This window comes from Haemaphysalis longicornis, unplaced genomic scaffold (assembly GCF_048455015.1).
Source record: "Haemaphysalis longicornis isolate Haplotype H1 unplaced genomic scaffold, Haemaphysalis longicornis Haplotype H1 scaffold_10, whole genome shotgun sequence".
Classification (NCBI taxonomy): Eukaryota; Metazoa; Arthropoda; class Arachnida; order Ixodida; family Ixodidae; genus Haemaphysalis; species Haemaphysalis longicornis.
Genome location: NW_027526204.1, coordinates 97,516,902 through 97,588,990, shown reverse-complemented (window position 1 = coordinate 97,588,990; position 72,089 = coordinate 97,516,902). Strand labels below are relative to the sequence as shown.

Below are 72,089 nucleotides of genomic sequence, written 5' to 3'. Positions count from 1 at the left end.
CGCTTTTAGCGGGGTATCCCCTATCGTCCGCAGGCCCACAAAGGCCATTGTTAATTCCGTTTCACAAATCTTCAAATTCACCATTTTAGAGACACCCCTGAAGAGGCCATATTGAGTTTGTTTTGTATCAGTCCCACTTCGTCTTTCGAAGTTTGTTACACCTTCGATATCCTTATACCTGTCTACAGAATGAAGAGTAATTCATCAAACCTGACCTTAGCAGTTTGAAGGGAAATTATGCAGCCAAACAGCTCTTCTTTTCGGTATAAAGGAGTCCACACTTGTCATGACACTTCTTTTGGGGAGGCATTTTGATTTTTGGCTAGAAATAGATTGCATAACGTCACCACCCCTCTAGATATAAATGTCGAATAAATTTAACTTCTTTCAGCCGAACTCCAAGTATTCATTATTTCCTCGAAAGCAGCTTTTAAACCTCCCGATGGGAGCCCATAGAGTTTCCAAGTGCCTTTGCCACATGCATAAATAGGAGTTTTTTTTTTTTCAATAGGCACAGAGCCATGGTGTTATATCGAGGATTTCTGTCCGACAAAATGAGCCAATAGAGCAACTGATGTTGAAAGTGCAAGTCAAAAAGTTCCAACTCCACCAAGAGCGCCACCATTTTGTAGTGACGTCACAACTGCGCTGAGGCCAGCGGATGTGTTGTTTCTATTATCGCAATGAATATTTCAACGCTGCTTTCAAAAGACGTCCTGATGGTGACTTGCATTGCCATTCTAGACTATACTATGGCTCCTTTCCCACCTGTAAAACTTTGTCCTTTCAAGACTGTCTTTCTGGGAAGCGGTTAGGCCTTTAGCTTTGGCTAAGTTCATAATTTTCTAAACATGTCAGAGCCTAGTCACCGCTAGCCTGGCCGCCGTGTCAAGAGACATGACGAGTTTCTGCAGCACGTAGGATCCAAACTGCACGTAACCTACGTTGCACAACCATGGGCTGATGTCGCGCTGAAGTCTATTTGCAGGGGCCATTCCCTGTGCTCTTCCACTTGTGGGATAAATAATATCAAATTTAAGTAGGTTCCACTCATCACTGGTCACTCCTTTGTGGGTGCAGATATTCTGTTGAGTAAATGTAGCGAACCGTTGAATTATACTACAAAACAATTAGGTGTAAGTACCCTTGTACCGATTATTGAGAGAAAAAAACCTTTGTACATGGATGTAGTTGTACTTCTATTTAGCGCAGTGCAATAAAAAGCATTAAAAGGAGTAAATACTCCACAGCGGGCACGTGACTTTAAGATTGAACTTGGCGGTAGACATGCTCGTTGTACGCATTCTAAATTTATTTTTATTAAAAACTTCGCGTTTCCTCTCGTGCTTTTTATAGATTTTATGGGCGTAATTGCTTTGGTATTGGCAGTACAAGGTTTTCCCTTTGCGCTAGATAGGATTGGCGTACGTGGGACAAGTCTGCAATCAGCGCTGGAAAGTTGCTGTCGTGGAAGATCTTGGTGCCCAGTACCAGGCCACCGCAACTCTGGCTCATGAGATTGGACACCTGTGAGTGTTCTGGCGTTTTTCTCACATGTAGGTGGGATTCAAAGCAATCAATTTCACTTATCTGCTCTAGATGTATCCAGGTGTGTTAAACGATTTTCCCCGAAGAAAAATACACTTTAAGGAACATGGGCATGCGCTGCATGCGTGAAACCACAAGTGGGAAAAATAATTCAAAAGTATCCCTACCCATCGGAAAGTGTCTGTTGCGATGGCATTGGTTCGGTGCATTTTAGTTTTCAAGTAAACATTTACGGGACTTTTCTCGTTTGTATAATGATCACATACCTGCCAAACCAGATAAGTATCATGACCACTCGGTTTCGGTTTCTTTATTTTCAACTGCGCAGATAACGTAACACAACATAACAGATAAAATCTTTCGTAGCTTTTGGTCTTCCACATACGCTAAGAACCTGTTTTCGTGTTTACAGATACATTATATCCGTTTTCCAGTAACGTGTAGGTTCGCAACGAAGATTTGTGTACATGAAACAGGCGTATTGAAAAGCATCTTCGCGAAGCAACTATCTTGCAAAGAGCAACGTTAATGTGTGGATAACATATTATATTTGATATGTTTGTACATATTACAAAGTGTGGAGGGTTCACGTTGCCCACACAAGTAAATTATTGGTTTCCGCTACCAGCTTCGGATTTTATCAGAAAGTTTTACATATCGTTGCGGTGTTTTCGTTACCGTTTACCGTTTTACCGGGCGCAGGAGATTCCTTTTAGCGCTGAAAATGGTAGAACACGTCTTAGCACACCGTTTTCGGTTTGCGTCTTCCGGCCGCAGTTGTGCAGGTAGCAACATCGGATGAAATAGTCTCAAAGCAAATCACGCATAATTTTTTGCTAGTATCTAGTTGCTTTCATTTAGGGTATCTTGAATGTTCCGCTTTTCGGTTAGAGCGCTCACAATAACAGTACTTGTTTTGAGAATACTCTAGCCATCACATGTAGACCTGTACAAAGCAAACATGTGGTTGGCGCTATCTGCTGAATAGAATTGAAATCAAAGTAAACTAGAAATTACGCCCGCGCTGAATATTACGGCAAGAATCACCAAAGTATGTTGCAATAATTATTCAAAATTCTACCCTACCTCGTCCAGGACAGGGTTGGAAACCTAAATCATTTGGTGAGCTGAGAACCTTACCTGAGCTATATGAGACTGGCATGGCTTAGCCCGAGTAGGGGTAGCCGTTTCGGTCACCCATATGAGTGAAAACGTAATTTCTCAAGCTCCTGAGCACCATCTAAAAAGACTAACGTAATGAACAACATCAATTAACAATACTTTTGTCAGTGGTACCAAGCATCAAACGCCGAGCCCACTGCGTTTGCTTTAATTAATATTCGAAGGTACACTTCGTCTGCTCAGGTAGCTCGCTGCCGATAAGCTATCGTTTGTGGTAACTTTCACGTATGCGCACTCCATTCCCGGAAGCACGGTAGACGATAGCGTAAACATGGTAACCCTATGCTGAAACTTTCTATTCTAACAACCCTACTGAAACGTTTCATATATGCCGAATTTTTCGATTAATAAATGCACGAACTTAGGAAGATATTATTCCCAAACAGAGTGGAATAACATGCTTTCTTATAATACTTGCCGTTGGCGCAGTTTTTATATTTCTATCTTCATTTAGCAGCAAAGTCCGGCTATGTATGTTTTCTGTACGCTCCCTATATAAGAAACACTCACGGAGAATGCTTTGGCGGTTCTGGCAGTCTTATCGAAGTAAAACTGTTGTCAATATTTTGCAAGGTTATGACCTAATTTATTTTCATGTGATTCTATAAGGTATCTCTGTTTTATAGCGTCCTTGTGTCGTCATAGGTAGGAACTCTGTATTTACATAATTACGTATTTGTGGAACGTTTCAGGAGGGAAAAACCAAAATGAGCGGACGACCAATTCTGATTACCCTGAACCCGCTAAAGAATACTCTTCTTTATTACCCATGCCTTTCCAAATTACCCTCTGGAACCCTCATTTCAGTTTGGGAGCGCCTCATGATGGACCACAAAACAAGAACTATTCCAAATGTCCCACATACGGAGCCATCATGGCACCGCATGTTGATGGAAAAAGCGGACACCATTTTTCAGACTGCGCCGAAAAAGCGATCAAGGACAACTTGGCGTACGTTTCCTCAAAGTATTGCCAATATTTCCATCATTTTATCAAAATTCTTACAAATTAGCCCGAAGAGCCGATCATCTTCACCACCATCATCAACAGCCTACTTAGGTCAACTGCACGATGAACGCCTCTCCCATTGACCTCCAACCGCTCCGGTCTTGTGCTACTTGAGTCCATTCTTTACCTCCGAATTTACTTATCTCGTCCCTCCATAGAATTTGCCTTCCTCTTCTATGCCCGTTTCTCGGTGTCTACTTTGTTGCCATAATGGTCCACCGGTTGTCGGTTCGTTACACTACATGTCCAGCCCAATTCCATTTGTTAGCTCGTTTCTTGTCCATGAATGTTACTCGTAACATTATTCGTTACATGGCCCGTTGAGCCGACCTATGTTTGCTTTCTAGCTGTTTAATAATGCGCCAAGAATACTCAAGATCGGTTGTACTCAAAAAAAGAGCATGCGCTGTGAAGCAAGCCACTCCCTTTAACTAGTGGCGCACGGTGAAGCAGGCGCTGTCAGTTCAAATTTCTGACACCTGTGGGCGTAGATGTTTTGTGAAGGGTCACTGGGTAAGAAATTCAAAGTCTTGAATGTTTCAAAGACCTTGCCTTTGACTGGTAGCCCGACAAAAGAGCAAATTAGTTATGCCCTCGTAATACAAAACTAGTTCAGGAAGGGTTCTAATAGCCAGTAATCAAGAAATTTTTTCAGTAAAGAAGGCTAACGGAACTACGGAAATACAGATGTTCTGATCATGCCACTACACAGATTGATAGGTCGGAACATTTTCCTTGCCTCTCACTGCATATCATGTCACAGCATGCTTGTTGCATCAGCGCAGGTAGAGTCTCCACCGTTTTCGTGCGGGCATGCACCGAGGAAAGCCGCTCCCCTCCTCTACATTTTGCCACACCCACTAACTTCAACGCTTGTCAGTCCGAAAAGGACACAAAAATATTACTTTGTTTCTTAAAGGACACAGGCCTGTCTGAACGGTTGTAGAGACACTGTGTACCATTGTTCATTTGTCATTTGCTTAGTTTACCGTTTCAGTTTAGGCTTGATTATCGCATATTGTTTGTTTTTGTAGGTATCTTTATTTTTCTTTTCTTGCTCCTCAAGATCTATTCCCAATCTTTTCAGTACCCTTTCTTTCTCTTTAAATCCCTCCTTCCCCACTTCCCATGGGTAGGGTAGCCAATCGGACTGTTACCTGGTTAACCTCCCTGCCTTTCATGCACTGTATTATCCTTCCTTGCTTCCTTCCCACTAACTTCGGCAACATGTACTCCTCCGGCACGTGATTACAAGACATAGCACGGCATTTATAGTCTTTATAGTGTATTTGCCTCAATTCTTCGGTGTCTAAAAATGAAGCCGATTTTCAGGTGATCGCTGTTAACTTGTCCTATTTAAACTGTTCTTCTCGCATTGCATGTTGCGAATTGAACCATTTCAATAATGGAATGATTGGCGAAAACCGGCTCGAATGCAGCGGAGGTAGACCACCGACGACGATTGGGCCGCAATCGCCAAGTGTAAGCGCGATGCCCGCCAGGATGCTGAATAACAGTAGGCGGGACACGCAGGCGTTCGGCTGGCTACTATCCTGCTGAACGTTTCTGTGGCATGAGTGCGCGCTCTTTGAGATTTGTACTTTGTTCAGAATGTGAACAATGTGAACGTGAACAATGTGAACGTGAATGTGAACAATGTGAATGTGAACACAGCCATTCTTTTTGTAGAAAAGAAAACTTCGCATTTCATCCACGTTTCACTCCACCCACGATCACAATCATCCACAGAGAAAGCTGTTTTTCCCGCCGTGAGTTTTGTAGTGCACACTTAGAGAGTGATAGAAAGAGAGACGTAGAAAGGCATAGAAAGCTTCCTTTTAACACGAAGAAGCCCCACTCCCTTGTGATTTATCAAAAGTGAACAAAGGTATATACACCAAGTAACATGCGCATATCGATGAAACCGTCTCGGCGCACAAAAATTTAGTCGCATGGAAACATACAGCTTAGAGATTACGAAAACCCCACACTGTATCAGAGTAGTAAAGGGCATGGCAGCACTCGCTTCTATCCAAAAAACAATTATTCATGTGTTTAAAAAAGGCGAAAATGGTGATGCTTGTGTTGGGTAAATACACTATTCCAAACCAAGCTAATTAAATAATCAAGATGTCGTATGTGTTTTATATATAAGTAATATACAGGTAGGCACTTATAAGAAGGGGTTATGTGTTTATATTACCACTTTTATGACTTAGTTTGAATATACCCCGCGCTCTTCCCTTAATGCTAGAACGTTGTCCCGATAAGCTAGCGGTGATGCGTCCTGTCGGTGCACACGTCAAGGCTCGGTATTACCGCTGCCCTTCTTCAATGTCGCTGTTAGAGGACAGCTAGTGCACATACTGAATATTCACCACGCACTGTATACACATGAAGTCAACTTCTTGACTGACACCGACTCTCAATCTCAAGGATAGCTGCAGAACACACCGCAGCTTGCGGCCGAAGCTGTCAGTCACTACGCCCAGGCTTGCGGATTGCATTGTTAACCGCAGAGGTCAAAACTCATCATCCAAAAACACCCTCCACGACCCCATGTCGAGCTCATCTAAATAAACCTAGACGGCAAATCGACAAAACCTAGCCAGTTAGAAAAAATTGTAGGCCTTACCGTACAAGCCAATACCAGAAACCACTTTGCCATGTTCAAACTACCTAATATGTCTGACCAAATAGTGCACATGATTAGGTGGGTCACTATTCGGCATCGAGGAACGAAAGCAAAGGAAACTGAGGATAATTCAGGCTTTTGTTTCATATCGTCTCGTTTGTCACCCCACTTATGCGCCTAACCAAATCTGACATTAAAACACTCAACAAGATCATTAGAAAAGCATTTAAAAAATTCTTCGGGCTCCCGATAAGCACCTCGACAACCAAGTTTCATCAAATAGGTTTTCACAACACCATTGATGAAACCATTGAACGTTATCTAGCAAGTAAGCGCCTTCGTTTAACACAGACTCAAGACGGCTGCTTTGTGCTTCAATGCAGCAACTGGCCCTGTGCAGTACAAACCGACCTAGCCCCTCTATCAGACGAGAGGCGTTAGCATAGTTTGCTTGGACCCCTTCTGAAGAATATAAACCCTTACCTTTATCCCGAGCACAGAAACGCCCGCAGCGAAGCCCCCGAACGCTGACACGGCAATCACTCTGGCGCGTCCTACACCAGTGCGGCGCCATACACTGGCAACAAAGTCATGGTTGCAGTGAAAAAAATCAGAAACCATTTAACTGCATGCGCGATCATCCGCACGACGTCCTCCCGTGACGCCGAAGAACTCGCTATTGCGTTAGCATTCATCCAATGATCCAGTAAAGTCATCGTCTCCGGTTCTCAAGCTGCCGGCCGCAGTTCCCTGTCAGGACGAGTGACACCAACGGCACTACGGGTTCGTTCTCACTGCCGTCCATCTCACCGAGCGGCAATCCTGTGGACACCTCACGTGCCTCTGTTACTGGCAACAACTCTGCCCACCAACAGGCTCATGAACTGGCTCGCCTAGCCCCCGAGGTCACCGTAGCTCCGACGCAACCGGACACTAGACAAAAATTTTATTGGACACTAAACAAAAATGTCCGTGCCCACCCCATCCCTCAACAAACACAGGAAATTACACGCCGAAAATTACAAGCAGAGACGTACGTTACACCTGGTTCAAATGAATTTATTGTTTCCCATATAGTACACTGCTCTATGCAAATTTTTTCCACCCTACAGCATATACCTAACTGTTGAATGGGCTCATAACCTGGTATCACCACCCCTCTCCACCCATTCCTTTCCTGAGCGCTGCACTGTCAACTGTCAACTGGGGTCACACTCTCCCGGTGCCACAGGTGAGGACAGCTAGGGCGACGCCTGAATTGCTCGACTAGGGCCCCACTCTCATATCCGAGCACATTATAATATTTCCTCGCTCTCTGTCTCCATTAAAGCAAATCACCGATCCAACACACAGGCAATGGTTTAAAAAGAAGGAATACCTGCGGACTTGCGATTTAAAGGTATCACATTTTTCTAAGCCGATTACAAGAAGCACGACGACGCATGGCGGCTTGATTGCTCTTGCGAAAACAGCCGTTCACATTAGTGTAAATTTTAGTTAGAACAAAGTACTTGGGACAGGAAACTGACTTGGATTTTGCGCTTTGTTGCTGAGAGTTATTTTTTGTGATGCCTGTTTATTGCAGTTGTCACCATAAAATCTTTGAATTAAAAGAGATAGCGATCCGTTCAATGTACTAAACGGTGGGTTTACAGTGCGTCGAGCGAAATCTGCAGCTACGGTTACATGCGAGAAAACTTTGCAGCCTGAATTTTCTTTATTCCAATATATTCTAGGAAAATGGCGGACGATATATACTGGGGTTGCATCTGTGTAAAAGATCTGAAACAAGACTTTCTTGATGTGCAAAAACACCTGCCTCCACCTACGTACAGCCATGAAGACTTTTGCAAAGCAACAGAAGGGCCCAATCTCTACTACTCGGTAAGCACAGATCCAATCAAGCAGCGAACACCGGAAGGCAATTTTAATAACCCCCTTTTAGTAGAACCGTCACTTTACAATCCTAATACACAAAACAGGATCAGTAGGATAGAAAATATGCAACAGAATATTTGCGATGCGGTACTTCTGAAAAAAAAACATTAACAAAACTATTATATTTGTTTTTGTAATGTAATCGCCTAACTGATACAAATGGACCCTAGAACTGCGCTTTTTAAACAACAATATTTTCCTAAAAAGGTTACCATAATGGAATCCTTTTCTTTACTTAATCTTTGCACCTGTACATTTGAAAACTGATAGGAAAGTTTTTCACGGCTTGTACAAAATTATAGGAGTTTAATTTGATGTTGATTGCTTCCAACCTACACATGTCCTTCAGGAGTTCAAGAATTGTGTAATACATTGCTACGTCGGTGGCTTCTGGAGGGGTTGGCCAAGCCAGGATTACCCTGCACCTTACGGCTTTCGTTGTGGAAAGGGGATGGTAAGAATTTTCAGCTCACATTTTTATTGAATGCTTTCACCTTACAAACTTGGTATTAAAACATGCGTAAAAATTATTCGTTGGTATAAAGGCTGCAAACGACTAATAATTTCGTTATTTTGTTATCAGCATGGGCAGAGGTACGTGGGCCGGTAATGTTCTTTACCGAATTATTTCTGCTACATCTTGAAACTCATAGATTTTATTTCCACAGTGTTTAAATTAATTGCAGCGAATATTCTGAACAAGGCACGTAGCTTTCTTTCAATATGATCGTATCATGAGCACTCCGAAATGTTATTACAATGTTACACTTAACTATTTAAAATATTTTTTTACTTGCTCATGGCCTGGCTCGTGTGTAAGCAGCGGCCGCTATTCAGCTTGACAATTTATTAGTGCTCCTCTAAAGTGTCACCAGTACAGGAAAAAAGCCTTGCTAGAATAATGTTTTGGTCACAAACTTTTGCGCGGCCTCATAGCATATTCTGTTATTTTCTTTCCCTTCAGATTTGCATGTTTGGAGAGTGCGTCTCTTGTAAGAAATACCAGCCGGAGTGGAAGGACTGTGAGAACTACTGATAGCCAGTTTTGGATGAGTGAGAACTGCGTGTTTTCGTCTGTAAATTATCCAGTAATGGTAATGGTGTAATGGCACATCTCCAGTAATGGTATTGTTACTTCCATCACCCATGCTAGTCATTAAATGCTTACACTTACATTTACAATCACACTTACACTTACAATTACATTTAATGAATGTCTAATAAAAATGGCGTGAGATCAGACCAGATACAAATTCCGCGCCTCTGCTAGAAGAATTTTCCTCTTGCCCCTACTCACACAGGGTGTCCCACGGCTTCAAAAAGGTTGCGCAAATAAATACCGTCAATTTTAGTTTTAGCGCATTTATAATTGGTAAATTATTTTTATGATGATGTATAAGACGAATGCCGCCCAGCAGTGCAGTGGCAGCAAAAGAAATTGTATACGAACTCCCCATGAATTACTTTTTAGTTTACAACTGTCAGTCAGGTCGTTGATTTATTGGAAAAGGGCATAATCTAGCTGTAAAAAATTCTTGGGGAAATAACAGGTTCGAACATTATAAAAAGTAATCGCTATCCCACGTACGTGAGAGCGGACGCGATATCTCAGCAGGGCAAATGAAAAGCTGGGGCGTGAAACATTGAAAGCATACCTTATCAAAAAACCGGGCGAGGTGTGCATCAGAAAACAGACTATCCCCCTTTCAGAAACAGAGACTGGATTCCTGGAAAGATACCAGAACATAATTTTTTTCGTCTTGGGTTCTTAAGATAGAGGTACAGACTTTTTTAAAAATAAAGTTCTGTTGGAAGTGTCGCTTTGTCTGTTTTGCTTGTTGTAGCGCCATGCCTGGCTTCAAAAGAAACTATGTGCACTTTCGTGGTCTCTTCTGTAGCTTTAGGGACGCATCGACTAGAAACGTTTTGGTAACATGCCTGAGCAACTCTGCAAGGAACACTACGAAGGCTTTTCCCAACTACCAGCCCGGTCCCACGGTTTCTTTGTGCCACCTCTGTTCATTGCAAAAGGCGACCTAGACAAATTTGAGGCCAAACACCACACATTATTAATGACCGCGTTGTTCTTTCAGTAATACACATATTGAATTGGATGTTGCGAAAAAGGGCAATAAATTTCTGATGATACACGACAATAACTACAAACACTCCGAGCGAATCTGGGCAATTCTGATAAAAATACAACAATATTGTACAACATGTGCGACTACAATGTTGTGCAATTAAAGGTTTTGGGTACGACGTCCGGCTTAAAGGATACACTGGCATTGTGGGAAACGTTACGTTACTTTGTGCCAACGGGAGCCGCACCGCCCTCAGCGAATGCGGTCAGAGCATATTGTGTCACCAAAGAGAAACATCAGTTGTACTTTATATTTCAATTTAATATCCTTTGATTTTATACATTTACCGCCAATGGTTTTCGCTGGTGAACGTGAGAGATAGAACAAGTTTCTCCCACTAGTTAATACAAACAGACCCCCCAGAAAAACATCACAGATTGCAAGAGGAATTGTCTGCGTGACTTTCAATGCCTATTATGGCCACGGCACCCTTTTGAGAAACGGTATGGTAGCCAAGTTTGCGTATATTACATGAGGGTTTTTACGTGGAAGCTCTACACCGCTTGTGTACATTCTTGCAGTTGGTTCTTGGTTCTCTTAAACATTTTTTTTGGTACGAAGAATCACTTGAAATTGAATAAGTAGATACACAGCAATATCTGCAAGTTAGGCTAAACTTCACCTAGAAGAAGGCACTTTTGAGCTGGTAGTGCCTCTTTATTCCTCTCTACTCTACAAGATGGTCACATTTATAAATTTGCAGCGAGGAAAGTGCAGTTTACTAAAGTTACAATAGCACTGCAGCAGAACATACTTAATAAAGTTCCCCTACGATGCGTAAGAATCATTAGGATAAGTTGCGTATGAGGAAGACTCTAAAACTAGTTATTATGAGGGAATTTGAGGAATGTTTTCGGAATAGGTGCGAAATAAAGTTAATAGTACCAGCAACGTATGTCCTGCATGATAAATGTACACTTCCAATGTTATAAAAACGTAGAACAACCGTGAGGTAATGTGAAGTAGGATGTATTTTATCAGCAATTACTTAATACCGATCAGTCCGTCAGCTGGGAAAGGCACACATTGGCAAACAAATATTGCGCTGTTGAAACCACGAGCCGTGGTGTGTGATAAAGCAAAGCGAGGAATCTGTAAAAGCATGAATATTTACACTCTGATTGTTTGTTTGCAGTCTTGAGCTGACTATAACGTCTGGTCGATTTGTTAGGCATTTAATTGAATTATCATTTTAAAGCTTAAGTGATACTAGATATAAACATGAAACTGGCAAGGGCGGAACATTTCACATCCCATAAGTGGAGGAAACAGGTCTTTACCAGTTCTTCTGTCTGGTATCTTTGGTGGAGTACAGCGTCGTTCCGCAGGTGTTTGTTCTGTTGTTTCTTAAAATGTTTTCTCCTAGGGCGTTAAAAAGGGTAGCTGAAAAACACGATATTTTAACAATTCTAAGCGCCATAGATAGCCACTTAAGACAAAAAGTGGCCGGGTATCTGCCAGCTCCGCTGCAAATGCCGCAGAAAGACGATAGTCTTCCACCGCCTCTGCCGCGAAAATATCTCTTTTCTCTTCCCCACCCACCTCTCACCCTCTTCCCTTCCCGTTTCAGTCCTGCCACAATTATTCGGAGGAAGTTTGCTAAATTCAATTTAATTTTTGCTCGCTTCACTGCTCGTGAGACGTCTAATAGAACCGATTGTATGACTGAACTTGTAACGCCATGACGAGATCTGGACTTGTCGCCTCCTGACAGTATTTTTAGTCAACATATTGTTTTCAACGCGTATTTTTTGTTTCAATCACAAATACTAAGCAAAGATTTATTTTCAATTAAAATAACATTGCGACTTCCAGTTGTGCATTGATATTTTGTATCAAGTTTGGATAATGTGTTCTTTTTTAAGGTATAACTGCCGTTTGAGCGATCGGTGACCAAGACATCTGCGTAGCCTGTTTCGATGCTTCCGCGCAGGTATCGCCATCTCTCGGCCGCTCGGCGCACCGCGTGCCGCGGCGACCGGTCAGCGTAGGCTTGCATCGCAGCAGATATATCTGATCGCCGCTTTTAAAATAAGCCCTGACAACAATCCCTAACACAATTTTTCACCCCACTAACACCTACTTTTTCGCATGTGGAACTTTTCAACGATCAAATTGATTCAGAAGAGCAGCGACAAGCGCGGTTGCTACCGTGGTCTGCACCGGTTCGAGCCGCTGAGTGTGCCGAGCTGGCAGGCGCTGCCGGCGTGTGCGCGGACTGTTTCCGAAGGCAGAAAGCGCTTCACGATTGCTTGCTTTATCCATTTCTTGCGAACAAACGCGCAGAATCTACAAATTCCGCTCAGCGATCATCGTAGTTGACCATGGAGCAAAACAGTAGGCGGAGCGAGGCCGACGACGCATCTCATGCGCGCTTCGGGCCGTCTCAAATTCACGCGTACGACTAGTCGTGGCGACAGTCGTAACGATCAGTCGCATGCGAATCGCGTGTACCAATCGTACATGTGTCCAGCGCTTAAAGGCATTTTGCGAACTGCCGGCCTTTGTTGAGCTGGCGACCGCACTTCATGCCAGACGACTCCAAGTACTGCTCGCTCTGCTACTCGGACGGCACACGGATCTGTCCGAGATTTTTCTGCCTGCCCTCATTCAGTGATAAGAAGCCGCCTGGTATTATGTGATGACCAGGGGCTGTCATCTTAAGGCGTTATAACACCAACACAGAAGAAAAACTTCGGCTGCTCCTCGCCGTAATGTGGGATTGCCGTGCACACAACGAGAACGCAGCCGGAGGAAACGCCGGCAAATCCTACAGCTTCAACTTCCGCTAGGCACGCTAGGTGGAAGCACACCGCAATGAAAGAGGCGGATTGTGGCACTCTAAATATAGTGGCCGAGTGGGACGATTCTATAGAGTATCCAGCTTTCTGCATTACATATTTCTGATCTGGTAACATGAAGAGCAATAAATTTCTTGTCTGTTTGCGTACGTCCGCAGCGTACGTGGCCTCCACTCCTATATTATGACGTGGCTGGTACACTTCAAAATTCAGAGCATGTGCACTTGCGCTACCTAGAAGGCTTTGTTAAAGCTGGGAGAGTGGAGCTACACTTTGAAATTAATTTATGTATGCGAACTGGTTTGGCGAAACGTGCAAATAATGGTATCAGCAGAAGATCACTTATACTCATTCTGTCACGTTTCAAATGTGAGAAATAGCTTTTTGCTTAAGTAACCTGCAAAATATCGAATGCACGAACCAGTCGCTTTGTGCCCAGTTTCCTCATAAGTGCGCGCGAAACAACGCGACCTTCTACTACGGCTTTTTGGAGGCATATTCTGGTAAATTCCTCCGACATATGTTTTTTTTTTTTCTAACTCAGAGTCCGCCCTTTGAAATTCTTAGCTATTCTACAAACGCCTTGAAGATTCCTGGTGGGCGTCAAGCTGTTTTCAAAAGCGGCGATGCGCGAATGTCTGGCTTTGATGGCGATGACCGTGTGAACTACTCTCTACAGACGTAGCTGGCTTATGACTGCAGAGATAAAAACGCACTGCTTGACGAGTGCGCTCCCGCTGATGTCAATGTCACAGTTAAGTCGGGGCGACAATCTGACTGTCACCTATGAAATCTGTATAACCCTCTCTGTAGGTCATTTATTAATGGCGCCCTAATGTTCAGGGGAAGTTCCAAAAAAGAAAACTTGAAGAGAAATGTTTGTTTCCTTTCTAAACCGGCATTTTTTTACTTATTTTGCAGCCTTTAATGGCCAATAGAAGAGTGCAACCCTTATTCACAATTATTACGCGGCATGTTTATAAGAAAAATGAGTGAATCTCAGATAATGAGAACATATCTTTCCTGTTTTATTTAGATGTTGAATAAATTGTGCAGTGGGGGCATTTCTCTATTTACTTTTCGAAACTGCAGGCTTATATATATATATCCGGTAATAGTCCACGAAAGAAGCGAAGACACCACAAAAGGAACGCTGGTGTTAACACCCACTCACTCTATAGAACTGCAGACAGTTTATTTATTTGACGAGACCTATATTGAACGTATAGAAATAAAGAGAACCTTCGTGGATCTACCGGTAAAAACTTTATTTCTTTTTAGGAAAAAAAAAACCATTTTACTTACTGTAAACACAAAATGTTCCATGTCCAGGTTTCCGTGCTGATTTTAGGAAGCTTATTTCAGAATAACTTTTGTAGGAATCTGAATGCTTCCCATTCGTGAAAGAGTAGCTTCCACTTATCCCTTTCCTTTGAATGCCACCAGAAGATCAAGATTCATTATGGCCTTGTGTTCAAAACGTGCTACGAAAGAAATGAAAGCTGTCTCTTCTGACTTGTAAAAAGCAGCAATTCTTCATTTATTATCCCTGAACTTCTTGCTTTAAATTGTGGAGTAAGTGGATAAATTAGCAAAAAACATACCTGTTTCTTTTTTCTTCCTAGTTGTGCGCTGAAAACAAATTATCTTTTACCTACGCTACAATCGCCTTTGGTAGCTTAAAATAGCGCGCGCGTTTTTCACAAGCGCCACTTGCAAATTTTTGATATGGAGGGTGCGACCCCGTATACAGTAGTCCTGCGCCATTGGTAACACTATCAAAAGGAATTGTCATGAATAAAGAGTCTATATAAGGACGTACCCTTCCCACTTATAAGCTCAACATTATGGACCGTCAAATTATTTCCAAATATCATTGAATAAATAAGGCACCAAGCTAAATCTACGCTCAATATATCATGGTGAAAGCAAAGCCTTCGGTCATGTATTACGGGTGGAGGTGACGCTCTGTTGATGTTTCTATAGATACAGAGCTGGTAGCGCCAATAATGCCTTACATGCTGTAGCGTAACCAGGGTCCGTAATAAAAGTATTCTGCCTTAAAAATTAAATAAATGTTACCGGCGTCAGCCTTAGGTGTGAAACCGCGAAGCTTGCCGGAGAACTTAGACCACCCAGTCCACAATATTTGATCCGTAAATGATTTCTATTTGTTGGCCCGTAACGTTTCTGAGATAGCAGCAAAACAGGGTGCCCGTACTCACCAACCGACTTTAGAGATGGATGGGGAGTGGGTATTAGGTTCACTCCCTTGTCAAACTGGAGTTCTTTTTTAGGTATGACAATGTCTAGCGTTTTTTGTATAAGTAAAGGCTCCTCGTATTAGCAATGGTGCTGAAAGCAGTCAACTTCTCAAGAAAACGAGGAGACGGTTTTCCTTATAACTCTCTTAGTTCGGCAGAAACATCTGGTCTTCTGAGGACGCGGGTATCTGAACGTGGGTATCTGACGTGGCGGGACGTGGGTATCTGAATGGACAGATAGATCGAGAACGCACCTGTGGCTGTTACAGAAGTGTTCAAATGACCGCTTTGTCTTTTCTCGCCAAAAAAAATGTCATTTGTATGCACTTACGTAGCGAAAAAGCTCTGCGTAACGGAAAAAAATTGAGGAATCGTTACGTTCCGTGAAATTGGGTATCCAATAAATCGGTCCAGAAACATTTCAAATAATACATCTGGTACCCCTGAGTAGAAATGATACAAATGACGCAAATGATACCCCTAAGTACGGTGTTGACGCAAACTTCTTTAAAGGTGTATTTAAACTTGTCCATAAAAACTGAATAAAGAAGTCCTTTCGTTATAGGAAATCCATACTGAAGTTACAGCGACTGTCACAAGGCTGTCACACACCAACAGGGCCAAGTTCCTTCGTATTCATAGTTCCATGGATACCCTTTTTGGGGGGAGGGGCAGATAATGTGGACGGGTTCACGCAGCAGCAGTATTTATTGTAGCACGTGTGTTACTCTGTTACTGTGTGTCTGAATATTTTGTTACTCCGTCTCTCTCTCTCTCTCTCTCTGTGCATGTGTGCATGGTATGTGTATGTGTGTGTGCGCGCGCTTGTGGATTTGTGTCTACGTGTGTGTGTGTGTGCCTGTGTGTGTGTGCGTGTGTGTACGTGCGTGCGTGTGTGTGTGTGCGTGTGTGTGCGTGCGTGCGTGTGTGTGTGTGCGTGGTGCATGCGTGCGTGCGTGTGTGTGCGTGTGTGGGTGTGTGTGCGTGCGGGCGTGCGTTTGCGAATGTGTGTGTGTGTGTGTGTGTGTGTGCGTGTGCGTGTGTGTGTGCGTGCGTGCGTGCGTGCGTGTGTGTGTGTCGATAGAGGTAATGACAAATTTATGTAAACACAGTTTCCTCCTATTTTTTTTCTTAGCGGTAGAATTTCCGGAAATCCCCCCTTAGTGAGCCCCTACGTCATGAGTCATGACATGAATATTTTCCGGAAATTTTAAGTCTCTAGGTGTAGCAGTTTTCCCTGGGCTTTGATCAATGAGGGAGTCAGTCAGTCATTCAATCGGCCGTTTTGCTTTATAGGCTTAGCTAGCATGGGCTCCTACCAGAGGCGCGTAGTTGCTGAAAGTCCCAACAGATATTGACTGCTATGCGAACGCGCGAAAATTGGACAAAATTCCACGTCAAGGGGGTGTAGGTTAAAAATCCTGCTTGCCTCTTTATGTGCGTGTTAGTATAAAATACTGAAATTCGTTATTAGGTATCCGCATGGGAAGCATTTGCAAGCAAAAAAAAATGGGATATATGAACGCGCTGTAGAGGTATTGAGAACTCAGTAAAAACGCAGTTTTCCCAAAATCCTGATGGCCGATGTTAGGTGGGTGTTAGAGAAAATCAAGAACTGTGTTAGATAGCTGCTGCTGTTACCAATAAAAACCAGTTCAACTGAACCGCCCTGCGAAATATATAAATACTTAAAAATATTTAGGCGCTTTTCACTCTCACTCTCTGGCGTTATTTTTTTAAATTTCACCAACATTGAGCTACTACACCCTAATAACATTGTGCTCAAGAAAATTGAAGCAGTTTGAACGTTCGGTTTCGCAACATGTCGAGACCACCTGTTAGGGCTTTCCGGCTCTTTGGGCATGTCATTGAAAAAACATGTTTCGACCTTTCACCGTCGTCACAGAGCGAAATCGTTAAAATTGGTTCTGCGAATTTGTATGAGTAACATTTATTAGCAAAAACAAATTGGATTAACCAATCAGTGAAACGATTATAGAAAAATCTTTAAGAAAACCCATTTTCTTCCAAAATTCAGAATCGCCCCAATATTTCTGGTTAGTGCCAAACCGTAAAAAAACTTTTTAGATATTCTCAAGGGCTACACATCATAATAAAGCACTTCGATATCTGAGCGGCTGAGGAGATAATCAGAAACTAAGAAAAACACTATTTTCCCTTTTTCGTCTGTAGGGATTACGATTTTCAAAAATACCTCTCTGGGATCCGTCCACCCCCCCCAGGGACCAGAATCAAGCGCCAAGGGGTGAGAGAAGCAATGATGCCAGTCAACGGAGAAAAACCTCAGTTTGTAAACGTAGTTCGCAGTCGCAGGCTCATGGCAGCCGAGGACGATGGAGCTGTGTAGCAGTGCTTCGGAAGATTCTGTGCCTTCTCCGCCGCTACCGTTGGGAGGTCGGTCTGCTTCCAAAGGGGGCAGGCCCTGGACGCCTTGTCCCGATTTCATTGGGAAAGCAAATGATGCACGAGCGCACCGTTTGATCCCGGTCCGGCTGATTCTGTTCTTTGCGAGCAAGGCTCAAAGGAAGTCTTGGAAACTTCTTTGTAAAGAAGGTATTTGTAAAGAAACCGTTACTGGGGTCACCACGCTTGGTACTACACAAGCCTGAGTAGTACCAAGAAACCATGCACCAAGACAAAACCGTTTCTTTCAATGCGTAATTTGTAATTTAGGGCTTCTCGTTACATTTTCATTTGATTCGTTTGCCCGCGAAGGGCCGTTACGGTGTTTAAATAAAGTTAAATATTAGGTGAGGTAAGTACAAATTGTTTAGGTCACTTTGGAAGACCAAATATATTACTTTTAAAACAAGCACTTAATTGACACCAGCTGTCATAAATAAAAAACACGAGTTATTTCAGCGGTTATCTTTACTAAAATGTTTCAGCAAACCTTCGGGCGGTGCCTGAAAATACAGCCTAATATAGACATAACCGTTTTATCCAACAAAAGTAGTGGGATAATAGGCTTTGACAAAGTGAAAATGCTTCATGCCCCATCCCGAAGACTGCAGAAATTGGATGTCATACGAAGCTGTTGAAAAACCAGTGCATCCACCACTAGGGGCACGAGGGGCTTCATTACTGCCCTTTAATGTAGTTAACACTACCTATGTTTTAAAAACTAATATTTGTTGTGCAGTAATTAATGTTGGTTTCTTGAGGTCATTCTAGCACGCAACAACAGGTTTAACCAACACCAAATAAATGAATCAATTGTTCTTGTTGTGCTCCACGCTGTCAAAAATAAATCTGCCGCAGGTAACTACTGGTGTCTTTTGTTTTCCTCTTAGGGCGGGAAACATGCGTGTACCCAGCGTTCATTTTTCGGGCGTTTGCCTTTCGTGCGGAAGGTACGGCGTAGACCATTTCGGGTAGGCGATCACAAAAAATGCTCTGCAGCCACGGCCACGTCAGTGCAAACCAAAATATTCACCACCGCTTAGAGATGTGGAGAGATTTCTTTATAATAAATACGGCTGTTTCTCGTGGACTTCGTATACGCGAAAATTTTTGTCGGTCGTTCTTTGCGCATGTCTGCCTGACCCTCGAATCAGCCGCCTGGCCGAAAGTTATAGTGGATTCTTGAATGAGGAGTTTACCCGAACAAAAATTTTCCAATTATATAAATATAGCAACGCACTAAATACTTTTCAACAGTGTTAAGCAAACGCAAAACGTTAGGCATATTAGTGGCGAAATACCAATACATATGTGGTATTTGCAGCGCTCTTTAATTAAACATACATTGCTGCTTGGTTTTTACATCATGTATCAAAATACGCGTTGAACACCATCATTCGGTCAAAAAATGCAAAAAGAGTTCGCGCCCTATACTAGACGTCATGGCGGTATTTTAAGAATTTTTCAGCAGCGAGAGGTTCCAGTAGGTGGCACGCGAACCGTGGAACGCGGTAAAGCTGAACATAGTTGGACCAACCTGCCCTATATTAATTGTGCGAGGAGCGAGGCAAGAAGTGAAAAGTGCTTAGCGGTGGGCGGGAAACAGGAGAGATTCATTTTCTAGGCACGGCCGCAGAAGATACAGGCTTCCGACGACATCTGCAGTGAAAAGAGTCGAAACTCGGCATATTCTTTTGCCTAGGCAGCGTAGCTTTCTTAGTATTGAAAACGCGCAAAGGGTTTTCTGGGCTGCGTGAGTAAAGTAGAGCTGTACCAGAGCGCGTCCTGCCGAGACCACGAAGTGTCGTTGGACGCCATGGGGCTTCTGCGCTTTTTGTCGTAAGTAACCAGCGCTCCAACTAGGAGCTCCAACCGTGGACTCCAACATGGGCCCCAGGGACTAAATAGCCGTTTTGTCGTAGGAGGGACCTACTGTGAAGGTGAAACTCAATCGAACCCCCCGGGACACCGCTTGATATTCCATTATTTGAGTGCCTTGCGTATGCATAGTATGCTATCGGCGTTGTTAACTGACTTGTTTTCGTGCTTGATTACTTTCCTCACTCTTGCTTGCATGTTGAAGGTTGGCTTGCGCTTGCGTTTATTCATTGGTAGAGGTACTCAATGTTCCTAAAATTATATTATTCTTGGTTTTTGAATTTAGTACTCGAAATATTTCTCTCCGCAACTGCCCGCGAAATTCCAGCTTCAGGAAGGCCACTTTTCGCTGCCGGTGATCACCCGAATCATCGTATTGTTTTCTCGGTGTAAACGTTTGCGCAGTGCCGCGGAAGACTGATTGTCTAACCACATTCTAAATTGCGTCGACTGCGCAGTTACCAGCTTGCTCCGTGGTGTCCCGTTTTTTAAAAGCTTCCCAATTCAGAGCAGTGGTCACTAGTGGGCCTCATTCACGGTTTTTCACTACGCGAAGTTTATGGCACCTGCCTAGTCACGTTTGAGAGTGACCGTTTCCAATGGATTCGCCTTCTGCACCAAATCTAAGAGAAGTCTTCATAATTACTCGAGGTGTAGGTGAGTTTTGGGGCACAAAATACACTCTGTAATAGGACATAAAAACAAAGCTCAGTATGGTAACTGATTCGAATAGGGACGTAGCCCACACAATCACTTTGATATGTCTTGAAGGGACATGACCATGTTCGTGACGACACCAACTTGCGCTAAGCTAACACCAATGCCACCACGAAAGAGATCGAATGACACTAGCTCGTAAGACGTTGGTTCTCGCAATTAGGGCTTCCGCGGCCACATTTACGGCAAGCATTTGCGGCAAGTGTGAAGTGACAGCCAAGAGTGACGCGATCAGCAATGCCCGAAGATAGGGTGTCAGCCCTTACTAATACGTCACAGGAAGCTGATGAAATATAACACACCAACCTGGACACTCGCGCCGTGTTTGTCGATACATTACAACGTTGTCATATACCTCTTCCCGGCAGTGCGTTGTAGTGACGCCTCAAAGAGCACGCAAATAGTGCATATGGAGGCTCATTTTGTTTCAACCGTAGACGTCCTCACTGAAACTGTTCGCGACATCAACTTCTAAAACTTAGCAGATGCCATTAAAATCCGCTGTCACTTTTTGGAATATCGCTGTAGTGTCTGGAGCATTTCATCAATAAAACAATGTACTGGGCAAGAATACCCCAAAAACGACGGTCAAAAACAAAGGATCAATAAAAATGTGGGTACAACAAAGTTAGACAAATTTCAACTTAGGCTGGTCATTTTACCAAGGCGAATGATTCTTCGAGTTACTTCCCAAAGTACCAAAGATTTTGGGCGGTGGTGTGCAAGAACATACCAAAATTTAATGTGTACCAGCTCCCAAAACATAGCTGTAGATTATGCGCCGTTTTTAATCTAGGCAACAGGCTTTCGTCGCACAAACATTAAAATGTTTGGCCGCTTGCTTCAGAGCTCCGTTGATGACCAGGAAAGGCCGGCTAGCGCTTTTAGTATCACATTTAGTACTCAGGGATTCTGAAAAATGATATTTTATACGGCTTCAACTAATATAACAACCATAACAAGCCAGCCAACAACCTGTGGTACCAGAGGAGTCGGGGGTTTTATTAGTTATAATGTAACGACAAACTAAAACAAGCCTGCAGTTTTTTATGGTGTAGGGAAGTACGGAGTATGTAGCTGAACGCCATAATGAATTCAGTTTTAAAAAGAGTTTGACACCCTACATTTTTTATTCCTGCAGCATTTAAAAAGCTCTGTTTCATGCCATTTCAAGCCACCAGTATAGACCGAGACTTTGTCTTAAAGTTCGGTACAGACTCGGTGTGTTAGATCCTAAGCTAGCCTTTTCCTTGGTATTTTCGGGGATTTTTCAGGGGCAACCTTTGCTTCATACGCGCGCCTTCGATGTCATTTCAGCAAAGTCCTGCATACTGCTGCATATGTTGTCAAAGACCTCAGCAAGACGTGCCTCTGAAAGCATGCATGGAGAGTAAGGCTTACTTTTGAGAGCAATTTTTCGTGAGAATTTCCGCGAAGGCACCTCAACATGTCACCTTTGTTTTTATCCTATTGAATTTTAAACAATTGCGAGCACCTGGAGTACAGTTGAAATGTCATCATCATTATCATCATCGTCATCATCACCAGCCTATCTACGCCCACTGCTCGACAAAGGCCTCTCCCATTATTCTACAATTACCCCTGTCCTGTGCCAACTGTGACCAATTTATCCCTGCAAACTTCTTGATCTCATCCGCCCATCTAACTTTCTGCCGCCCCCTGCTACGCTTGCCTTCTCTAGGGATCCATTCTCTTAACCTTATTGACCAACGTTTTCCTTGCCTGCGCATTTCGTGCCCGCCCGGCACCCACATCCATTTCTTCTTCGTAATTTCTACTAGTATGGCCTTAACACGCGTTTGTTCCCAAACCCGCTCCGCTCTCTTCTTGTCCCTTAATGTTACACCTATCATTTTCCGCTCCATTACCCTCTGAGTCGTTCTCAGTTTAAGTTGAACCCTCTTAGTGAGCCTCCAGGTTTCTGCCCCGTAGGTAAGATGCAGCTGTCATACATTTTCTTGTTCAGGGACAATGGTAAGCCGCTATTCATTATCTGAGAATGGCTGCCGTATGCACTCCACCCCATTCTGATCCTTCTAATTATCTCTGCCTCATGGTTAGGATCCGGGGTCACAGCTTTGCCGAAGTAGATATGTTCTTTTACCACTTCCACTACCTCGCCCCCTATCTCAAACTGTTGTGCTGTCCCGAGGTTATTTATCATTAATTTAGTTTTCTGCATATTATTTTCAGGCCAGCGGTTCTACTCTGTTCGTCTAGTGCGGAAAGCATGTTTTGCAATTCGTCCCCCGAGTTACTTAGAAAGGCAACATCATCAGCAAATCTGAGGTTACTGAAGTATTCTCCATTAACCCTTACTCCCACCTGTTCCCAATCCAACGTTCTGAATACTTCTTGTAAACATGGTGTGAATAACATTGGAAAGATTGTGTCTCCTTGTCGGACACCCTTCCTTATAGGTATTTTACTGCTCTCCTTATCGAGGATGATGGTAGCTGTGGACCCATTGTAGATATCCTCTAGTATTCTTACATAATGCTCATTTGCCCTCTGGTTCCGCAATGCCTGAATGACTGCTAGGGTTTCGACCGAGTCAAAAGCTTTCTCATAATCTATGAAGGCTATATATAGGGGTTCAGAATACTCAGCGCACTTCTCTATCACCTGATTGATCGTGTGAATATGGTCCATTGTTGAATAACCTTTACGGAACACTGCTTGTTGTTTAGATTGATTGAAATCTAAGGTTGCAGAAATTGTGTTAGCGATTACCTTGGTAAGTAACTTGTAGACGACTGACAGTAAGCTGATCGGCCTTTTTTTTTCAGGTCCATCATGTCGCCTTGTTTATGGATTAGGATGATGTTCGCGTTCTTCCAAGATTCTGGTACCATTGCGGTCATTAGGCATTGCGTATGCAGGTTTGCCAGTTTTTCAAGTACAATTTCTCCGCCATCCTTCAAGAGGTCTGCTGTTATCTGATCCTCACCAGGTGCTTTGCCCCCTTTCATTTCTTTCAAAGCCTTCCTTACTTCTTCGGTCGTTACTGGTGGGATGTCTATCTCCTCTGAACTACTTTCTCGTGCGGCATTATCCTGGATGTCCCGGCTACTGTAAAGATTCCTATAGAACTCCTCGGCCACTGTGACTATGTTATCCATATTTATAATGACATTGCCTTGCATATCTTTAAGTGCATACATCTGATTTTCCCCACGCCAAGACGCCTCTTCACTGCTTTCTGGCTGCCTCCGTTCTTTACACCGTATTCGATCCTCTCCATATTATGCTTCCGTATGTCAGCTGTCTTACGCTTATTGATTACCTTCGAAAGCTCCGCTAGTTCTATTCTATCAGCTACGGTAGAGATTGTCATGGTTTGCCGTTTCCTAATTGGATCTTTCGCCTACTGGGAAAGCTTACCAGTATCCTGTCTAGCCATCGTGCCCCCAACTTCTACTGCACACTCCGTGATAATGCTTGTAAGGTTGTCGCTGGCTTCCTGTGTCGTAAGCTCGGCTTCGTCGGTAAGAGCTGAGTACCGTTTCTGCAGCGCGATCCGGAATTCTTCTACTTTACGCCGCACTGTTAGCTCATTATTCGGCTTCTTTCGTACTAGCTTGTTACGGTCCCTCCTCAAATCTTCCTTAATTCGAGATCTTACCATAGGATAGTCACTACACCTTACCCTTCCGAGCACTTCCACATCCTTCACGACGCCAGTGTTATCGCATAATATGAAGTCTATTTCATTTTTATGGTCCCCATTCGGGCTCCTCCACGTCCACTTACAGCTCTCCCGTTTACAGAAGAAGGCATTCATTATGCGTAGTTTATTCCGTTCTGCAAACTCAACTAGTAGGTCCCCCCTGCTATTTCTACACCCCAGACCATAGTTCCCAATTGCCTTGTCTCCAGCTTGATTCCTGCCTACTTTAGCATTGAAACCTCCCATAGCAATGGTATACTGTGTTTTTACTTTAGCCTTTGCCGATTCCTCACCTTCATAGAAGCGTTCCACTACCTGGTCGTCATGGCTGGATGTGGAGGCATAGCCTTTACCACCTTGAGCTTGTACCTCTTATTCAGCCTAATTACAAGATCTGCTGCCCTTTCGTTAATGCTATGATGTTCGTCTATGTTGCCAGCTATGCTTTTATTGACTAGAAATCCTACGCCCAGTTCTCTTCTGTCCTCTAGACCACGGTTACATAGAACGTGTCCATTTTTCAGCACCGTAATGGCTTCATCTCTTCTCCTAACCACACTAAGCCCTATGACATCCTATTTGATGCCCTTCAATTCCTCCAACAACACCTCTAGACGTGTTTCACTAGATAAGGTTCTCTTGTTAAACGTTGCCAGGTTCAGATTGCAATGGCGGCCTGTCCGGGTTCTGGTATTCTTAGCACCCTCTGCTGTGTCACACGTCTGACGCCGCCGTGATCAGTTGCTTCGCAGCCACTGGCCGTGGGTTAATTGGCGTATTCATGGGAGGTTGTGGCCGTTACTACACCAGGGTGGCCAATCCTGCTCTGGTCAGGGAGTGCGTTACCGGCAATGGTCGCCGGGGTCAGGCCACACCCCAATCCCCAACTGGAATTCCATAATTATAATTGCGCGTTTTTTTGTGGGAATTGTGCGGCACCGGGATTCGAACCCCGGTATTTCTACACGTGAGTCGGATACTATACCTCTACTCTCTACCTCTGCGCCACCGCTGCACCGCACGGCGGTGCAGCGGAAAGTCAAAAGTTGCCCGGGGCACATGTACGAAACTCTAAAGACACAATTGGAGCAGCCAAGCTTCAATGGCAAAAATGCGGTTTAACAGTCAAAGCTATATTATTCATAAAGAAATGCGTTTGCATAGTCTGTTGTGTTTTTTCTCAATGCATAAAAACAGGGTGAAGTTCAGATGATGAAAAATACTGAGATTACAGGACAAGGCCTTTCTGCCCCAGCAGCGCAAGGGCAGGCATCGTCCAAACAGCAGGGGCTCTTTACCACACGGTCTATTCTGTTTAGGTGGTGCGCGGTAAACAGCCAGATTGAGGGGTGGCGACGCGCCTTCAACATCACTCAATTGCAACCAGGCCAATAAAGCTCGTGAGAGCACCCTCTAAACTGAAGCCAACAGATATTATTCGCAGGCGTCAGGGTAACATGCCTCCAATCCCATGAAGCCTGACGTCTTTGTCGGGCTTCATGGACAGGGCGTGGTTAGAGGTACGAACCTTCTTACGGTGCGATTTTGAAGTCCAATAGAAAAATACCCAAATAAGGTGGACAGAGGATTTTGTTTTTACCTGCCTAGCTACAAACTGACAGCGATTACAAATCACTGCATTAACATAAGGGATCGTCGGGAGACGCAAAAGCAAGTTGGGTCCGCACGGAATTGTAGAATTCAAGGGTAAATGGGAACCTTTAGGACGCTGATATACAATTCTAAGCGAAGTGCTGGGTTTGCGTGTTCACAGAGAGGAACAACAGCTCCGATTGGAAGCAAGAACGTGAATGTCGACCTCCGTCCAACCTCAATCGTATCGACCTTCGATTGACACCTTTTTGTACCGTTTTTATCGATTTATTAGTAACAAAACGAGCTCAAATTACTCATATGGTAATGCGAAAATTGTTACCGTTGTTGGAGTACAATAAAAAACGGGTTGACTGTAAGGACTTTTCCCTGTTCACAATATCCTAGCCAGAGTTAAAATATTCCCAAAGCTGTAAAGCCTTCCCTTTTAACGTAACCCTATCAAAAAAATGGCACATAACCATTACAATTGTGCACGCAGGATTTCCTAATGACAAACGTAAATAGGCTGGGGGGACTCAAAAGAAAAGAAACCATGTAACCACATAGTACAATAAAGGGGGTTGAAAGATATGAATAACCATAATACAGAAAAACTAGTATCCTAGTAAAGCGTATAATTTATTTTCGGTATTTATTATTACCGAGGGTCGGAAACCTGGCCTATCTACCCCTTCCCTTCTTGCGTTCGGCGGCACCCTTTGGTAGTGTTGCACTCATTACAGTAGAGGTTTCTCTTGTGCACTGAATATCTGCACGCTGCTCTTTCTTGAAACACCGAAGTGCTTAAGCCAATCACATGCGGCCAGGAGCTCAGCTTAAAAGCTATCCTACAGCCGGAGAGTTTTTTTTTTTCTTAGAAGCGCAAGGTTTTTGGTGTACCAACTTTTATGCCCCTTCCATCCATCTTTATGCCGTTGACCCCACACGTGGCATTAGAATATCTAGAGCATTCGTTACATTTTTTACAGGGCGCATAGAAGGGCAGTTGGAAAGCTTAGAAATATTACTGCACTGACAAACATACGAAAAAGGCCATTTCTAATAGTGCAAAATGCAGAGCATCAGAATCACATAATTATATTTTATTCATTATACATTTTTGTTCGGAAACACTTGTGCGAACTTTTTCTCGTGCCCTAAGCGGATACGCGGGCAGAATGGGTGTAGCCTGAATTGAGACAAACAAGACAGACTTCGTGTCAGTGTGCAGCGTATTGCTCTCGTTTCTTCGTGTATAGCAGATTTCAAATTGTCTTAATGAGCTAATAACCAAAACCCGTATTACTGCGTTAAACAGAGCCATCTATTGAACAAATATTTTGTTTTTGTCGTCTAGTGAGGATTTACAAAGCCCATAAAACCCTTTTGTTGGGGTTTATCTCTTTACATAGAAATGAAATTTTGTACCCCAACGTTGCTTTCTTACCTAGCTTGTTTGACGACCATCGTGCAAGGTGAGTAGCTACAATGTTTCGACCAATATACTTCTTAAACAGTTACGCACAGGTTACCCAAAATAGGTTGAGCCCTCCATTTGTGTTCAAGGCTTCCTTAAAGCACCTTATAGCATTCTTTCTGTGACCTCGAGGGACGGAAACAGTGGAATTCAAGTAAATGTAATTTAGCACTGCATTTAGCTTGTTCACCGTTGCTATGACATAATCCGATCACGCAAAAGTTAGGCATATCGTATTTATTTTCCCCTTCTTTTGTAGGCATCTGCAGCCCCGCCGTACCAATATAGCCCAAACATTTCTAGGAAACCTCACATTGACCTATATACAACTCAAATTTCAGAGTAAATTATCCGATCTGCAGAGTTATATTGTGCTCTGAGCTGCGTCATCTCTAAAATATTGTTGCTGTCACAGCAGTGCCAAGATTGGAAATATTTGGACCGCCTGTCTGTGCAAGTAAAAGCAAGTTGACCCCTGACAAACGCATGCCTAATTTGCAAGTGCCAAGCGTTACAATCACGGCACTGACATTGAACTAGAATACTTAGATTCTAAGACATTAGCCTCTTCTGCATAACGATGCCTGTGGCGCTAATGTAGTGGCTCAGGAACTGTCCTAATGTCAACAAAATTGTCGGCATGATTCCCAGTCTTCACAGCTGCCTATTTAATACAGCGGCAAAGGCGTGACATGTCGTTGGGTTGGTACAAGACGCCAATACAAATTACTGCCGTTTGGGGTAAATTTTGTAATGCCTTCACTATTCTAATCTCCATAATGTGGATATCGCTTCGATGCGCAAAGCAAACATCCTCATGCAAGATGACACTAAGCGTGGTGACAAAATAAACTACATGCACCTCTTACAAAAAATGGCAGCATCTCCAGTCCGTGGATGATGGCGAGGGTGCGGAGTACGGGGACTCGAACTGACGTCCAAGTTGCGCTCCGAGTGACATCCGATTTGCGACCCGGCAGTCATTCGATTTGAGCCTTGAGTTGCACCTTGATTATTCCCTCATGAAACTGCAACTCAGGGCTCAAATCGCGTTTTGCTTGATTTTCGCTTGATGGTGGTGTGCGCACAGATGAATGCGACGGACATTGGGTGGTCCTAAGGTACTCCGCACCGTTGCAGGCGAGAGAGTAAGCCGTTTAAATATCGGGTAGTGACTCACGGTCGTGGCCCAATGGGTAAGACGACTGCCACTAACTCTGTCTGGTCTACCAGACACAGGCTCGTTTCCTACCGGTGCCTGTATGATTTTTTGCGATTGTAAATGCTATGCGCACTGACGCGGACGTACATTGTCCGGTCCTAAGGTACTCCGCACCTAAAATGGCAATCTTAAAGCTTTCGCTATCACTTCCGAAGTACCCGTGGTTCGACTTATGTCGTATTTGTTTTTTTGGAATTTAAAATAATCCCATTTCGTTAAGCTTTCACTTCAGTTTGTGCAGTTCACACTGATTATTCCCCATCCCACAGCCACCCGTTCCAAGCACACACACACCGTATGCCCGTTGTCCGCGCCGGTTTCATTGTTCACGGAGACAAAGGATGCAGAGGCGACAGGGGTAGATATAACGCGCAGAATTTATTGCAATGGGCAATTACTTACTCCCCTCCACACAAAAACAGCTGGCTTGTTGCTGGACTACTGACTTGTATTAGGTGCATTCCACTGCGTCACGCAAAGATACGCAAGCACACACGAACGCGCGCGTATACATAAAATGTCCCCTCAAAAAAAGAGGTTAAAAAACCTAACACCAACATCTTGCATCGTATGGATAAAACACCAAAAGATTTGTTATTGTGGGGGTTTTATTGTTACGTCCAAGAAATGTTTATTGCAGAACAGCATTGGCTCTGAAGACGGAGGGAGAGCTGCAGCGCCAAATAACAAAACGCGGAGAAGTCTCAGTTCCTTTCTCCTCTTACTCGAACGGCTCCGTTCTCCTTCATCTTCACCATAGTCAAGAGGGCTGAAGTTATCGAATTACCCAAGCTATATTTCACTTACGTGACACTTCCCCTGTGTCAGACGAAGCCCTCCGTGAAAGTCATGGTGCAGTACGAGAGTTGTAGCGTTTCAGGCGTGTGTTAGGACTTAGCCATCCCAGCCGTCCCAGCGCTGTCAACTGCAGTGACGCGTCTATGCCACCGCAGTCAGCACTGTTTGGATACGGCATACCACCGCTCTTACCACTGTTGCAAAGTTGCCTTGCTCAGACCTCTACCAACGCAGCGCCGAGATGAGCAGCGACGTTGTCGAGCCGACTGTGAGTTAAAGTAGCATTTATATAGTATGTACAAGGGTAACAAAAGCGCTACATGGCTCGCACAAAGGCGGCAGTACGTCTTAAGTCGGTGCCTCCGATGAATGCCGCACTCGCTTCTGCTTCAGAGCTGTTTTATATTCCCAGAGGTTTATTGCAGCGCAAACAGTTCAAGTTCCTCCAATAAGGACCCACCACTGGCCGCAATTTGAATCCGATGAATGGAGGCGCATGGTTATGTCGACCGAGCAGATGTGACGGGGCGACTCCGCGGCTCCGTTTTCTGTCGTGTTGGGGCTCCTCTTCCGCGAGCCGTTTGACCGAGGCGTGATTCAGCCCAGCCGACGGTTCGTCGCCAGGCGAAGAGACTTTGTGCCGGGTGCTCTGGCAGAACACGTCCCCTACCTGTGTTGTATTTCATGGTATTCCACTTGCGGTTGCACGTTACACCACGTAAGGAAGTGTACTCACGCGCTTAAGGGCAATAAAGGACCGACGTAATGGGGGGATAAGTTGTTCACGCAGTCCAGGTTTATATATCGCGAGCCATACGAAGTCATCAGTGGCGTCATAGATATCACGGTGATGGCAGTAATGCCGGTTTTTGGAGCATTCTTGAGAAGCTAATGTGCGTAGGCGTGTAAATTCAACGTGCGTCTTCTGCAAGACAAGGTGTCTTAGCTTCTGAAGGCTCGTTGTGTTGATCAAAAGAAAGATGGTGTCGAGGCAGATATAAGGTTGACCAGCTTAAAAAAGGAAGGCAGGGCTGCACCCGGTAGTTTCGGGCTTTGCAGTGTCACAGGCGTACGCAGGCAACGGCAAAAGATTCTTTTCAATTTTTGTTGTCGGAGGCGACGTAGATGGCGAGCATATTTTACAAAGTTTGGTTCATTCGCTCATTGAGACCGTTCTTTTGAGGATGGTATGGGCTAGAATGACAAAAATGCACTTCACAGAGTCAGGGGACGTCTTCCAAGACGTCGGCGCTGAATTCACGGGCACAGACACTTAGGATAACACGAGAGAATCCGTGGAGAGCATCCAGGAGATGGTAGTGTGGCGGTCCCGAAGTAGCGCGAGGGGTTGTCCACGCACACAGTAACCCACCGTTTACCTTTTGATGACCGTGGTAATGAGCCTAGTAAATCGATGCCGACCTTTTTGCACAGAGAAACTGGCGGATGCAGCGGCTGAAGCCTTCCTGTCGAAGGGGCTCAGGCAAACTTTTGCATCTAAAATTGCGTGAAATTCGCAACATAATGTTATGCTGTTTTATGCATGTTTGGGCCATAAAAACGCTGTTTAGTGTGGTATGGAGTCAGTGCTAATAACATGTGGTTGTAAAGTCGCCACTTTTGTAATTGTGAAGGCTGCTTTGAAGGCTTTTGCGGTACAACGATCAGATGGCTGCAACCAACACCAGAGTAGTAGTTCTTGTACAATAGGACATCACGCACGCGAAAACGGCTATACCGCCTCTTATCACGGGCACACTCAAATAGGGGCTGTAGACATTTTGCTCGGTGCGTTTTTTCTCGTTGATGTTTTATCTTGAACGTTGCAAGGTCAAGGAATGGTGTTTACTGCGAAGCAAGATAGTAGTCAAAATGGGCAGCATGACTGGGGGGTTGTTTCCAGCGGTAGGCGAGAAAGGAAATCAGCAAAAGCCTTCTGGTTCCGGCATTGCGTACCCCGCATCTCCAAAAATTGCTTACGTCCGGGAATGGTTTATTTGCAGACGAGTGTTTTCCCTGCAGACGGAGGAAAAGCTGGAGCTCTGATCGCTAATACGTGGAGAGGTCTCAGTTTCTTCTCTTCTTCAAACGGCTCCGTTCTTCTTCTTCAGCTTAGTCAAGAGGGCTGGAGTTATCTAATTATTCGAGCTATCTTTCACTTACGTGACAATATATATTGTAAATGTCATTGTGGTGTTCAATCTCTGGCTCAAGTGAGGCATTTATCTTTTTTTCGCGACATCTAGGTACTATTGTATATCCTGTAATTGTTAACAGAAGGAGTGGGGGCAACACGAAACCGAAGCTCGTATTAACGCCGACCCACTCTTTAGAAATGGAGAAGGTTTCCCTATTTGGAAACACTTATATCGAGCGTATGGAAATAAACGGAACTGTTATGGATTTACTGGTAAGTACACGGTATGTCTTGGCAGACTGAACAAAAATTGAATGACTGCGTCGGCTCCCTTTGTATTCGGTTTTGCAGTTTTAGTATATTAGACCTTTCAGAGCACCAACTGAACATTTCAAAGTACCAAAGCACCAATGCAGCAATTAGAAATTCTGCATTTCTCCTTCGCACACTTGCTTTCACAAAAATCATTCTTTGCATCTAAGTTTCTCTACTAGCACCAATACCTGCACAGTTGTAGGAGGCTCGCTGTAAATCAATATGGTAGCTATAAAATGCAGGATAAGGTCTTGAGGCATTTATTACCGCCTTTTCTATGGAAACAGTAATAATTTAGTTTGCCAAAACAATGTTTCTTCATTAATTACCATTGAATCTCTTACTTTTTGTTACTGCCTTTAGGTAGGAATATATAAAATATTAATGAACAGTTGCTGTTTTTTTTTCTTTTCTCGTTCTATGCGTTTCCAAAAAATCATCTAAATATCTGCATCCTTCTCATACTGCTATACAGAAAGCAACGTGGTGAGACACTTCCTGGCAATTTTACATTTGCGAGGTAGAACCTCATCCTACCAATTTATTGGTCAGGACTAACAAAACAGGGTTATCTGACACCCAGCAACCATAGTAGTCGGCCAACTTTAGCGACCTCAAGTTTCGCATGGAGTAACTTCGTCGCCATGGCATGAACGATCTCCAACGCCTTGGTGCGCATTACAACCACCCACCCAGAAGGTAAACTACGTAAACGATCGCTATTCTTCAATCTAGTAACGTTAGAAAGATCGTTCCGAACTGGTGTTCTGCTTACCAGCACCCTGCAAACGAAAGATTCATCCGCAAACCAGTTTTTTATTCAAGCCCTGTATTTTTCCCTGTTTATTTATAAGTGGCTGTTTCTTGTAACCGCATTTCCTCAACGTCGGTAGATAGTCTCCCTGTGCAACTTATTTTGTTTTAGGAAAACAGTGGTGCTGCTGTAGAGTCCACGCGACACAAAATAAGAGAACGCATCAACAACGTCCGTGTCCCCGTTAATAAAATGATCACATAACCACTTCCTTCCCTTCGCAAATGCGACGCTGTGAACTTGGACACGAAATATCTTCCTTTGTACCAGCCTACGCAGCACCCCCTCACTCTTTCCCTTCAATTATTTCACGGAATATCCACCAAACCTGACTTCCCGCTTACCGACTTCGCGGCTTAAACTATACAACCTTCCTTTCTCCTCAATATCTCCCCTTTCATACTCCCAAACCAATCCGGTTCCTACAATCCATTTCCTTCTCTCTTCTCTCATGGGGCGTGCCAACCAGGTGAGGGTTTGCCCCGACGAATGCAAGTCTCTTTGCTGAAACGTTGCCTATAATCGTGATCACTACCTTTTTCGAAGTTTTTTTTTTGTTTCCTCTATTATCTTCCTAGTTTTGTTGCTCTATATATATATATATATATATATATATATATAAATATATATATTTATATATATATATATATATAAATATATATATTTATATATATATATATATATATATATATATATATATATATATATATATATATATATATATATATATATATATATATATATATATATATATATATATATATATATATATATATATATATATATATATACGACTTATTACTTATACTATTTCTGCGCGCTTTGTGAGTTTTATCGTTCTCATGAAGCGCGCAGAAATAGTATAAGTAAACAGTCGGATACACAGCAAGAACAATAACAAAGGCCGTTGACTTACGTAGCGGCAACGGGACTTGTCTTCATCACAGTACAGTTAGTCATGTAACTGTACTCTGATGAAGGCAAGTCCCGTTGTCGCTACGTAAGTAAACGTTCTTTGTTATTGTTCTTGCTGTGTATCCGACTGTTTAGTTATACTATATATATAAATATATATATATATATATATATATATATATATATATATATATATATATATATATATATATATATATATATATATATATATATATACTGGTTTTAGTGAGTGTGATTGAGAACCAGTGCGCATGCCCTATTTGTAAGTATTCTATGTTCTTTCATTCGTATTTCATTCGTCCTTAGCATTCTGTTTTCTCCATACCTTGACGATGATAATAAAACTGTGCATTTCTTTTCTTTGCATTTTTCTACAACAGCTAGATTCAGCAATTCTGCAAAAAAACATGTATGAATGTCGCCAAAACATAGCTACTTACACAGTTAATTTCCTCGGAGGAAGCATGTATGTGGTAAGCCTGCTCCCTATCATTCAACTGTAATACAAATGGTTATGCGACCCCAAAAGTAACACGTTTAATCAGTCTCCAGCCACTAATCCTGTATTCTAAGATGATTGCCCAACTTTGAACCAATTTATTGTTTTTCTTGCTACTATTCTTGTTTTCGAAATGTCAACACGAAAAATGTGGTAAAAAATTCTAGTGTTTCAAAACTTGTGGAGTTTTGTTGGTATAAGCATCGCTGTAGGATTTGATATCATTGCGCAAAAGTTCATGGGTGTGGGAGAAAATGAACAAAATTCAGCTGTTTGCACGCTGCGTGTCCACTATCTCTTACGTTTTTTGTAGTTTAACAGAATAGCTTCACCTATTTGCATACCAACAAGCATGCCACGTAATGCCCTGAGAAACATGTTCAAGAAGATTTGGCTTTATGCTAAGGCAAGAAATCAAGTAAGGGTGCAACTGACCTATTGTGTACATGGGCCTAAAACACATCTGTTTAAGGAAATTTCCGCAAAATAAAACAATTACCAGTTTCTTTTGTTCTGGGGACAAATAGGTGTACTAAATCTCCAAAGCTTAATAGATGCGAATGAAATACTGTCTAATGACTGTATACTAAATTGTAAAATTTTATGCCCTTTCAGTGCTTCAATGCTGTTCGATTTTGTTACAGTCATAATGGTGACCAGGAGGCCAGCTTTAGTACAGGGATTTTCGCCCCCCTATTGTGGAAATGGCGCAGCCCTAATTGCCGAGAACGAACTCATCTCCCCTCCGCGTTGCCCGCGGATAGCCTTGGAGGCTGCAAAATGGTTGATGTCCAGCCCCAAAATTGCTTTTCAATGGCTCTATCACACTGCGAATAAATCCTGGCAATCAGGCACGTTATCGGCGTTGTGGAGGTACGTTCCAGCTAGATAAATTGGTTTACTGATTGTTAGGTTTAACGCACCGACGCAACGCAGGCGATGAGGCACGCCGTAGTGGAGGGCTCCGGATTAACTTGGACCACCTGGGGATCTTTAACGTGCGCCAAAATCTCGTACACACGGGCGTTTTTCTTTTCGCCTCCATCAGAAAAGCGGCCGCCGTAGCCGGGAATCGAATCCGCGACCTCGTGCTCAGCAGCGCAACTCCTTAGCCACTGAGCCACCGCGCCGGGTGCTGCAATAATTCTAACAGCAAGTACCCTATCGAAATTCCATACAACCCAATATTTCGTTTACCTCCTGCTTCGGTAAAGCGATATGACAAAATATTCTGAGATGCATCGCTACGAGGTTTTACGTTTTGCGTTTATTCAAGCAGCTATTCATTCGCGAATAAAGGGCACCAAAAGCCTCGGTTCCAGCAGTCTTGGTGCCACAGGTAGCAAAAGCCTACCGCCTTTTTTACTGCTCCGGCGAGGACTTAAATTATCCGGTCAACGCCGGGTGTTAGAACAAAGTCACCCTAAGCCCTACTTTTCTCCCCAGCGTTTACTACCCCACCTAAAGGCGGGATACAGTAGCATTCATATACAAAAATAAATCAGAAATTGGCGGGTGAACACAGGCTCTCCTAAAACCGAGTTGGTAGCAAATCGGACATACGATTCAAGGTAGCGGATGCAGGACCCATGTCAAAGCATATTTCTCTGCCGTTTCTTGCGAAATATATCTTTTGTGCGAAATGCGAAATGCGAAATATATCTCTTGTGCGACAAAAAATGCGAAATATATCTTTTGTGCCGTCTTCGGTGTTCTGGACTTCTGGAGTTTTTTTCTTAGCTCACAAAGACACATGCGCCGGCGCACGTCAAATGTACATATGAAGGCTAGCTTGAAATTTCAATAGGCGACGTGATGTCCGTTATCAAATTTCATGTACTATTCTTTGGCAGGGATAATTTTTAACCACATGTAATATATAAATCAAAACGAAAATTCCATTTCTATTCATAATTCTGCACACGGAGCGACTGATTAAACTGCGCGAAAAAGATGCTGTAACGCAGACCGAGGAATCAGCACCCCCGGTGCAAACTTCAGTAGAAATGCAGCACAATGCATACTTACAATAAGCAATATTGCCTCACGCTTTAGCACTAGGCATAGGCTGAAATCAATATTTAAACGAGAGAAAGATAGAAATAGGTCGGATTCTTTATTTGCCCATGCTGCAGACGCATATTCTTCTTTTTCAATTTAACAATATCCCCCCAAGCACATACACTAAAAAAACATTCTACATACCTCAAAGCTTTCATGATACATTCGCTCGCACTTGCGTGGAATACCAAAAATTTTTCCTGCGCACCTGTTGACAATTTCCTCGTCCGAGGAATTGAAGAGGTGAAAATTATGAAGTGTTTGACGTTCAACACGTAGGTAAGAGTGTAGGTTCAGACGTTATTTCCAATGTTCAGGTGTGAGGTATGTACGTTCCATCATTCGCATTGATTGTAGAGTAATGTATTTGTACTGTTTGCAGAAGGGCAAACGGGAGTAATACTACGTTTTCTTTTTTAAAGTTTCGCCTTTTTTTTTGCTTTATTGTAAGGCCACAAATTCCATGTACCTTAAACACCTTGGACATCAAAAACTTTTTTTTACTAGATGTGTCTCAATGAATCTTGAATACGCGCCATACTCATTTTTTTTTTGTATTAGGCACAACTAGTATATATTTCCAGCAGTTGTGGAGCTCTGTACTGATCGAGAATAATTTTGGCGGAATGGAAGTAGGTGCGAATGAAGTAGAAGCTCAAAAACCAGTTGGCAGCCATGGGATAAACCAGTCCGTTTAACCGGTCAGTTACACCTGATGATGACGATGTTTGGGTTTTTGTGGCGCAAGGCCGACTAAGAGCGAAGAGCGCCAAGAATTGTTGGTTCATTTAAGTGACATGAATGTAAAAGTAAATCATTTCAGTAAAAAATAAACGAAGTAAAACACGAGGTAATGAAGATGACTGGTTTAAAGAGCAAGGATGTCATGATGCATGGTAAGAGATGACATGTAAAAACTTGACAGCAGTGAGGAACTTAAAAACACGCTTGATGGAAAACATGGGCTCGTCTCCTAAAAAGTACGATGGGTGAAACGGGATGTGTTGTCTGTATAGTTGTGAAAAATGTTTGCGTCGTGTTGCGTCAAGTGCCTTGCATGGAATGAGCATGTGAATTACGGATAGGCCCTCTCCACACCCACTGCACACGGGTCTTGGAGATCCAGTAAGCAGGTGTGAGTGTGTTACGTGTGTGCCTCACGAATATCTCACGAAAAAACTTTTCGTGAGATATTTGAAAAATTGAAGTTTTAATAACAGTTTCATTCATCACTATATTATAGAGAAATTTAAGTGTGCTATGCTTCATTGGAGGGTGACAGGTCTCTATTCTTGTTTTTTGTTACGCATGCAGTTCGCAGGTGACACCAGGCGCGGTCAGCTTATTCATTCGAAATTTACCATCTGTGTATGCACATTTCCGCTTTGTCTCATCGCTATTTCAGCGGTCAAAGATGTGCAATTTTCAATCAAGAGCCCTAAACAAAACAGAACTGCTATTTATTTTTCGGGAGCACACCCCTTTCTTCAACAAAACACAACTGTGTGGATGTCCCAATCCGTCAACAATATCCAACGTTCTTTTCCAGCTGTATACAAAATGTTCTTTAGAAATAATTTCCGCACGAGATAGATTTCTTTTGGAACTACACATCGAGCAATCGATCTCGAGGGCCACGCTGCATAATGCCAACAACAGTAGTTTTATGGCATCATACTGCTTGTAAATGCAGCTGTTCACTATACCCAATAGTATCTCACTGATTTACTATCAAGAACCCATAAACAGAAGTGATTTGTAACCCTTCCCCAACTGATTATGTATATAATGCTCTTGGTTCCAATCTATACCTTTCTTTGCATGGCCAGAAATGGTTTTTGTTAAAATTCATCGCTGGTCCACTCAGCAAATGTCTAGGTCTAACATGTTTACTTTTTCTAGGAAGGAATTGTTAATACTACACACGCCATCAGGCCAATGAAACAAGGAATGAAGCGTATGAACAAAATCCCACACAAACTTTTCAGTATTCTCAAAAATGCCAGCGCCACTTTCAGCAAACCGATAGAAGGTATGTTATCACTATTCTATACGCAAAAAAGAATAAATTGTGAAAAGATACATCGATTTCATGCCCGCGGTATGACCTGGTATGTATATATTGGCAACAACGTGGTTGAAAAGGCTCCTGTGGGTTTATCCAACCTAATGAAAATTCTATAACTGAAAACAAAAAAATAAAAACTGTTTCTTTTGTAAAAAAAAGTAACAAGGAACCAACAAAACAGGCACCGCTTGCTGTCTGCTAATGTTACTGAGTAGTAATACGAAGCATGGATATCTAGCGTTTAGACGATGCTACAGTTTAACTACGAAAGCATTCCCAGTCAAAAGAACGCCCATTTACAAAATTATATAATAAAAACAGAATTCAAATCGGAACAGGGGCATTTAACATAAGCGCCCTAACTTGCGGATTTATTTATTTATCAGCTATGGGTTGTAGCAGTGATGCTCGGGTGTGGAGGTAAGAAGGGGTCTAAGTTGGCCCTAAGACAGATTCACCAAATTAGGTATCGCTTTTAGTAAACACTCAAATTATTTTTGGATACTGGAGAATGCAACATTTAAGCAAAAATCTGTCCAACATGGAACGGGCTTTCGAGATAAAAGGAAATTTCTATACATAACATTTATCATTTTCCAGTGAAGCAGTCCATCTATACGCCCAATGCTTCAATTGTGCTTGCTTTTTCGGGTAAAAAGTGGACAGAGTATGTTTTACGGCGACTCCACTGTTTTCCTATTGCTCGTAACTCTCATTACAATGTAGATCTCTGAAAAAATTACATTGCCGTGTACTTGTAATATTTATAATAATTTGGAGTTGCACGCCGTCTCTAATTCATGTACGTCCTCAATAGGAGGGTTTATAATGCACGATAATCTTTAAAAAAACGTCTTGACAATCCGAAGATGCTTTATGACATTGGGTCGCTCAAACGAGTATCAATACGCTATGTTTTATTATAAAGCATAAATAGTTTATTGCCGATTTTCTAACAATTCAGACTTACCGTTGCTGTTTTTAGTACATGATATTCAACGGGAGAAGTACTTTTACAGAAAGCGGTGGTACCTCAAGTTTAAAAAAATATTTTCCGAAGCAAATTCTGTCTAGTGGACTGCTCAAATGACTTCAAAGCCATAGTAAGGTTTGTCTCAGCGCTGACACAGGATAAATCAGGCCCAACTTTCCAGGAGCATCCCAAAGTAACCAACAAAAGGACAGCCGCATGCATTTCGGTAAAATAAAACTGCAGCCTTCCAGATTTCACCAGAATGGATAATTGAGGAGAAGTTTTCCAAATTAAACATGCCTTGCTTCTTCGCTTATACCCATGTGGTCTACGTGCTGGTCAATCAAGCTCCGGGCCGTCCACTCGTTTGGGTTCGCGCTGAACCCACTTTCAAACAGTTTATTGGGCATAATTTATAACGAAGAAGCCCAAATGAGCAAGAAAATGTGCGTCCGGCGTCCACGACAGAAAAGCCTGCCTTTTGAAATTGTTCCATAGCCGGAGGCATTCCACACTAAGAACTTACAAAGGGTGGCCGTACTCTACGGTATACCCTTGATGGAGGGGGCGTAAAAACTCAAGCGATAAGCGAATAGACAATCAGTTAAATTCACAATCTCCAGTTTTCCTATTACATGGCCTCAGGAAGGAGTAGCGGCGCAACGTATATAGCACCCACACTGAAGCCAATCTGAAGCGTTAAGATTGATCATAAATCAAAACTTGTCGAACGACAAGATTACAAAACGCTTCCACAGCGCGAAGGATAATCAATCGTTCCTCGGAGTGTTCTCCCTCAGTGGAGATGTAATTCCGAGGATGGCTGTCAAAATCCAATGCCAACGATAAATCTGCTCCCTAAATCGCAAATGTGTTCCAGTGCTTTAGGCTGGGTGTTGACATCGCATCTTAGTTACTATCACTTTGTTAGGAATGTATTTTCAAAAATGTGCTCGCACTTACACAGTGTTGATGCGAAAATCATTAAACTTGCTTTTCGGCATTCGTATGGATAGTATTTGCAACCAAATGCCAATTATACAGCGGTCATGTGTATTCGCCACAATATTTTTGGTGACGCGTCGCTTTGTGAGGTCAACAGCCAGAAAGCGTCTTCGACGAGGACACTCAACACCGGTCCCAATAATTCGCAATGTCAGTGGGAAGTGGACGAAAAAATTATCTCCCAAAACTTTTGTACAAGGATACAAGAAGAAGATTAAAATTCGCCATTTCTGTTGCTTTTCTTATACTGAACAGTTTTGGGTAAAATTTTATGCTGCTTGATCGGCGCAAATGAGTGATATCAAGAAAGCCTAGAATCTAAAAGGTTTTGAACCAAACACGGTAAAACCAGGTAAACTCGGCAAAAATAGGGAACTGAGTACAGAATTTCGTCCCCACAACGAAACGAATACGTTTGTGGAACGCGCGAGCGATCCTTTTGATGGACCTAGTACGAACTAAAACACATGAGGGTACGTTTAATTTATTTAAGGCCCTCGTAACATTTCCTAAACGTTGACATTTGATAAAACATAGCTAATTTGAACAGCATTACGCGGAGCTAAATATAAAATGTTTCTGCTGAACTCTTTGTTCCATGGTTTTGTCAAAAAAGTAACACTTTTCCATCGTAGTCCTATGTGAAGATGTGCTCTTATTTTTTAGCCTGTTTCACGTGGGTGCCTGGGTGAATTTTGTCACAGGCAAGATTTATTTTTCACAAGAATTAAAAACCACGTGGTTTCTTTACGTTGGCTGCAACCTCTTTTATATTTCATAAATTAATTTTCTGTAGTCTAAGCATCAATGCAGGAAATGGCGTCAGCAAGCAACAAAAGAAACAGCGGGCTGTCTCAGAAAAAGATGGTGTGACCTTAAAATAATTAGGCCTCTGTGCAATACCTTTTCTGCACACAGCCAAATGTCGTTCGGCTTATTTAGAGGAGTAAAACGACGTGGTGGTGTAGTGAGCTGCTCCGCTTTCTCTAGATTAACCTATAGGAAAACCTCGATACTTGTTCTTCGCGTGAAGAGGTCTTTCATAACTATTCAGCTGTTTACAAGGTAACCCACTTTCAGCTCAATTATTTGAAAGCCTCAGGAGAAGACATTCCCGCAGGCGCCAAAGAAGGCACCCCCGCAACGCCACTGTTTCCACTCAAAGAATCCGAGCGGAGGAGCGCAGTAAGTCGTGTTTTATTCTCTCTTTGCATGTACCATGTCACGTCTGTGTGACTATCTTGTAAAACTGAGCACGTTTAATTTTTCTGAATATTATTCCAACTAAATATATATTGAACAGTTTTAGCATACCGTTACAATGTTTGCGTTACTGTTTACCGTGTTACCGGAAGCCGGGGTTTGCGTTTACCGCTAAAAACAATAGAACACGTTTTGGCACACCGTTTGCGGTTTGCGTTTTCTGTCTTAAAGGGGCCATGAAGACAAAATACAAGTTTGGTTCATTAGAAAGACTGCTGTGTCCTGATAAAAATGATACTGATTTCATCGCAAACTTTGAAAAAGTAACGGAGATATTAAAGAAAACGCGTGGAGGAGTGGCGACTCGCTAGCCAGTTTTCGGCAACTTTTCTGTGACGTCACAGAATCTTGTTTTGGGCGATTGACGGCGGCCGAACTAAACCATCGCTAAGACACATGCTTGGACGATTGTAGTGGGGCCGCTAGTTCCGTTTGATCGAATCACTTGAAGGCTAACGTGCACCTAACCCACTGAAAATTATGTTTTTAGTGCTGGCCCATATGACGTCACTCGCGCCAATGACACGTCACTGTGGCGCGGAAATTGAAAGTTGTTCAGTATTTCTTGCGTTTTTATCTGTTAAAAACGTATTTCGTGGCTGGAATACAGCTGAGTGAGGTACTGAAGCCTACCTCTTTAAAGTGAAAGTTGTATTTTGCCTTCATGGACCCTTTAACAGCCGTCATGGTGCACGTAGTGACATATGATGCATTAATATGCAAACAAATTACGCATAATTTTGTTGCTCCCACCTATTTTCCTTCTTTTAAAGTAACTTGAATGTTTCCGTTTGCGTGCGATGTGTTCCCAATAGCACTATTTCTTTTGAAAATATTGTAGCCATCACCTGTAGAGCTTTAAAATAGAAAACATATCGGTCGCGCCATCAACTGAGTACAATCGGAATCAAGATAAACTAGGATTTACACCTGCGCTAAATGTTTCGACAAGAAATGGGTAAGCTATGTTAAAATAATTACTCAATACCCTGCCCTACCTTACCCAGAAAAATTTCGTAGGCGCAAAAGCTCTTTGCTAGCTCGGAAACTTATCTGAACTATTTAAGGCGGGCGAGACTTAGCATGAGTAAGGGCGGCCATTTTGCTTGCCCATCCAGAAAAACAGGTGGTTTGTGGTACTCACGGGCATTATTTAACAAGAAAAATGTGATGAAGGTAAACCAAGATTACCTTTGTGGGCTATACCCAGGATCAAGCGCCCAGCGCACAGTGTTGGCTGTAATCTAGACAAGCGGGTAGACTTCGTCTGCTCGGGAAGCATGGTGGCGCTGGTAAAGGCTGCGCCGGTAAGTCATCATTCCTGGTATCACGTCGCGTATGCGCAGCGGACTCCCACAAACACGCTAGACGGTAGAGTTAACACCGTAACGGTATGCTAAAACTGTCCATTGCATGAATCACCCAGCGGAGCCGGCAGTTAGAAGCGAAGCATCTTAAGCTTCTGTGATGGGCTGCAAATGGCCTACGTGAAGAGAAACTGTTAAAGTATTGCGATTGTGGGGCGTGCAAGCAGTACCATGTTCAAAGTGAATAACGTCCCCAACGGTGTCATCGCTGGTGCAACATGACGGTGCACACAATAACGGAAATTCTACGCCACCAGACAACTGTAACTTTCACATATCATGAAGGCTGCTTATACGTCCTTTATTTTGATGCTTAAAAAATTCACGCAAGACATCTTGCCTGGGCCGTTTCCAGTTTTCATTAACGATAAATGTGGTTTTATACAAATTTGGAATATTTTGTTCACATACTCATTGTTAGCACCAAACATGTCACAAGCTATGCTTAACAACACTTTGTTCTTTAAAAAAAATCCCGAGCCATCTTTGTTAACGTGATACCTGGGGAGGGTGAAGCAGGCAGTGTATGAGTGTATTTTTGGCACCTTGGCCTTTTCCCAACGGAGATAAACCATTGCGGGCAGCCCACGGAGATGAAGCGTTCTAGCGCGAGGCATTTGAAAAGAAGCGTACAGGTGCGTTCTTTCAGCAAACGTTACATTCTAGCGCGAAACGTAAACGAGTGTCCCGGTGTTTCAGTACCGTGACTACATCGACGATGGCATGAGACGAAGACAACGACGACAGGAGACACCTACAGCCCGAGCTCCTAGGGTGCTTCGCCACGAATACGAGTGAAATTATTTCGGCCTTTGGTTCATAACAGCAGTATAGAGAGTTGCTGTAGGATAAATTTGTGTGAGTGGTTTATTTAAGAAAACATATGTTGACGTTATTTTGTTTCCGTGGCTCTATGTTTGGCAGTTCACAAAGGCGGCTCTAAAAAGCGAACGGGGCGCCTGTAAATCTCAGAGCATTTTTGTCTTAACATGGTGCTGGTGTTACAAAAGAAGCTCACCAAATCATCTTAAATAAGTGCGAAACAGTGCTTGTCCCCGATAAGAATATTCGCTACGTGCTTCATTCCATTATTTCAAATGCAATTGTCAAAAATTTCACTTTTTTTTCTCGTGTTGAAACCCGTATGCGGGATCTCACGCATTGGCGTTGTCAATATTTCTCGCACACTGCATTCAGGTGCTTCTTCAAACGCTGCCCAGAAAAGTACGCTGGCACGTGACTTGCAGTTTGAAATAGAAGTTCACTGCATCGTGGACGCAGTTTTGCATGCTGAATACAACTACGAAAGACGTATGGCCGTGTACGTCGCCACACTCATGAATGTTGTGAGTGTTGAATCTTTTGCAACTACCAAGTTAGCCGCTAACTTAGTGCGCCTTTTCATTGTTTGACGACGAATGGTTGCCATGAGCCGATAAATTTCGAAATATGTTACATCCCTGCTACACTACCGTCCGAATGTCATTTGAACCAAATGTCCTTTGACTCAAATGCCAAGTTGTGCGGCTACATTAGGTTCTGAAACGTCATTGGGCTCAAATTACATTCGAGCGAAATGAGCACCGAGAGATACATTTGGACTATCTAATGCCATTTCTAGCACTTTCGCACGCAGTGTTTTCGATCGGCAATAAAAAATATAATACTTCCGTACGTAAAACAAACAAACTATTTTTGTTAGTGGAAATTATTTAACTGTTCATTTACTCAAAATATGAAATCAACTTATTTAATTTTCATACTCTCAAAACCTGTGGGTCAGTTGCAAAAAATAGAACTACGCAAATAGCCGCCACATAAGAGTCAAAACTGATGTCTTCTAATTTGATATCATTTTACTGCCTTACACTGCTCCCGAATTTGATTGTTGTATTATTGTACGAAAATGGAACGGGGCGACAACAGCGTAACTAAAGCACGGCGAGCAATAGTTAAAACTTTCAAATTTCATTGAAATTGTAGTGTACCACGGCGGATTCTGAATGGCATTCGAAGCACCGCATTTGACTAAAATGGCATTTGGTTCAAATGACACTCGGGCCCCAGAGTAGCCGGGGCATTACGCTTTCATAGCAGAAGGGTAGAACGCACCCCTCACAAGCTTTATGCCGCTTCACTGGGTGAAATTCGGCCCACTACCTAACTTCACTGGCCATGTGTTACGTGTATTCCAGAGGCCACACATGGCAAGTCATAATTTTAGCATGGCAACGCAGAAACCGCTCTTGATGCACAAGATGCTCACAACTTTCCTCGCATGTAAAGCGGAGAACTGTACCACATGTTCCTTTGCGGCCGCTAAGTTTAGAGCCAGCAGGAAAGATTACACCATAATTCCAATTTGGCGATGTATTATTTCTTTGAACATAACTAATAGCTTTGTCATTGTGCTAACCATAAAAAGCTAAATTTAAGTAATAAAAGCTCTTTTTTCTCATCATGACTACATCTATAAAAGCTGATGGATCACAGGTCCCTACAATGCTTATGTTTACGTGTAAAATAAAACTTCACGAAAGCAATATCGTAAAGAGCCTCTGATGTCCACAAAAAAAAAAAGAACTGAGACCAAACAGCCGAAAAACATGCCGACATCACATCGCATGATCATTTGCGGCAATAGATTAGGTCACTTCAATTCGAAGCAAATGTGTGCGTGTCACGAGTAAGAGGTAGTTTTCTGGCACTAGTCAGTGCATCCTACCCAAAAACCTATTAACAAGGAAGAACAGACAAGCGAATGCATGTGGTCCTGGCGAATACCGGGCTTCAAATTCATGCAATATATTTTACCGTTAGAAATTCATAAGCATTATACAGAGTCAAGGTCTTATATAAGGCTTTTTCGCAGCAGTCGCTCCGGTGACACAAATTTGTCTTGGCTGCCTGTTTTCATCAATCAAGTGCAAGATTATAGTAAGGTAATTGGTGGTAAAGCTATGTTTGATGCAAGTGCCGAAGTGTCAAAGCGAGACAGGAGGCTTCTGAGGAGTAGCGCTTGCGAGATCTCCCAGGTGAAACCTATACAAAATAAGAAAATACCACGCTAGCACCGTAATTGCTTCACAATAAAACAGAGTGTGCTTGGTGAAACAAAGACCTATATCCCTCAACCTCAATCTTGAAGTAAAATAGGGCACCAAATCAGAGAAATGTTTGTTTTGTAGTTTTAAAATATTTATAAGTTAGTGTTTCATGCCTAATGAAGCAATAAAAAAGCGTAGAACCTATTTCCTTGTACATTGGTGATATCTTCGTGTATAAATCACACAAACACTAAGAGCTATTAGAAAGAATTATTACAAACTTTCCTTTACAAATACTAAGTGAAAATGAATAATTCCAGTGTGTAAATGTTCATTTGAACTGCATTTTGTAATCAGGGGTGTCGCTTGGCTGCAACTCTAAAAACGTTGCCGTGAAAGTTGCCTTGCAAATGATTGTCGACTATCCTCTTTTTGTACAGGTGAAATTGAAAATTCGAACGATGAGGTTTGCTAAAATGAGTGTTCGTGTGGTTGGAATCCGATCATTGGTGAGTGTATACAGCTAAAAACTGAAATTTTGACATTTCCCACGTTATAGTTGCTCCTATTCTTTCTAATAGCTCTACAAGGAAATTGTCGGACAGTCGTGTTATTATACGCTACCTAACGCTGGGCTTGAAGGAGAAGATGTGAAGATTTGCGTACCCCTTTAACCAAAATTCTTTAGCTCTAAAGGTCAGAGAACGTGCAAGGCCACCCACGGTTCCCATCATAGACAGCCTTTAGGTGCAATTAAGTCTGCTTACAGGGCTTGAATTCGGATGCATTACGGATCTGCTGGCACCCTGAAACAACTTCCCTTCCGCTTTGCTGGTGCGCTTGCGTGGTAGGCTTTACGACTGAGCTTAGTCAATCGTGCGTTTCATGACGCCTGTCATGACGTCACAAAAACGGATCTTCAAGCGAACTTCCAGTGCCCCGTTCAGTCTGCAGCGGACTACGGAGTTTCATTTACCGTCACCCCTCGTAGATTGCGCCACCATACGGTTCCGCACCGCTGTTCACCTTTGATTTGTTTTTGACAGTATTGCACCTGGCTTGTTTTTGTTACGGTAGGTGGTAATCATTTCGTAAACCGTAGGGTATGTTCGCCAATAGGGTCACCTCAGATAATGCCGCTTGCGCCAATCGGCCAGTGTCGTTAGAGAACATCCCAAAGCGCCGCACTCCCGTTCAGCTGTTTGGGATGTTCCCGTTCAGAACATCCCAAAGCGCCGCACTCCCGTTCACTACAAACAGCAGTACGCACTGGTGCTTGAATGTTTACGTGAACTTCCGTAACTTCCATTGTTTCCCCCACCGTTCCCTTAGTTACAAAATGAACGTACATCACACTGAAGCGAATATAGCTCGTTGGGCAAACGTATAAGCCCTGCCTAACAGCTTGCGTTTGCTTTTGTCGCCCTAAGCCAATCGCATGGCTTTGCGTAAGACGTCATATGTTCTAGTGCGAGAAATAAGCCAGTGAGTCCCATAGCCATTTTCTTTTTCCTAATTGTACAGTTTATTTGAGCGAATTTTACGTTGAAAGTGGTGTTCGTATTATTCTAACGAGACAGCCTTTTGGAATGAACAGAAAGTGTTTTGCCTGCATGGCCCCTTTCGAGCTGGCAAGAGGCATTAAGACATCTCCGACAAACACGAGACGGCTTCCCCTCACGCGCAAAGAAACCCCGCACCCTGTTTGTTCGTAGAGCAGCAATCTCGTATAGCAGCAATGCGCTCAGAAACTTGTTTTGTGTTTTTTTTAATTGCGGAGCAGATAAAGGGCTTGGCTTGTCGTCGTAGCCTGTCCAGGGCCACGGCGTCACGCACCGAAAGAAAGTCTTCTAAAAGAAAACTGCTTCCACTAGTCGAGATCGAGCCTGGTTTCCGCACGTTACGAAGTTAAGCCTACCCCTCTGTGGCACAGAGGCACACGTTATTCATATGCAACGTATTGGGACAATCTTTGCGCTGCGCCTTTGATAGGTACGCTTCCATTTCTAGGCCGCCAAAAAGTACAGAATATCACAAAGAAGGAAAACACCATGAAATAATGCATTCATTACCCCGGTGTATGAAAAATCAATCCAGCTGTGTCTTCTTATAGAACCTCCCGGCATTGTGACGCACTCTCTGGACTACTTTCGGTATCAACGTCAGACTGATACTGAAACTAGTCACGAGAGCGCGCCACAACCCCTTTGGCCCAGATAGTAGAAGGAACGTTTCCTGTATCAGGCACTGTCATATATGGGAGGCGTTGGTATGATAGGCCTAAAATGCAAACTGCAAACCGCCGATCTTTCCCGCCATGGGCCACCAACAGTTGGCTGAAATCGAGCGACAGCGGGCGCTTGCTTCCGAAAGACAGCGACGCCAGGGAGTTTAAACCATTTCGGCTGCCGGTACTAAGTGCGCGGAAATTGCAATAAAAAAACCGCATAAACACAAGGTAATCATAAGAATAACAGAACAGAAACACTGGCGAATCACCGGTCCGCACTTCCGATAGCTCTCACTTTGAGTGTAATGGCTCAATTTTTATTGCCTTTGGCCATCTTTTATTTGAATCTGTGTTACGACAAGCGCCGAGTGAATGTCAACCATAGTGTCTTAAAGAACGGCCGATTTTTTGCCTCAGTAGGAACACAGCGTTTGGCATTAATAAAAGATATACCTATTACAACTTTTGTGTCAGGCTGCGCATCAACCTTACCCGACTATGCCTGCTATAACAACATCAGCCATTTTGAATGCCCCAGACGTAAAAAAATGATTGGGCAGCTGGATAAGGATACCGCTGGGGCCACGGGCTTCTGGCAGCCACCTGGGGAGGGGTTGCATCGGCACTGTGATGAGAATTTCAAGTGAAGTTAACCTCTCTCTCTCTCTCTCTCTCTCTCTCTCTCTCTCTCTCTCTCTCTCTCTCTCTCTCTCTCTCTCTCTCTGTCATGACTTAAGGCTGCTTGATGCTTTGAAGGCTAAAGCGTAAAGGCTTTTGAACCAAAGTTTCTGGGGGTCCCCGTAGACCTGTTCTGCTCCAGTGCCGCCGTTGCTTGTCCATTATATATCCATGGTTTGCCTCAAAAATGCTTAATGCTTTTAAGGGCGGAGTTATTTGGGCTGGAGCTCAATCCGTGCCTGGCGTCGCTCAAAACTCGTCAGGGCAAAGTGGAAAGAGTAAAACGTTACGTTAAGAACTGTGAAGGAACACCACAAAACACGCATCAGCACCACGTGTTGGTGACAAGGCGCCTGTGAATAATTCCAATCACGCAGAATCTGTTTCCCGCGAAAGATTACGGTAGCATAAGCTTCTACGGAAAGGAGCAACATTAGATGCATACTAAACATGGAGTGACGCTGTTTCGAAGCGGAAAGGGTTGGCAAAATCGTGACGTAAAGGGAAATGCGAGACATGATAAGCTGGTTGTTAGCAATAGGAAGCATACAATGATTGCGTCCGCTTGTAACAGGCGACGGGACGTCAATACCCATATATTTTTCTATATTTTAAACGTATCAAAAACTATATCTTTATCAAGGGGAGTAAAGGACCAACCGTTTTTCCCCTTCTTTCCTTGGCGTTCTTGACTGCCAACCCCTATTTCTGTCTTCATTCAACGAGCCCCTCATTTCCCATTCTGCTCGCTACATGCATAGCGAGGACATCGGTTCTAGCAGTCTTGGTGCCATAGGTGAAGAGGGTTGAGCTGCGGTCCACCACTCCCGAAACGACGTAGACGCTCAAGTCATGACCTGGGGGTTAAAAAGCAGGTCCCTTTCACCCCGAGTTTTCGGAGTGGCACCGGCTATCACCCCCAAGTGGGGGAAACAATTACCGTAACATAAATATTCAAGCAATTGCAGGGGAGCACAGCCCCGCCGGTAGCGCGGTGGTCATGGCCCGAGACAGGTATTCTGGAGGTCGTTGGTTCGGCTCCTACCTGGCTGGCATGCTTTCTACCCATTTATTTTGGTATTTCAAATATTGCCATAACTATATATCTTTTTCAAAAAGAGGAAATGACGAACCACCTTGTCCTCTTTGCTTCCCTGGCGTTTTTGACTGCTGGCCCACCCCCCATGTATATATATATATATATATATATATATTGTAATGACAAATTGGTGCAACCACTGGCCAACCCGCCCGTATGGCTGGTTCACGAATCATCGCCAGCAGCGGCCGCGAGACAGAAGAAGCAGAAGACTAGTCTGCCCGACATAGCCTGGACTGCCCGTTTCTGTGACTGCGCTTCGCTACCAAGAAACCCCCTTTCAATTTTTGGAGTGTGCGGGTCCATCGTAAAACCTGGAGCTTCGCAACCGGCGACTGCCCCCCACAATGTCCCACGAACCAGTCCATCAGCCTACTCCGGCGGGCCAGGTGCCACTGATTGTCTGCCCTGGAACCATACGCCCGCGGGACCCCGCTTCGTTCAGCGGGCTAGACGATCGTGACGTGGAAGACTGGCTTTCTACCTTTGAGCGCATCAGCAAGCACAACAAGTGGGATGACGCCATGAAATTAAACAACGTGGGCTTCTCTTTTACGCATCTCGCCGAACTTTGGTTCAATAACCATCGTTGAGAGATGAGTACCTGGGCCGAGTTCAAGGAAAGGTTTATGAAAGCTTTCGGGCGACCCGCAGTGTGCAAGCTTCAAGCAGAACAGCGTTTACGAGTACGGGCTCAGAAAACTGGAGAAGACTTCACGAGCTACATAGAAGATGTAGTAGACCTTTGCAAGCGCGTGGACCCCAGCATGTTGGAAACTGAGAAGGTAAAACATATCCTTAAAGGTATCGACGACGACGCATTTCAGATGCTGCTTTCCAAGGATCCCCGGACCGTTAGCGACGTCATCAGTCTCTGCCAAAGTTATGACGAGCTGCGCAAGCAAAGGACCTTCACTCGGCGTCCCCTCGCCCAAAATGAGCCGCTTGCGAGTTTAGCCGTTGACCTCGACGATCCATCTGTGTTGGTCCGTATAAAAGAGATTGTCCGCGAAGAGGTTGCTCGACAACTTTGCCATGCCGCTTCAAATACTACTCCGGAGCTGGGCCCTGTTCCTCAGTCTACTCTTCGGCATGTAGTTCAAGAACAGGTGGCGGAAGTGCTGCCTTCTTTTAGCCAGCAGACTCCCGTGGCTGCTCCGATTACTTTCGCCGACGTCGCGGGACGGCTTGCGCAGACGAGAACGCCGTTCCGACTCCCGGCTCCACCAAGACCTCTTCCTCAGGCGCGGGTTCCAACTCAATCCATGAATCCCTGGCGTACTCCGGACAATCGGCCGATTTGCTTTTCGTGTCACTACCCAGGACATGTCGCACGTTACTGTCGCAGCCACGTACTGCCTGCCAACGGTCCTCCACCGGAATGCCGCTATCCATATTACGGACCCACATACGGTTCCCCCCCGACGCTGCCCCAAACCGCTTCGGACTCGTACGCGCCCTCGGCTTCTGACCGCCAGCCTTTCGCCGACCGTCGTTCTCAGTCCCCGCGCCGCCGCTCGCTTTCGCCGATGCGTCGTCGTTCCACTCCTGCCACAGAGGAAAACTGACAGCCGCAGTTCCGGAGGCAAGAACTGCGTTGCCGTCAAAAAGTCCAAGCCCTCCACTGTCTCCCGCAAATGTTATTGATGTGTTAGTCGAAGGTGTCGCGACTGCTGCGCTGGTCGATACCGGAGCAGCAGTTTCCATGATTCGAGCCGATCTCTGCCGCAAAATTCGTAAAGTTATGACGCCTCTCTCTGGACTATCCTTACGAACCGCCGACTCCCAACCCGTTCATGCCTTGGCTGCATGTACGGCTCGCGTTTCCGTCCAGGGCGTAGTGTACGTCATTGAATTCATCGTGCTTCCCAACTGCTCTCATGACGTCATTCTGGGATGGGACTTTTTGTCTCGGCACAACGCCCTTATTGACTGTGCGCGTGCCGAAGTTTAATTTTCTCTCCTACCAGACGACGCCTATGTCGATAATTCTGCGTCATCCGCCGCTAAACTGGTCGCAGCCGCAGACACGACCATTCCTCCCCAGTCCGCCGTTGTAGTGCCGCTATGTTGTACTTCTTTTGGGGATGCAACTGCCATTTTCACGCCATCCGAGGTCTTCCTCCGCCGCAGGTGCATACCGCTGCCTTTCGCTGTGCTGAAAATTCATTCTGGCGAAACTGGCATGATTGTTACCAACCCGTCCGCAAGCCCGTGCTCCTTGCTACGGGGAGAATGCCTTGGCACTGTCGAGCTCGTGGATTCCTGTCGGGTCGTTGACGTCCCAGACAATACGCCTGATCATGACATTTCCGCTCTTACCCCTTCGACGACGACACAGCTTTCCAACGACGTGTTTCATGCTTCAATCGATCGCGCTCTCGAGCCCGCGCAGAAATGTCAACTTCTGGAACTCCTGTGCCGTTTCCGTTCGTCGTTCGACTGCGCACAACCCTCGCTTGGCCGTACCTCTATCGTCACCCATTCCATCGACACTGGATCGCATGCGCCGCTGCGGCAACGACCGTATAGGGTGTCTCCTAGCGAGCGTCAAGTGATCGATGAGCAAGTACGAGACATGCTCCAACGGGACATCATTCGCCCATCGAACAGCCCATGGGCCTCCCCCGTTGTTCTCGTAAAGAAGAAGGACGGCTCGATTACATTTCGTGTGGACTATCGGCGCCTAAACGGCATTACGCGCAAGGACGTCTATCCTCTACCACGCATTGATGATGCCCTCGATTGCTTACAAGGAGCTGAATTTTTTTCGTCCCTGGGCTTACGCTCTGGGTACTGGCAGGTGCCTGTAGCGGATGCTGATCGCCCGAAAACGGCCTTTGTAACCCCGGATGGCCTCTTTGAATTCAAGGTCATGCCGTTCGGGCTCTGTAATGCCCCTGCCACCTTCGAGCGAATGATGGACGGTGTGCTACGAGGTTTGAAGTGGAAGACGTGCCTGTGCTATCTAGACGATATCGTTGTGTTTTCCCCTGACTTTGGAACGCACCTTGCACGTCTCCAGCAAGTACTTACCTGTATCACCAACGCCCAGCTACAACTCAACCTTAAAAAGTGCCACTTTGCTGCGCGTCAGCTCACCATTTTGGGTCACGTCCTGTCTAAGGATGGAATACTCCCGGACAAGAGCAAGTTGCGTGCTGTGGCCGAATTCCCGAAGCCGACAACTATGAAGGCTTTACGGAGTTTCGTCGGCCTCTGCTCTTATTTCCGCCGCTTCGTACGGAACTTCGCGTCGATCATATCCCCGCTTACACGGCTTCTCGCTGACGGCGTCGGTGATCTATCGGCCTGGTCGCCAGCGTGCGATGACGCATTTACGACCTTGCGGCGCCTCCCCACTTCACCGCCTATCCTTCGGCACTTCGATCCGGGCGCTCCCACGGAGATCCACACTGACGCCAGTGGAGTTGGCCTCGGCGCAGTGCTGGCACAACGGAAACCTGGGTTTAGTGAGTACGTTGTCGCATATGCGAGTCGCACGTTGACAAAGGCGGAATTCAACTACTCCGTGACGGAAAAGGAATGTCTTGCCATTGAATGGGCGCTGGGAAAGTTTCGACCCTATTTGTACGGCCGACCTTTCGACGTCGTCACGGACGACCATGCGCACTGCTGGCTGTCCTCCTTAAAAGATCCATGCGGGCGCCTCGGGCGATGGGCTCTTCGGCTTCAAGAGTTCGACATACGCGTCATTTATCGGTCGGGCCGTAAACATCAAGACGCTCACGCTCTGTCTCGATCGCCGCTTCCTCCTGAGGTTGCCTGTGTTTTGACTGAGGACAGCATTCTTTCTGCTCTCTCCTTGGAAGATTTATGCACTGAGCAACGCAAGGATCCATGGATCTCTTCCATTATTTCCGTCCTCTCTGGACCGTTCCCACACCAAGGATCCCGTGCCCTTCGCAGACAAGCTTCCCACTTCGCACTGCGCGACGGCCTTCTTTACCGCCGTAACTACCTCGATGAAGGACGCAAATGGCTTCTTGTTATCCCGCGCCATCGCCGTGCCGACATTTGTGCTTCCCTTCACGCCGACCCAACCTGCGCTCACGCGGGTGTCTTGAAGACGTACCATCGGGTTCGTTTGCGCTATTACTGGCGTGGCATGTACAACTTCGTTATGAAGTACGTCCAGTCATGTGCCACGTGCCAGCGCCGCAAGTCTCCTCCCGCTACTTCAGTCGGTCCCTTACAACCGTTACCATGTCCAGCAAAACCCTTCGACCGTGTTGGCATTGACCTCTATGGACCTCTGCCCTGTACGCCCGCTGGTAACCGGTGGATTATTGTCGGTATCGACCACCTGACGGGCTATGCCGAGACTGCTGCATTGCCAACGGCTGCAGCAGGAGACGTCGCTTCTTTTATTCTCAGTCACTTCATTTTGCGACATGGAGCGCCTCGCGAGCTCCTTAGTGATCGCGGACGCGTGTTCTTGTCCCAAGTTGTTGAAGCACTGCTCAAGGCATGCCGCGTCGTGCATCGCACTACTACTGCCTATCACCCACAAACAAACGGCTTGACAGAACGCTTCAATCGCACACTAGGGGATATGCTCGCCAAGTACGTCGCCGACGATCACCAGAACTGGGACCTCGTACTACCCTATGTCACCTACGCATATAATACCGCCACCCAAGCTACAACGGGTTTCTCTCCCTATTTTCTGCTCTACGGACGTGAGCCCTCGTGCACTCTGGACACCATCCTACCCTACCGACCCGATCCTTCAGAGGGTACGCCCCTTTGTGATGCCACGAAACGCGCGGAAGACTGCCGACAACTGGCGCGACGTTTCACTGCCGAAGAACAGTGGAGGCAAAAATATCGTCATGATGACGTTGCTGCAGACCCCACCTATTTACCTGGCTCCCTGGTGTGGCTTTGGGTGCCCTCTACTACACCGGGACTATCCAGCAAGCTACTGTCGAAATATCACGGGCCTTACCGCGTCATTGAACGGGTTTCCCCAGTCAACTACGTTGTAGAGCCTACAACCCCTTCTGCGGACCTCCGAAGGCGTGGTCGTGAAACCGTGCACGTGCAGCGTTTGAAGCCTTACCACGAACCAATCGTTTCTTCGGCGCCATGACGCAACAGCCAGGATGGCCCTCTCTTCTCCGGGGGGGTAATTGTAATGAGAAATTGGTGCAACCACTGGCCAACCCGCCCGTATGGCTGGTTCACGAATCATCGCCAGTAGCGGCCGCGAGACAGAAGAAGCAGAAGACTAGTATGCCCGACATAGCCTGGACTGCCCGTTTCTGTGACTGCGCTTCGCTACCAATAAACCCCCTTTCAATATATTAATATATATATATATATATATATATACATATATATATATATATATATATATATATATATATATATATATATATATATATATATATATATATATATATGGGTGTGTGTGTGTGGGTGTCCGTGCGTGAGCGCACGTGTATGTGTGTGTTCAGATCTTTTTTTTTGATATATCTACAGACAGGTAGATATATATTGGTAGCGTTTTGTTTTTGTCAGCGTCTGCATACTACAATAAATCCTCCTTTTACGAAAACAGCAATACAAAAGTCATGTGTGCTAGCCGTTTACCTGTATCGCCCTTTTTACAGTACACTGGGGAAATAAATTATGAAAACTTTATTGACAGAATTTACAGCGAGAACCTCTTGCAAAGTTTGAAAGTACATAACAATCTAGCATTTTGAAGTTTCATTTGGCAGTTGCTACAGACGTTTGGCCTGGAAGAAAGAGAAACCATTACACAGACAGCTGAAGACCATTCTCGCGGGGCGCAAGACTCCATTTTCTTAATTGTTTTATCGGTTTTCCACTACCTCCGTCGAAACCATTCAGGCCACTGTGCTCTACTGCAATGTAAACAGGTTTCTCACACACCTTTTACGCACCAATATTTTACACCTCATCAGGGGAAAGACTACGAAAATGAAGTGGTGGTGTTAAATGGTGAAATGCTTGATATCGACAAAACTCTCAGCAAGTTGGCTAATTACGTTAGAATTGACCCTTTGTTGAGTAGAGCAGACATCGTCGTTCTTTTGACAGGGTAAGTAATAACTTGCTCTATCCTCCTCAGACCTGCTTTAATTAGTGGCCCCACAGGAGAAATAAAAGCACATTTTTGAATGTGTACACGTACTTCAGTGCACGAGAAAAAATTGCAGCTGTAGGGAAAGCATATATTCCACACCAGTGTGTGCATTATAATGCACACTGGGTCTCAACACACACGAATGCAACAAAACTTATGCACAGCAGAATTCTACTACTGCTCCTGATATGCGCTCTTATTTGGTGTGGAACTGTTTTTAGCAGTGTCCCGTGGTTGTAATGCACAGAAAAATGTTATATGTCGTGTACTGAAACTTGGTTCGCTGGGAACATCCTGGGTTTCGACACCTCGAGGAGATCCCTGGTCCACAAGTTCTGGTATGCGGCTTTCATCGATACCGATCGTGCTTTGTACTGCACACTTCAAGACAACAGCTTGTGAAAACAAAAATAGTCATTCGAAGTTACATTCATGCGGAAATTACTCCTATACCCTTCATAAGTACGTTAACACAATATTTTAAGAATATTACGTGACAAGTATTGCGTAACTTGCAACTAACGGGGTTGCCTCGAGTAGAAAGCCAAAATCGAGAAAGACGCCATTTTTAAATCTGCAGAACGCCGCTCCCTATGCGGTCCGCTTGCTGTATTTGTGATCAGATATCAGCACATTATGGGAGGTACTATCCCACGTGCATTCTTTGCTGCAGCAGTGGCGCGAAATTCAAAACCGACGTAAAAGAAACTGCATTTTAATGCACGCGTGGTCTTAACAGGATATACTATATATTTGCCCGATCCAACGTTACTTGGTGAATTTTGGTACCATACGACATATCACGTAGCTGTTAGTAACCGCTCCGCCACAATATCAGTGGATACTTTTACGATGTTTACGAACCCTTCTCACAACAGCACCTTTACCAGATCAAGCAATCTTCATAAGCACGAACCAGTGGAAGGGAGGAAGGAATAAAGATAAAGGAAAGGCAGGAATGTCAACCAGGCTGTAGCCTAGTTGGCTATCCTGCACGTGGGGAAGGAGAACAATTTGGAAAATAAGATGATAAGAGTAAATTAAGTGGAAGGTAAAAAGAGAGCGCAAAGAGGTGTGGCCACAATTAGAACACTAAAGGCGATATAGTTCATTCACTTCATAGAGTGTAGTCTTTTGTGCAACAGTCTTTTGCATATTTGGCCTGTAGTAACCACTGTGGTTGGGTTAACTATTGTAAACGTGTAAAACATCGCCGGCAACCGCCTTATGCTGTAAATTGACAACTTTTTGATGCCATAGCAGCGCTTTCACAAAACATTACAAATTCAGATTTTAAAGTGGAGTGTTTAAGGAGCTCGCAATGGCTGTTCATATCCGTTACTCCAGGTGAAGGTACCCTGCTGTGGCAATAAATGGCGCCACCACCTTGACGGCTGTCCGGAACAAGTACCCCGCTTAGTCGACAGATCGCATCACCGCATCGACGGCCGTCCACTGCGTGATATCGTCTCGTGTACTGTGGTACGCAGTGCCCCACCCCACACCTATATATATATATACCAGTAAACTATCAGAAACCCGTGGGTTAGCTCTGAGTACGAACACACCGCGGGGAGTGGAGTTGTGAGCGACCTGGCCTCCGCTCAAGGTGGCCGCTAGCGTGGCGGCGTCATCAAATACCACTGCTCTAGTCAAACAAAAGTACGGGGATTTCAGGCGCTTTACTTTTTCGATCGGATGTGAACGACACCGGCCCGACGCATTCCAACTCTTACCCAGAATGCATTCCAACCTTTACCCAGAACGCATTCCAACCCTTACCCAGAACGCATTCCAACCCCTACCACAGCATTATCTCAGCCCAGAAGGGCTGAGATGATGCGGTGGTCGTCCAAGGCGCCATCTCGGATCATGCGCCAGGGAACGTGGTGCACAACCACGTTATTCATATAGGCACCGAGAAACTACCAGACGTCGTGGGTCAGCTACGAGCACGTACAGAGGTCAAAACTGTTAACAACAACGCTCGAACGCGTGGCTTTCTATACGTGCAGCGCAGCTGGTTGATAGCCACTGGCGTGACCAGCGAGATTAGGTGACGGCGCTGCGGCGGCTGGGCATGCGAGAGCACTCGCCGATGCTGCCTTAATTGTGGGGGAGAGATTCGACACCAAAAGTCGCTCACCATGACCGCCGGAAACGCATACATTAAACATCATCTGACGCTGATAACCAGCGCAGCCTCGTTTTCGCCTTTGGTGTGGTTCCCACATTCCCCTTTGTTATATTGTAACCATACCAAATGCTATGACATGACTGCACTAGTTATCAGCGTAAGATAACGTTTAATACAGGCTTTGGCGGCGGTCGCGGCGAGGGTCTTTGGGCGTCGAACCTTGCCCCCAAAACACGGAAGCATCGATAATAGCTCTCGCATGCCAATCCGCCGCAGCGCTGTCACCTAATCTCGCTGGTCATGCAAGTGGTTATCAGCAGGCTTTGCTGCACGTATAGAAAATTACGCGTTTGCGTGTTGTTGTTAACAGTTTTGACCTATGTACAGTACATACCACTGCGAGTGGTGTGTGATCCACCCCCGACCGCTCCGAGAGCCGGGCGCCAGCATCCTGAAGTCAGCCCAGCTGTTTCAGAAAATTTCACAGGCGTATATAGCTTTAAATTTATGTATAAAATGTACATGGAAGCAAGAAGTTTGTTTGCAATAACAGTCAGACCAAACTCACAAAACCCTCTTCCCGTTAATGTCGCCGTGAAAGATGCCAAAACGCTGAAAAATCGCAAAATTAGACAACACATTGTGCTTTCTGATTTGCCTTGAAGTCATTCGAGTAAGCAAACAAATCGGTGACGTTGAAATCACTTCGAAACCCCAGTGAGCAAACCAGCGATGTTTTACAGGGTGATCAAAGCTAAGTCGACAGGTTTTTTTTTATAAATACACACTTAGATATACGCGAAGACCACCTCTACAGTGATGTTATATGCGCCCAGGAGAACACATAATTGGGAGGTAGTTATTGATATATGTGACTTCATTAACTAAAGTTGAATAATTAAATTTTTAGCGCCTAGAGTAACCAGGCATGTTTGCAATCGTGTTTCTGCGCAATTTCATTTGGCAGAATTCTTCTAGCGCATCCCTACTCCGAGATATTGAACTGCGAAGTTTAATTACCGCTCGCATGATTACGCTTGCTAAAAGCCAAGACCGGCGTATAGCTCCTCCCTTTTGCTCTGTGTTTCTATAGCGTTTCCGAGTACTGCAGATTGCGATAACGCCAGCCAAGAATGAATGGCAGCCAGTTATCACTTTTGCCTATGCCTCCACCCCTTTGTTGAAGTAAAGACCGTACACAGCCGGCACGTCAGAGAAGGGATGAGCTTTGCTCTGGTGCAGACTGTCTTGCATGCGTAATCCTGCGAACGGCAATTAAGCTTCGCCGTTTGATACCTCGGAGTAAGGATGCGCTAGAAGAATTTGGATGGAGCCACCATCTTGTCCGATGTTGAGATAGTCGGGTCATCCGCGTTTAAGACGTAATGGGATGACTGCAGGGTGTCAGGAAGGTCATTTATATAAATCAGAAAGAACAGGGGCCCAAAATTGACCCTTGGGGCACCCCTGTGTTACTAACTTAAGTTTCAGAAAATATATCTTCTATATATACGACATAATTCCTATCAAACAAATAATTTTTCAAGAATGTTAGTGACGGACCAGTTATGCCGTACGCTTCGATCTTACTGAATAAGATGTGATTAATTGTATTGAAGGCTTTCATAAAATCTAAGAAAACAGAGCCAACGAGCTCAGAATTATCTATAGGCTAATAAAGAAATCAGTGTCACGTTATTCGAGACTCCTGCGCGAAATCCGTATTGACAAGGTTTCAATAAGCCGAATTTGTTTAAATAGCTGTTTAATCTATGAGCAAAAAAATTTTCTACTATTTTGCTACGAGAAGAAAGAATAGAAATCGGCCTATAATTAGCGATAACTTCTTTGTCGCCTTTTTGAATACGGGAATAATCTTGGATTGCTTCGACTGTTTGGGGAATGACTCAGATGAGAAGATAAGGTTTATTATATGACATACCGGAACTGAAACTAATCGAGCAGGTGCTTCCAAATGGCTCATAGAAATGTGATCTAAACCTGGGCTGCTATTTTTAAGATGCGAAATTGTCAGATATACTTCTTCCGCGGTGGCAGGAAAAAGATAGAATGATTGAAGGGTCCGGCGCAAATTTTCCGTAATGCCAGTGACTTGTTCGATGTTGATGGGTATGTGATTAACATGCTTACTACTACTTATCATCCAATCCAAAGCTAATCAAAATTCAATCCAATCCACTCGAAAAACGACCCAATCCAAGCCAAGCTAATTCAATCCAACCTAATCCAATCCAATTCAATCAAGAACTCACGCTGGCGCAGTTTCAGGCAGGGGGCGCGCGAGCACTGCGAAGGAGGGAAATTTGAATTCATAGGGTGGTAGCGGTAAGCGGATAACGGCGGCACAGCCCATTATGGCGAATCACTGCTCTGCACTTCCGACAGCTTTTACATTGAGTGGAACGGCTTTAATATTGTATCTTTTGTTTAAAATATTCGTGTAAACAGTTTTCGCTACCGCCGAAAAACAAGCTCCCATCAGCCTAATAAAATAACACCTCTAGACGTTACGTTCTGCATCAAATATGCCTAACATTTTTTGGTGAACATAGTTGACAAGTAGGAAGTATGCAAACAAATTTTGTAATTTAGAAAGGTTTCGTCTGTATATACTTCTTGTCGAAAAATTCTTGAACAAGAATTCTTTTCTTTCGTCCCCGCAGCTGAACCCCGCATTTAAGTTATACAATTATGTCTAAACGCTGCAGTTTGGGGAGTCGAACACATTTTAATAAAAGAGGAGTGCTTCAGAAGCGTGTTGCAGTAGTAAATAGTTATGCGTCACATGTGGGGCAGCATTTACACCTCTCTAACCTTCTATTTTTTTCAGGCGACATGCAGCAAGTTATAAGAAGGGCGTCAATCCAAATTACATGGGCAAGTGAGATCTTTCTTATTTATAACAGCGCACTTCTAAACGGACCTACGCTAAATAGAATACAGTTAACCTGTCTCATCCTCTGTCTACCAGTATAAAAAAGAAAGCATGCACTCAAACAAATGGGCATTAAAAATCAGACCTCCTCATAAGCATTCCAGGCTTGGACGCCACCTGTTCACCCGCTGGAAGATCAGGGAGAAAGGAGCTCAGGAGTGATTTTATCCACGATCGTGGATGACGAGCAAAGTAATAACTCATCACAAAGTGTTAGACAAGCGGATATGTATTCATTTTCATTGTTCCGTAGTGGTAGTGGTGATAGTTTTTTTTTAATACTCTGTTTTACACCAAGTGGTTCGCTTGCAACCTTAAACAAATGCTTGGATGAATTTAAATCTGAGCACGACAATTGTTGAGTAGTAAACTGACTGCGATTGGCATAGCACTTCAATGCAGGCTCTTGTAGCACACACTTAGCGAACCAATGACTCGTAAGCTTTAAACTTGCAACATCACAGTCGCCGACGACGGTCCCAGGAGTGGTGTCACCATGGATAACACATGAGAAATGCGGGACTACGAACTTCTCAACACCACCCATTGGTGGGAATAAAAATTTATACAGAGTGGATAATACTATCACGTCCTTCGCTTCCATGGGCAATGAATCTGCTGAATCTGAGCAGTAATACGCATGGCTAAATGAGAGAAATGTGCACGGCTAAGTTGTGTGCCTAACCCTCGAGTTTATGGGGACTACCAGCGCTGGCGAGCATTCGTAATACTTAGAGTAAGGACGTGTCTCGGGCTGTTTGTTATTTGCGCAAGTTGGGGCGAACCATATTTCTCATACGCAATCGCTTTTCTAGGCGGTGCCTTGATGTGCGTAAGAAGTTTCAAGCACGACGGCATTTCACGCTATTTGCTTAGGAAGTTACAGTGACCCACCGGTGCTGTTAACTAATTATTAAAAAGGCAAAAACTAAGTGACAGGCTTGCTGTTTCACTCGTATTTTGTGGCAAATATTGAAAAGCATAGAAATAGCTAACAAACGTCCAGCAGTATTTGCAGTTTATAAAAAATTTACGGTTGACATGATTGTTGTGAATCTATTACCATATTTTCTGAGAAAAAAACATGTTTTTATTGTACAGCTATTTCATATTTGTACTTGTTGTGTGACTGGCGGTAAAGATACTTTCGTTTTACGTTGAACAGGATTGGCGTATGTAGGACAAGTTTGCAGTCAGGATTGGAAAGTTGCCATCGTGGAAGATAAGAAAGCCCAGTACCAGGCCGCCGTAACTCTGGCTCATGAGATTGGACACTTGTGAGTGTCTGCACTTTTTTCCTACCTATAGCTGCCACACAAAGCAGTCCATTTACCTATGGGGTCTAGTTTCATCAAAAGGTTGCACAACATTTTCTCCGACGAACAAATATCTATAAGAAGCAGGAATTTATATACGAATCATGCGTAAAACCACACGTTGCCTGGCAAAAAATGAAGAAAGCATCTCTACTCAATGCAACGGACTTGTTGCGATAGAATTTTCCCAGTGCATACAAGTCTCCAAGTTAAAATTTCAATAAGGTTTTTCTTGGTTTGAATGAACAAGCGACAGTTTTGAAACCGCATCAATGTATTGCCAGGTGGTTTTATTTTATTAAAGACGATAGTCTTTCTTGGGCTACTTAAACCCAGAAATTTTGGTCTGTCTGTATGTCTGTCTGTCCGTCTGTCTGTCTGTGACTCGATTCAGCCACCCGACCAAAGCAAAACAATGCCTGCGCAATAGTCTTATATAGTCACAGCTAAATCTGCCCGTCCATGTCCGGTGTAATGTTCATACTTGTCAGCATTGTTGAAGAAGAACAAAACATTACGCAATTATGAGACAACAAATCAATACAGAAGTGATATTTGCAGTGTTCCTTTATAAAAATTCAAACATGCTTGACTTTTGCGAAATTAAATACTTCATCAACTCCAGAAAAAGAATTCACTCCGCCATCGCCTGCTGTCGCCCGCGCCACTATAGCTTCTGGCGCCATTTTAAGAAATCAACCGCTAACAGTTACGCAAGGTTCCACTAGATAGTTTCCACGTTCTGCTTGCAACGCACGTGGAGTAGGGAAACGCGGTTCTATAAACGTTGAAGTAGGGTGCCTCGATTAACGCGCGTCTTCGCCGTACGGCAGCGTTCGCATCGAGACACCCGGTTTGGAGCAGCGGAACGCGCAAAATTTAAAATGATTATTGCAAACATTTGGCGTCTTTACCTTGGGAGGAGCGCGACGCAAGAGGAACAACATGAGAGGTGAGCGGTAAAGCGAAGGGAGGCATTTACTTCGCAAAAGCCGATAAAGACTATCGTCTTTTGACGTCATTTGCAACGAGAGGAGCAGATACGCGGCCAATTTTTTTTTCATTGTGTACATAGTTCAAGACCAGCAAAGGAATTACTTGTTTCATTATTTATCTATTGCATACGTGCTCAGAATTGTTGTCCTGCCTAATCAGACTTTATTTCTGTTTCTAGTTCCAGTACTAAACAGTAAACCACACCGTACAGTAAAATTTATTCCCTGCGTGAAGTCACCTTGAAAAAAGAACTGACGAAGCAAAATAACAGTCGCTAAACATCAACCTAAATGCTTCTTAGCGTATTATATGCAACATTTCAAAGGAGTTGCCAGGTGTAACATAATCACTTTGTACCGCACAACTAAGTTGTAGTTCGCTATGAGCTTCGCATTTCATCATCCCGAATGCAACAGCAAGCTGACAACAAGAATTTTTTTAGCCAGCCCTCCTAAAACCACGCTCTGTTTTTATACTCGTGCTTTTTCAAGCAAACCTAATGGCACCTTCATTCCAGGTTGGGAGCGCCTCATGATGGAACCGAAAACAAAAAGTATTCAGAATGTGCCTCTTCCGGGGCCATCATGGCCCCCCACATTGATGGACAAAGTGGGCACCACTTTTCCGACTGCGCCGAAAAGGCGATCAAGGACAACCTCGAGTATGTTTTACCGAATGGCTTCCAATCTTACGATCACTTCGTCGAGAGGAGCGTACGCTACAAGTAGCAATTTATTGTTCCTAACAGAAAACATCGTGAAACCATCCCCTGCCCGATACTAATTTCTGACCCCTGTCGCCATAAACAGTCGCTCTAAGCAAAATTCAAGGCACAACCGGTTTTAGAGGCCTTATATTTGTTCGGTAGCACAGGGTTAGTATAATTCCGCTGGCTACTCTCAGCGTCGAAATTTTTCTACTTCAGGTTCTATCAGTCGTTAGGTTAATGTTTTATTTACTGCAGCTAGTAGCATTCCAGGTATACCTTCCAGGTTTCTACATAGATTTAGAGGCCTGGACAACTTTTGTGCATGTTTTCTTCTCAGGATGACACAGTGAGCTTTATTTTTGTTTGTGTGGTGCCCTTCTCCTCAGCACAGTATGTGATTTGTGTTTTCCCTTCGGATGCAGAGAGGGATGTCAGCGAATCTGTTCCACTAAAAAGTTTGTGAGCATTTCCAATGCTAAATGCGTCTTCCTGCGATGACTAAATTAGCACATAAATTCCCCTGCCAGGAAAACGGCGTCCTTGTCTAAAAGGAACCTATTATAGGCAGCATGATTACGCTTGTGTCACCAAGGCGCGACGATTTTGAAGCTTCAACGATCTCCCTTGATTCGATGTATCACTATCACGAACGTCTTCTCAAAGGCAGGTGTGCACGCGAAATCTACGCAATGCATGCGCTGTAGTGTCCATGTTCCTGTTTCCTGTTTTAATGTTGCAGAGATGCTCGTACAAGCGCATTTTCAGACACCGGGATGTCTGGCCTGCGCATTTTCGATTACAGGGAAGAGAAATCACGCACACCACAATCTTATGTAACCAAGTTGTTCATGGGGTTCATCTTGCGTACGTTTTTTCGTTTTTGGTTGGGGGCATACTTTGCAAAGCTTTGACCTCACAGGGGGTGGAAAACATACCTCTCAGCAGCTAACTGAGAAGTTTGCGCGGAATAACGCTAGGCAGCCGAATTACAAAAAACAGTGTCGAAACGTCGGCTTTGCATGCATTTAACCGGAATACACTGATGGCATACAACGACGTAAAAATTCAAGAGAATATTGATTACAACTGCCTCACAGAAGATATTTAACAATTGCTTGGGTTGGCGAACTAACAATGCACGCAGCATAATTAGGGAAGACATGCAAGCCTAACAGAAACTTAGTTCAACCAAATGTACAGTACGAACAATCAGTGGAACATTGTTCGTACTGTACATTGTTCGTACCAACGGAATTGTTCTAAAAACGTTGGTTCGTACTGTACTGTATTGTACTGTACATTGTTCGTGCCATCAATTGTATTTCCAACACGAAAACAAAACCACAAAACGAAATGTACAGTACGAACAAATGTACAGTACGAAAAATCAGTGGAACATTCCGAATACCTTCATAATTAAGTGAAATGGAAAGGAAGAGGGCAAAACAAACTTGTTATGGACACCTGCGCTATACCACCGACACGCAAACCTTTAACAATATGATCACGACACATAGTACAAAGATATTAGTGGTTAAAAAAATAAATCATTTATGTCAGAATAAATCACTCAGTAAGCATTCAAAAAGAGAAAGATTGGCATTATTTATTAGGTAGACTAGTCTGAAACGAAATTACTGAAATAATCATGATATCAACTTTTGCTTTATACATAAGTATTTTGCAGATAAGCACTTTCAAAGAGAAATACTTTGCTTGTATTTTGCCACTTACATAAATTCACTTGGTTTGAAAATAACCGGCACTCTGACCAATGCTTAGACAATGTCCGGATATGCAGCGGTGGTGCATTCATAAATGTAAAGGCGCCAGTTCGACACTTAACTAGTGACAAAGAATGAAGAGATATCTGCGGTTGCGCGATGTTTACGGGTCATATTTTGTCTAAAACAATTTTAAGTAGAACGACATCGCACGACAGCTTGGTTCTTTTTTCCGACTAAAAAGAGCTGCACACAAAAGGGTAAACGCTATTTCTAACATAGTCCCGGGAACAAGACACTAACTTCCTTGAGCCCGTGAGTCCGACGATACGGGTTTCATACCGGCCGCGGTGGCTGCCTTTTAAATGGTGCCGAAAAAAGAAAACGCTCGTGTGTCTACATCTAGGGACAGGTTAAATATCCCTAGCCGGTGAAAATTATTCTAGATGTCCCCACTACAGCGCGCATACTGGCTTAAGTGTAGCTTCGGCGCAATACACACCAAACGCAAAGTTTGACGTAGTTATAAGCTGCTCTTCTTTAAAAGTTTTGTTGATATTGGTGTATGGTAAAATGCGAAGAGAAACAGCAGCAAGGATCCTCTGTACAGGTGATAAAATGCGGATACTAGCAGATGGCCACTTTTTGAGGATCAGAGGTCCAACTAACACCTCGCACCAGACTTAACGACTCGTTCCGTCGTACGTTGCCATCACTTGTATTTCCAACACGAAAACAAAACCACCAAAAGAAAGACTTGCGAATTGTTCCAGAGACATCACAGACATACCCGGACAGTTATGTAAAACGTAAGTCTCTGGAGAAGTCCCGACGGCGTTTCACCGCACCCCAGTCCAGCGCGGGTGTCTTTGGTGTCGGTGATCGGCCGAGACTACTGAGGAGGTGGTGCGCCTCGGGCCTACGCCTCGAGGCATGCGGGCACCAGGGCTGTAGGTGCGCTCTTCAGGAACGGGAACGAGAGGTACGCCAGACCCGCTTGCCGGCCTGGAGGTCCAAGAACCCAGGCCGAACCACTGATTGAGTAGGTGGTGGTGGTGGCCCGAAAAATGGCTCATAACAACTTACGGGGATTGGCCAAGAAGAGTTATGTTTCCATTACAATCAATCATGTGAGGCAAAATAATGGAGCAGAAGAAAGAATTCGGTCTAGGTTAATGAGAGAGAGAGAAAAAGACACAAAAAGAAAACAACAAAGAGAAGAGTAGAAAAACTACAGTAAAAGTCAGCCTAATCTGAATGTTTTACACTGCAGACGAGCTGTCTCCGAAATGAACGATTAGCGTTGCACACGTCCCTATGGCATCGGCCCTGCCTAGTCCTCCCAAACGACAAACGACAAAAGCACCGGTAAAGTCAAAGGCAGTCCAAGACGTAGCAGGGGAATCTCCAGCAGCTTCTCCGATGGTTAGAAAATCGGCGGCAAAAAAGAAAGAAATGCTCTTCGGATTCAATTTCTTGGCAAAAGTGGCACAAGGGGCAAATTGTCAGATTTGCCCTATATAAAGCTTCCTTTTGACCATCCCTTCTTCGCCGTCCTCTTCATCGTCTTCCGACAGCCTGATGCAGCCGTCTCACCAGCCGAGGGGATGAGACCACACACGCTTTCCCATCACCTTACCACAGATATGGTCTTCACACAGTTCAATTTTGAACACATAAGTTTTCGAATAAAAACAGAAATCTAACAATGAAATTTAGTACAGCGAGGGTTCACGGCAGGTCGAGCAAGATCTGCAGATAATATTATGTGCTATGAAATTTACATTAGGTTTTTTTCTATTTTCAACGCACTCCAGGAAAATGACTGAAAATCAATACTGGCACTGCATCTGTGTAAAAAATCTGGAGCAAGACTTCCTTGAAGTGCAAAAACGCCTCCCTCCGCCAACGTACAACCATGAGGACTTTTGCAAAGCCACGGAAGGGTCAAACCTATACTATGCGGTAAGCGCAGCTTCGATCAAACGGCGTGAAGTCTAAGGTAGTCTTATTATGGTTTTTGTGAGATTATAACGCTTTAATTTCTTAAACATGAATAAGGATCAGCAAGGCCTCATTGGTACTATGGGTAAGAGTGTACATGCAAAGTTCTACTTTCGCAAGAAACATTATAGCAAACTTTTATATTCGATTTTTATGTGAAGCGCCCGACAGATATAAATTTAACCCCATAACAGTGCTTTTGCAACACAAAAACTTGGTTCTATGAGTTATAGCAATGGAATACACTTTTTATTTAGATTGCAACTATAAATTTGAAAACAGATATGAAAACTTTAAAACATTAAGTGAGGTGGTGATTGCTTCGATCCTACAAATCTTCTTCAGGAGTTCAAGAATTGTATACTACATTGCTACGTGGGTGGTTTTTGGAGTGGTTGGCCAAGCAACGATTACCCGGCGCCATACGGCTTTCGCTGCGAAAAGGGAATGGTAAGAACGTTTTGTGCAACGTTTTCATTCAATACTTCCATCTACCAAATTTTTCTTGAAAGCATGTGTGAAAATTATTCAAGGCTACAAAGGCTGCAAGAACAAACCTTATTTTGCTATTTCGCTATTTCTCTCTGTCGAAACAAGAACATCGGCCACGTATTGTGCTGTAACGAAATGTTTGTTCAATAGCTTCGAACAAACGCATTGTATTTCCACATTGTTCAACTGGACCGCACAATTTGCACCATGCCCATAGTTGTATTTCCAAAGTTTTTCATCAAGAGTATTCATATTTTTAAATACCAAGATGCACTAAACTGGACGAAAAATATTTGCTTCTTGCATGTGACCTAGCTGAAGGGCAAGGTGTGGTAGGTACGCAGCTTTACTGCGTACCTACGGCGAAACTGCAATTGTTGAGGGAAAAGCAAGGCAGGCTGCATAGATCGATAAATCATGGACATTGTTCATACTTTGATGCATTTATGTCATTATCTTTCCTTTCAGATTTGTATGTTTGGAGAGTGCGTTTCGTGTAAGAAATACCAGCCTGAGTGGAACGACTGCGAAAACTCCTGATTAATTGTTTGGGATGAGTGAAACCACAGTAATTTTGTCTGCAATGTACAACCGGATCTTACTCGCAAAGTATTTCTTCCTCAGAGCACGATGTTACTCCTGATTTCTCAAAAAAAATTGTGTACCACTTTGTTCCAAGAGCTGTGTTTTCTACCAGTAGGAATGACATGGGGCATCAAACATTGTTTCTTACAGTTCAGTTGTGTTCACGCCCTCTGTCAATGAGGCGACGACTTGTCTGACCGACGTAACCTTTGAGGCAACTCATGGGCTCTTTATACACAATATGTTTTTTTTTGGGAATCAGTGTACGCCACAACATACTTTTTGTGCCCTGGGAGGACTCCGTGTCAGACATCATCGCGTAAGTCTGTCCCAATTAGCTGGGTCCGCAGGAAGCAATATTGACACCACACCTTCTAGCAACCTTATTATGCCGTGTTACACATGGTGCCAGTGGGCTATGACATGAGCCTTCCTCTTGTCGATCTTACCTACGTCGGCACACAATGCAATGTAAAAGGCGGAAACGCAGCTTATTTTAGTCCTTCAATCTTATAGTAATAGCTGGATTGTACTACGAGGTACCAGGAACTGCTCCACGCAGCCTTTACGCAAGCCATGCTCACGACTTTTTCATCAATTTTGTGTGTCCGAAGTCAAAATGGACAAGTTGCTTGTATTCGCGTGTCTTATACCGACAGCACACGTGGACGTCATCGAACACAATTAGCAAATCCAGAAAACAAATTTTGTTTCTTACAAATATCTACCACGTAAACTGTAGTGGATCAAACGAACCCCTCAACATATCAACGACTCTGCACACAGTGCATACCCCAACTTCCACCGTGACGCCATGTAGAATAACAACAGACCATCCCCATATCGTAACGGTGGGATCACTTTCACTACGCAGACTGGCACTTTCACGATGGGCAAAAGCACTACAAAACGTCCCCTAAAATGGGCAGGAGCACCGACCCGGAGGAGAAGGAGGAGGAGCCACTTTATTTAGACAACAATCACTGAATTTGATTAATGATGGGCTTCTTCTTTACTCCGTAAAGTGGCCAGAAGACGTTGCTTCATGGCGACTTCCAAAGCCCAGTCCACGGCATAACTTTGGGTCTCAGGCTCGGAGCTCGTCACCGCAGTCTCCCACCCACTCTATTTGGTTAGCGAGATGCCATTCGGCTTTAGGTTGGAGCTCAGGACATTCATGTAGGATGTGGGCTAGGTCGGCTTTTTCGGCCTCACACATTCTGCACTTTGGGGTGTACAGACTTGGGTCCATTAGAGCCAATTTATAAGGGTTCAGAAAGGTATGAGATTGCAGTTGCCTCCATGTCGCTTGCTGGATTTTTGTTAGGGGCAGGGTAAACTAGCAGGGGCAGGGTAATAATTATAAGGGGCAGGGTAAACTAGCCTTTCATTTCTGTAGTGAGATGTAATCTCTTGAAAAGTAACCATACGCTCCATAGACTTTCGCAGGCACGATTGGTCCACCGCCCGGTTGACGAGTTCACGGGCAAAACTGTGGGCCGCTTCGTTCCCAGGATGGGACGAGTGCACAGTAATGCAGATAATCTGGATCTAGCGGTGTTCGAACAGATTTCTTAATAGAATTTGAGATGCCGCTTCGTGAATTTTGTTTTTCGCAAAATTGCGCACAGCCGTTTCGGAATCGCTGAAGATAAATTTTGCTTTGGTAATAATAATTGCAACAGAAATTGCAGTCTCTTCCGCTTCTTCCAGCCGCCTGCCATAAACAGTGGCTGCGGTGATGTGCTTGAGTTTGTTATTGACGGCTGCAACTGCAAAGGCATCGTGCACTTTGTATTCGGCTGCATCCACGTAGACTACCTCCCCGCGGTGTTTAAACAGTTTTTCGAGTGCTTTGGCTCTAGTGTTTCTGCTTTCCTTGTGATGAATAGGGCGCATATTTTTTAGCAATGAAGTTAATAGTGAGATACTTAATTATATATCTAGGGACCGGGTTCTCCCTTGTTTGTGTTCCTTCATAATATATACTTAGATTCTTTAGGATGTACTGTCCTGTCGGGGTCTTCGATAATCTTTTATATTGAGCGATTATTTGGCCCTCTTTCAACTTTCCTGCCCAACAAGACAGCTGAGATTCATTTCGGGCAGCTCAAGTCCGACCCTTTCACCCTATAGGCAGCAAGGGGACACCGCAGGGCTCAGTGCTCTCCCCCTTTTTATTTAACATCATACTCATACCCATGACCAAGCTGCTAGCGACAGTACCTAATTTGTCCCACTCCCTGTACGCTGACGATATTACGTTGTGGACAACGAAGGGCAGCGACGGAGAAATAGAGTATACGTTGCAAACAGGAGCTGACATTGTCTCGGAACAGGCTAGGGCTATAGGCGTATCTTGCTTTCTTAAAAAGTCAGAGCTCGTGGTAATGCGTTACGCGTCTGGGAGACCAACCAAGGATACACCAGTCCCAATAGAAATCCGCATGAATAACGCACTAGTACCCGAAGTCCAAACGAGCAGGATACTAGGGATGTACTTACAAAGCAATGGCAAAAACGCCACCACGCTCAGTAAACTGACAGCTTGCGTGCATCAGACGAACCGTCTAATTCGCCGCATTGCACACAAACATACGGGAATGAAAGAAACAGACCTCAGTAGGCTAGTTCAAGCCTTTGTTCTGAGCCGCTTTGTCTACTCCCTTCCATACCTCAGTTTCCACAAGGTGAAGAAGGAGAAAGTAAACTGTTTGATTAGGCAATCGTACAAAGCAGATTTGCACTTACCGAGGTTTACTCCGACTGATAAACTCCTGAAAATGGGCCTACACAATACCACCGACCCGGTAAAATTTTTCAGCGATGCTGCAACAAGAAGGTTCATGTCATCTTCTACTGGCGCCGTGCCTCACAAGGCATAAGAAAGTTTACTCAAAGATAAGGTGTCACTGTTCTATCAAAGCCAGCAAGTTGTAAAAAGTTTGCCCAATGATGTTTAAAACCCTTTCGTTCCTTGTGTGCTATATTTAAAATATTACCAAAATTATTCTGTCAATTTGAGAACAACATAAAAACAGCTGATTTTCTGGAAAAAAAGTTTTTCAAGGATACCTCTACGATACATATCACCATTGTTCGTTTTTTTCTATAGCTGAACTCTAGAAAGAAGAAGGCATTGCAGTGACAACCATTCTGACGTCAGGGTGACCCCATGGACTGGAGTTCTAGTTTGATGACACGCTGTGAATCTAA

At 44.1% G+C, this 72,089-nt stretch overlaps 2 protein-coding genes, 2 long non-coding RNA genes and 1 pseudogene across 4 annotated transcripts; all 5 read left to right on the top strand.

Annotated features, from left to right (window-relative positions):
- The first annotated feature begins 1,378 nt into the window (after positions 1-1,378).
- LOC144158917 (uncharacterized) lies at positions 1,379-10,130 on the top strand. The gene is made up of 5 exons (XM_077690105.1): positions 1,379-1,529; positions 3,538-3,681; positions 8,110-8,257; positions 8,661-8,765; positions 9,276-10,130. Exons 2-5 carry the CDS (start codon positions 3,605-3,607, stop codon positions 9,345-9,347), a joined length of 402 nt encoding a protein of 133 aa, XP_077546231.1. The 5' UTR covers positions 1,379-1,529; positions 3,538-3,604; the 3' UTR covers positions 9,348-10,130.
- Positions 10,131-26,658: 16,528 nt separating this feature from the next.
- Positions 26,659-38,117, top strand: LOC144157851 (uncharacterized). Its single transcript, XR_013319891.1, has 4 exons — positions 26,659-27,301; positions 31,570-31,733; positions 33,906-33,998; positions 37,988-38,117. It is a non-coding gene; the product is annotated as an uncharacterized LOC144157851 (long non-coding RNA).
- Positions 38,118-46,257: 8,140 nt separating this feature from the next.
- On the top strand, positions 46,258-60,990 carry LOC144157850 (uncharacterized). The gene is made up of 3 exons (XR_013319890.1): positions 46,258-46,317; positions 55,773-55,909; positions 60,943-60,990. It is a non-coding gene; the product is annotated as an uncharacterized LOC144157850 (long non-coding RNA).
- LOC144158057 (uncharacterized) lies at positions 50,163-53,612 on the top strand (annotated as a pseudogene).
- A 1,227-nt stretch (positions 60,991-62,217) lies between the features above and the next one.
- On the top strand, positions 62,218-68,840 carry LOC144157849 (uncharacterized). The gene is made up of 5 exons (XM_077688581.1): positions 62,218-62,324; positions 63,877-64,020; positions 67,610-67,757; positions 68,142-68,246; positions 68,757-68,840. The coding sequence occupies exons 2-5, from the start codon at positions 63,944-63,946 to the stop codon at positions 68,826-68,828; spliced, it is 402 nt and encodes a 133-aa protein (XP_077544707.1). The 5' UTR covers positions 62,218-62,324; positions 63,877-63,943; the 3' UTR covers positions 68,829-68,840.
- The last annotated feature ends 3,249 nt before the right edge of the window (positions 68,841-72,089 follow it).

Coding starts and splice junctions, on each gene's coding strand:
- LOC144158917 (XM_077690105.1), top strand. CDS start 3,605: ATGGCACCGCATGTTGATGGAAAAAGCGGACACCATTTTTCAGACTGC. Junction 8,258..8,660: donor GGCCCAATCTCTACTACTCG/GTAAGCACAGAT, acceptor CATGTCCTTCAG/GAGTTCAAGAATTGTGTAAT. Junction 8,766..9,275: donor TTCGTTGTGGAAAGGGGATG/GTAAGAATTTTC, acceptor CTTTCCCTTCAG/ATTTGCATGTTTGGAGAGTG.
- LOC144157849 (XM_077688581.1), top strand. CDS start 63,944: ATGGCCCCCCACATTGATGGACAAAGTGGGCACCACTTTTCCGACTGC. Junction 64,021..67,609: donor GCGATCAAGGACAACCTCGA/GTATGTTTTACC, acceptor AACGCACTCCAG/GAAAATGACTGAAAATCAAT. Junction 67,758..68,141: donor GGTCAAACCTATACTATGCG/GTAAGCGCAGCT, acceptor AATCTTCTTCAG/GAGTTCAAGAATTGTATACT.